We start from the raw sequence: 72089 nt of genomic DNA, 5'->3' as shown, positions 1-72089 counted from the left end.
ATAAATTTAAAGCATTATAATTTGTATTCGGCATATATCAGCATGATTTGGTGTATAGAGTTATCTAAGTCCAATCTTACGTACAATAGCTTACCATTTGTTTTTGCTGGCTACCACAAATTTTAACTTAAAAATCCATCGTGTACGTACACGCAATATATGCGTACGTAGATAGCTCTATTAGGGAAAACTGTTGAAATTTGAGTTTACCGATCTGCAAAATGCCCAGGCCCAGCGCTTTAAACAATATTGAGATATCTAGGTTTATTTATGATAGAAAAAAAATCAAACCAAATTATTTTTCATCAAACGCTGCCATGCGGGGCAAATCAGAACAAATGAAATGAATTGTAACGAAATAACGAATGTTTTTAATAACTGTGGTTAAAACAGGAATAGAACAAAACAATTTCACAGAACACCGATTTTTAAATTTATTGCCCCAAAATCTACTTACCTATTCAGACTGTATTCCTGTTTTTTGCTAGGGGAACAGCATCTAATTCCAGCGTGCCTCTAATGTTGGCAGGTAAGAACTTTGACATTCAATTAGAGCTAATTAAAAGCGTTTTCAACTGAAATCGAGTGATATATAGCTCAATATGAAGTGAGCAAGCAAGTTTATATCAAAAGTGTTGCAAATTTAGTTGTTTAAATAGTGAAAATCAGCAAATTGGATGGAATTAGGTGCGAGTGATTAACCTGCCAAAGATACGAGAATTTCCCCTAGTTGGCGTTAGTAACTTAAATATAATTTGTTAAATATGTTTTTTGCAAAAGTTTTTTCTGAAAGTTGAAAAAGTTTTTTTTTTCAATTTTAACGGTGAATTTATTTAACACATGGATGTTTCCAAAAAATCCATTCAAAAGGCGTTTATTTTAATTCAAAACCTATCAAAACTTATCTAAAATTTAACATTGACTGGTGTCGTTTTATTTGTTATCGTCTCTTGTTTTTTAAAGACATTTTCAAATAAATTTTTCAAGCTTTTCTGATCATGTCATATAAAATAAAAAATATATTTATAAAGTTTATTTAACTTGAATCACTTTGTAGTTCATTTCAAATCCAAATCACAACAAATAACAAGAAAAACTTATTTTAATTCCCTTTAAGCAATTTAAAACTTGTCGTCTTTGTTTAGATTGAAGAGTGGATTATCACCAATTTATATGATTGAGCTAATTCTATGATTTTACGCTTGAAAAACATAACCAATATAATAAAAACATAAATTTTATGACTGTTTTATAAATTTCCCGGGATCCCGGGAATTCCCGGGATTCCATAAATATTTTTCCCGTTTCCCGGGAAATTCCAAACCCGGGAAATTTGGACGCCCTACCTGTCATTCTTGAACGACGAAATAGCCTATTATTCTGTACCAAAAATAACAGAATCGAATAGGGTAATTCTCCGCCAACTCACACAGCAGTTGCCCCTACCCCTCTTCGATTTGCGTGAAACTTTGTCTTAAGGGGTAACTTTTGTCCCTGATCACGAATCCGAGGTCCGTTTTTTGATATCTCGTGACGGAGGGGCGGTACGACCCCTTCCATTTTTGAACATGTGAAAAAGGGTGTTTTCAATAATTTGCAGCCTGAAACGGTGATGAGATAGAAATTTGGTGTCAAAGGGACTTTTGTGTAAAATTAGACGCCCGATTTGATGGCGTACTCAGAATTCCGAAAACGTATTTTCATCGAAAAACACTAAAAAGTTTTAAAATTCTCCCATTTTCCGTTACTTGGCTGTAAAAATTTTGGAACATGTCATTTTATGGGAAATTTAATGTACTTTTCGAATCTACATTGTCCCAGAAGGGTCATTTTTCATTTAGAACAAAATTTTCATTTTAAAATTCGTGTTTTTCTAACATTGCAGGGTTATTTTATAGAGTGTAGTAATGTTCTACAAAGTTGTAAAGCAGACAATTACAAAAATTTTGATATATAGACATAAGGGGTTTGCTTATAAACATCACGAGTTATCGCGATTTTACGAAAAAAAGATTTGAAAAAATTGGTCGTCATCGATCATGGCCGTTCATGGTCACCCGCGACAGACACGGACGACGAAACAAAGAGAAACCCAAAAGTAACTTTTTCAAAACTTTTTTTCGTAAAATCGCGATAACTCGTGATGTTTATAAGCAAACCCCTTATGTCTATATATTAAAATTTTTGTAATTGTCTGCTCTACAACTTTGTAGAACATTGTTACACTCTAAAAAATAACCCTGCAAAGTTAGAAAAAACACGAAATTGTAAAATGAAAAATTTTGTTCTAAATGAAAAAATGACCCTTCTGGGACAATGTAGATTCGAAAAGTACATTAAATTTCCCAAAAAATGACATGTTCCAAAATTTTTTACAGCCAAGTAACGGAAAATGGGAGAATTTTTAAAACTTTTTTAGTGTTTTTTTCGATGAAAAATACGTTTATTCGGAATTCTGAGTACGCCATCAAATCGGGCGTCTAATTTTACATAAAAGTCCCTTTGGCACCAAACTTCTATCTCATCACCGTTTTAGGCTGCAAATTATTGAAAAACACCTCTTTTTTCGCATGTTCAAAAATGGAAGGGGTCGTACCGCCCCTCCGTCACGAGATATCAAAAAACGGACCTCGGTTTCGTGATCAGGGACAAAAGTTACCCCTTAGGACAAAGTTTCACGCAAATCGAAGAGGGGTCGGGGCAACTTTTCCCGATTTCGTGTGAGTTGGTAGAGAATTACCCAATAGCAACACTTTTCAAAATAAATGCTGAAAAGTTCTACTTTTCAGCACTCAAATGGGTGCTGAAAAGTTGAACTTTTCAGCTCTTGGTTCGAAAAGTAACTCTTTTGAACATTTTTTTGATTTAAAAGATTTATTGACAAAAAAACATGAAAATTTGACATAAAATTTCACTCAGTGTGTGTTTTTAGGAATTGCAAAAAATGTTGTAAGGAACTCGTTGCAAAACTTGATTTTTTCAGCACTCTTCGTATTTATCCAACTCGGTGAACCTCGTTGGATAAATGTACGACTCGTGCTGAAAAAATCCTGTTTTTGCAACTTGTTGCATAAACTACTATTTTTGCTACATGCACTCAAACCCCCATGGTTTGACACCAACTGTTGTCAAGCGAACGGGTTCACTTTTTAGTTTGACACCCCTTTTACACGGAGTTCACATATACTTCCAAACGTTTGTTTTGATAGTGTGCGTGAGCGCCGTGTAAAAAGTGACAGTTCGTGACTTTTGAGTTTGACTTTGACCAACCAACGGGGTACAAACTAAAAAAAGTGTCAAACGAAAAAGTGACCAACCACCGGGGGTTAAGTGTATTGCATAAACTACTGTGTAATGTTGTAAAACAGTACATTTCTTATTGAGGCTACCGAGAATATATATATTTTTTAAAATTATAAACTTTATCTGAGTTAAATGCCTCCTCAATCTTTCACAAAAAGTTTAAAAAAAAATCAACATTTCTGACTAAGCCAAATTTCGGTAAAGCTAATGATATCATTAATAGGTTAAGCATTCCGATTTTTTTTTATAATTAAAACGGTACATTTTATAACCATAACACACAAAAATCATATTGAATCTGTTGAAATCCGAAATTAATAAAAGTGACTTACAGTTGAGCATAAACCCACACAATTACACTTTTCTGTAGTGATTTGTATACTCAATGAGCCCAGAAACAACTCTCAAAACAGAATTCATCAAAATAATGATCTGAATATCAAAAACATTGCGGGTTTTGGGGAGAGGGTGTGTAATTTTATCAGAAAATCTTCCAAATTTCTAATAAAAGCTTCATAACTTTTTTCCCTTATTTTCAATCACTTTGCGTGCCCCAGAAAAAATGTTCCCTGCATCATTTCCCATAAGAAATGATATGATCTAAACCATATATCATGTCCATGTGGACTTATTACAACAAACAAAAAATGAAATTTCGTTCCATACGAAAAAAGTTAAAAAGCTTCAAACGATGATAACTTTGGTTTTTCCCGACCGAAGATTTTCGTTCACCCCGAAAATTAACGGGGATGTTCTACACTTTCATATGTAGGTATATGATAGTTTTCTTGCTATTTCTAAAAAAATACTACCTCCCCAAAAAAGACCCTTATTTAGATAAAATTAAATAAAAACATCCTCATGCCTCTATGATTTGCCTACGCTAATAGCACCACATCTCGCTTGGAAAAGTTTGTTTTTTTTCTTGCCTAACAAAAGTTATTTTAAATTTTCGATGTTTTAAACAATAAATTTCATGACTTCAGATTGAAATTTCATAAAAGCACTTGAGTTCAATGAGAGCAGTGAATTGAATCCAATTAATTAAAATTGAATTTGACCATTTTTTAAAAAAAATCAAAACATTTTCAAAAGACTGGTACCAAAAAGCAAAAAAAGGACTCCAGGAGAAAGCTCAAACCGTCCTCCCTCCTGAAAGGCCAAAGTGCGGCGGCCGGTTGCCAAAAGCGCCGACCATCAATTCAGTCGTCAATAAAATTAACTAAGTTGTTGGACATGGGTCCGGATAGCTTAAAATATGTATATTTGCATGTACGGCAAAGCGCGTTCCTTTTAGCGATTTTAAATATCCAGTCCCAATAAAACCCTCTCTTGCGGCATTAAAAGAGGGTGGTGGCATCACTCGCGGATTTCGAAAATTAAGCAAAAAGATGGAATATTTGCGCCGGGACGAAGAGACTTGTGCAATTGTTGGCAGGCTGACTGCAAGAAACTGCAGTCGTTTACGATCGCAAAGTGCCAATTAGTTGCGTTAAACTGCACTGTTTTAAAATGCAGAGTTTTACTACCGCGATCCCATTACACAGTTTGGCGGCGGTGGCATTGGCCATATGGCGGGGCACATGTCCACCAGATAACGGCCCCAAAGTCCATTTAAGTCTGTGTCGCCTTAACGTCGTCGGTCGTCTTCTTCGGCGCGTCTGAGCTGTCAGGCCAAAGTGGAATTTCGGGTATGTCGATCTTCCGCTCACCGAGGAAAGGATACGCTAGGGTGGCATGGATGAAGGAGACCATCGTTACGGTGCTATCCCATGACTTGTCAGTTTTGAAATTGATTATGGAGAAAGTAGTTTGAACACGCAATACTCAATTTTGATTTTTTTTTTCGTATCACCCTAATGAACTTTGAAGAGTCAAGCCTCAACTTCAGGAAGGATGAACGCTCGGGTAGATTAAGCATGAGATTCAATCATAAAGTGTAATTTAATTTATTGTTATGGTGAACACTTCATTTACACGTGAATTGTTCCGCCGCCGCAAAAAAGGTGCGGATTTGTTGGAGCATTTTGGAGCGGCAAGTTGTGTGTGTGTTTTTCGGCTGGAAGTCCAGGATGGTCCAGCAGTAGTGACATGTGGGCGATTAAGCGCCAAAAGAGATAATTTTGATTGGATTTCAGATACCGTCTGGAGATTGGCAAGTTAATGAGCAGCGTTTCGATAATTGCTGGACTGCCTGTGCCTTATCTAAAATACTTTTAATAATTTGCAAACCTTATGGTTGGTTAATGAATGGAATGTTATTTAGATAGATTGCACGATAAGGTGCTGCAAAAGTGTTGAGCTAAAAATAGTTGCACTAATCACTTATGTAGGGGAAATTCTCGTATGTTTGGCAGGTTAAGCCCTCGCTCCTAACTTCATCCAATTTGCTGATTTTCACTATTTAAACAACTAATTTTGCAAAAAAAAATTATAGAAACTTGCTTGCTCACTTCTTATTGAGCTATTTATCACTCGAGGAAGAACGAGAAGAAGGGCTCTTGGAGGGTGAGTCCCAGGATGACGCGGAATCCGTTTCGTCGTCGATCCTAAATGAAGGGAACGCGGAAGAGGATGGCGACAAAGGAGCTGACGATGATGGGGACGTTGACGGTGGAGACGATGACGGTGGGGACGATGACGGTGGGGACGATGACGGTGGTGACGACGGTATTAACGTTACCATCCGGAATGTATTTCCGCCAAAGCTTGAAACCCCGGCTCCGGGAACACCGGAAAATGTCCGTCCACTAAACTGGGAGGAGTTAAGTGGATCACAAAAGCGCAAGTTCTCAAAGCTTCGAAAAAGTGGAATGCCAAGAGACCAAGCGTTCCTTTCGGTCCAACAGTCAACGTCCACTCCCAAGAGAACCAGGAATCTAAACAAAACCAACGAAAGTGAAGACAACCCAATCCAAAAGCGGAAGAAAGAGGCTGACACAAGCGTTAACAGTCGCCTGGAAAATGTTCGCCACGGAAAACCGGCGAGTTCACAGCAACAACAACAACATCAACAATATCTACTACAGCAGCAGCAGAAACAACAACAACAACAGCAGCAACAACAGCAGCAGCAGCAGAAACAACAACAACAACAACAGCAGCAACAGCAGCAGAAACAACAACAGCAGCAACAGCAGCAGAAACAACAACAGCATCTGCAACCATCGTACAGGGATGTTGCAGGCTTCGTCCGTGTCGGGATTCTTCCTGCCAAATACCCACAATGCCAGTTTACAGAACGACAGATGCAGATCGTGCAGGATGCTATTCTGTACAATGTTACTCTGCAACGGAATGAGCAGTTCAAGCCCAAATTTACCAACTGCTGGCAACGTTACGGATGTCTTGTGATCAACTGTCAGGACATCCAAACTGCTCAATGGTTGGATCATTTGGTGCCGACGCTGTCGCCGTGGGAAGGTGCCGACCTCGTTGCAATCGAGGCCAGCAACATCCCAAGGTTGGAGGTCCTGATCGGATTCTTTCCACAAAGCGTGGCCGATGACGACCAGGCAATCAAGGTTTTCATCGAAAGCCAAAATGACGGACTGTCTACGGAGAATTGGAGGGTCCAGGACAGGAAGGTTGTTTTTGAAAAGCATGTTGAGTGGCTTTTCACGGTCGACGAGGCCTCGATGACCCACTTCAAGGATCACAACTTTCAAATTAACTATAAATTTGGTCAAACACACATTAGGAAAAAGCAAGGTAAGACAGATAAACAAGATAACGATGAAAACATGGGCAACATGAGTGACAATCCAACTGGCCTGAATCAAGACAACTGCCTTGAACCTGGGAACTCAAAGCTCTCCAAAAACCAAGGAGAGCAAAATGTCCCGGGTCATAGCAGGAACAAAGATTCAAAGTCAGGAGGAGAGTCCTCAGAAAATGCTCAGCTAAATAACAACCATTCTGGGACCCATGTGGACCAGAAAACAAAAACCTTCTCAAAACAAAACACTCGTGCAGGCAACCCGAAGGACAAACCTGTTTCGGGGACCTCCAAGAACTCCAAAAATTCCGGGACATCAGACCGGGAACACTCCGGTGAGCACAAGGATAAACGTCCGTATGCTCCGATGGACTGGAAGGACAATGGGGGGTCAAGGTCCCGAAACCGGTTCTTCAGGGGTACATCGCCGGGTTATTCAACAGCTTCCGGAACCAAAACGGACCGGTCATCCTCACTACCATCCAAGTACAACAGATCTTCTGGTCATTCCAATGATCAGAACAGAAGACAACACTATCCCTAAGGGTAAGACAAACAAAATCAAATGCAAAATTCTCTCTTTTTTCATCAGATAAATGAGCAAAACAATCAAATTTTTACAGATAAATCTCCACCATGCTAAAGGCGCATCAGGAGTCCTCTGTCAAACATTTACAAAAGAAAATGTTGGTGTCGCTCTAATCCAAGAACCATGGGCCCATAAGGGACAGGTTCTGGGATTAGACACTAAAAAAGGCAAAATTATTTACAATGATATGTACGAAAACCCAAGAACAGCGATTTTAATAAACCGAGATTTAAAATTTGTACCTGTAACAGAATTTATACTCAAAGATATAGTTGCGATAAAACTACAAATTCCCACGGCACGAGGTGAAACGGAAGCCTACATAGCTTCGGCGTATTTTCCCGGAGATGTGAGTGAAGTTCCTCCACCTGAAGTTGCCTCTTTCATAAAATTTTGCAAACAAAACAACAAACAGTTTATAATTGGGTGCGACGCCAATTCACACCATACTATTTGGGGTAGCACCGACATCAATAACAGGGTGAAGACCTTTACGAATACATATCTACGAATAACATCGATTTATGTAACAAAGGAGATCACCCTACATTTATTACAAAAACGAGACAAGAAGTGCTTGATCTAACAATGAGTAGCCCTTTCATAACAATACACATCAAAAAATGGCATGTTTCTGATGAGGAGTCTCTCTCAGATCACAGACATATAGAGTTTGAATATGATCCCGGAGAATTAATGACACTATCATACAGAATACCTAGGAAAACAAACTGGGAAAAGTACAAAAGGAATCTACTATTTAACAACCTAACATTATCACAGAACATTGAAACAAAAAACCAATTGGACAAAGCAGCACAGAACGTTACTGAGGCCATCATGGTAGCGTTCAATGCAAGCTGTCCAATCAAAAAAGGAAAATCGAATCGAGATGTTCCGTGGTGGAACGAAACGCTTAGGAATCTTAGGAAAAATACAAGAAGGCTATTTAAACAAGCAAAAAAATCAAAACAGTGGGATCAGTATAGAAGTGCCCTAACAACTTACAACAAAGAACTGAGAAAATCGCAAAGGAAATCTTGGCAATATAACTGTGAAAAAATTGAAAAAACTCCAGACGTAGCAAAGCTACAAAAAGTTCTTTCAAAGGAACATTCTAATGGTCTGGGAAGCCTAAAGAAAGCAGACGGAACATTTACCGAAAATAATACGGAAGTATTGAAAGTTATGATGGAAACTCACTTTCCAGGCTCTAAATTAGTATCCAGTAATGTTGGTGGTGGTGAATATGAGGATGACCGTGGACCAACAAGGACTACGTTTACAAACTCTAATTTACCAAACAGCATATTTACTCGATCTAAAGTAGCGTGGGCAGTGCATTCTTTCGAACCTTTCAAATCTCCCGGATTAGACGGTATTTTTCCAGCTCTTATACAACATGGGGGGAAAAAACTTATTGAACACCTTTCAAATATTTTCAAAGCAAGTCTCACTTTGGGACACATTCCACAAATATGGAGTAAAACTAGAGTAGTTTTCATTCCTAAAGCTGGAAAAAAAGATAAAACGATCCCAAAATCATTCAGACCAATAAGTCTCACATCTACAATGCTTAAAATTATGGAAAAAATCGTTGATGAATATATAAAATCAAAATTCTTAAAAAACGTCCTCTTAGCAGGTTTCAGTTTGCTTATCAATCAAACAAATCAACAATCACAGCCTTACATGAGCTGGTAACACGAATAGGAAAATCACTGGAGATTAAAGAAATAGCTCTTGCAGCATTTCTGGATATCGAAGGTGCTTTTGATAACACGTCATTCAATTCTATAAAAAAACTGTATGATTAAAAGAGGTTTTGATTCCTGCATCGTGCAGTGGATTATGACAATGTTAGATAACCGAATTGTCTCTGCAGAATTGGGAATATCAACTTTAACTGTTAAAACCACTAGGGGATGCCCACAGGGGAGGTGTATTATCTCCTCTGTTGTGGTCACTGGTTGTAGATGATCTTCTCAATAAACTGACAGATGATGGATTTGAAGTTATCGGTTTCGCAGATGATTTGGTTATACTAGTACGTGGAAAGTTTGATCTCACTATCTCCGAACGTATGCAGCATGCTTTTAATCTCACTTCCCAATGGTGCAGAAATGAAAAACTTAATGTTAACGCCGCAAAAACAGTACTGGTTCCGTTCACGCGCAGAAGGAAACTGACTCTTAAAACCTTAAAAATTAACGGCTTAGATTTACAATACTCAAAACACGTAAAATTCTTGGGCGTGTTGTTGGACGACAAACTAAATTGGAACATTCATTTAGAGCAGGTGGTTAACAAAGCCACAAATGCTTTATGGATCAGCAGAAAAACGTTTGGGAAACATTGGGGTTTAAAACCAAAAATGATACAATGGATTTACACAGCTATTATAAAACCTAGAATAACATATGCCGCTCTCGTATGGTGGCCAAAAACAAAACAAACAACAACTCAAAAAAAATTAGAAAAACTACAACGCTTAGTTTGTCTCTCTATAACCGGGGCAATGCGAAGTACACCAACCAAAGCCTTAAACGCATCTCTTCACATTCCTCCCTTGTACCAGTTTGTGCAAATGGAGGCTGCAAAGAGTGCGCTGAGGTTAAAAAAAATACAAAGCAAAGTGGAAAGCTCTAGCATTGAGCATCTAAAGATAATATCTTTTATAAAAATTAACCAAAATGTATTTATGACTAGTGACTGGATGGAGAGCACGTTGAACTTAGACGAACCATTCAAGGTGATTGAAACAAATCGCAATGAGTGGGAGTCAGGAGGGCCTCGCGTTTTACCAGGATCTGTCATATTTTACACAGATGGTTCAAAAATGGGAAATAAGACAGGTGCAGGGATTACGGGTCCAGGAGTTAGTGTATCGATTCCAATGGGTCAGTGGACAACAGTATTTTTGGCAGAAATTTATGCTATCTTAGAATGTGCATCCATTTGTCTTAGAAGGAATTACAGACTTGCAAAAATTTGTATTTTCTCAGACAGTCAAGCTGCGTTAAATGCTCTAAAATCACCAACATGCCAGTCTAAGCTAGTATGGGAATGCAGGAAACTTTTAAAACAATTAGCATCTAAAAATCAAGTACATCTGTACTGGGTTCCGGGCCACCGGGGTATAGATGGAAACGAAAAAGCCGACTTTCTTGCTAGAAAAGGGTCAGAAGGGCACTTCATTGGCCCAGAACCCTTCTGCGGGGTCTCAAAAAGCGTATTAAAAATGGAGTTTGTAAAATATGAGGAAAAGACGATTCAGTTGAACTGGACGAAAACACAATTACTGAGACAATCTAGGAGTTCATCACTCCTCTACTCAAAAATCAAAAAAAATACTCAATCTGAACAAGAAATATCTAAATATCTATATCGGGCTTATAACAGGACACTGTCCGTCTAGATATCATTTGAAAAAGCTAGGTCTTAGTCAAATAGATATCTGTCGGTTCTGTGACTGTGAAACCGAAACATCAAAACATCTAATATGCGACTGCAGCGCACTATCTGCAAGGCGAAGGCAGATTCTTAACAGGCCTATTTTAAGCCCTAAAGAGATCTGGCAAGAAAACCCCAGTAAGGTAGTTGATTTCATTTTAGAAATTATACCTGAATGGGGCATACCGCAACGTCAGCCAATGACCGCTACCCTAAATGGTAACGTGTCATCCTGAAGTCTGCGATAATAAAATGGGTATACCGCAATAGATCAAAGTCATGGTCGCAGTGGTCTCAACCCAACAAAAAAAAAAAAAAAAAAAAAAAATCACTCGAGTTCAGTTGAAAACTCTTTTAAGTAGCTTTAATTGAATGTCAATGTTCTGACCTGCCAACATTAGAGGCACGCTGGAATTAAATGCTGTTTCCCTATACATTGGAATGACAAACTGCATGCTCCATTTGTGAGTTTTTTTAAGAGGATGGCGTAATATCTCAGATCTCAAATCAGATCCCAATTACATACTTGCTCGAACAAAAATGGCTTTTCGTTTTCCAATATAATAACTCTATTTTGTAGTAAACTGTTGTTACGAAATATCAAAACAATTGTAAGCTTAGCATATCGATTTTAAATATAGTAATTTAAAAAAAATTAAATTTATTTTGAAGGATTGAAAAAAGCTAATGAAAAACTCCAAATTGCTTAAAGTCACAAAAACTCCCAGATAAAGCCAACAATCTCAGGCCAATTAGCGGTCACCGCTCCATAAAAAGTCCAGATTGGACATAACAATTGACACCTCCTGCCAAACGTGTCGTCTGCCCGAAGCCAATGATCCACATATAGATATATCAACAGCTGTCTTCCCCCCTGCAGCGCGCTAAAACACCATAGTTGTCAGCTTTTATTATCACTTTCGCAGCATCTCGCGTTGCAAACGGATGCTCCCCCCCGAAGGAATCATATTTTTCTCACACCACGTTATCTGTAAAGGTGGAAAAGCTCAGTGACCAGCAATGTCGACCGCGCGAGACACAACCGGCCGGATAATTTATAGCTTCTATCTGAATTTCTAAGATGCGTCCATCCTCTCGCTGACCACAAGGTATTTCTAGATCATAGATAAAGGGATTTGTCAGTTTTACATAGCATGACATGTTTATACCATTAACTATTTTGATCTAAAAAGCCATTCAAAACGTGTTTTCAATATTTCACATGAAAATGAAGTAAAAATAAATTGTTCATGAATTGATTTATGAAATTGATCTATCTAAAATTAAGCAAAACCTCTGCTTGTCTATGCTAGTAGCCCTACTAAGCGTTACGTTCGCACTCGACTTGCGCTAGCCCCAGAACGATAAATATGACATAAGATGGCCAATTTGGACGAGGATGCGGGTTCCGTCCGTCCGTCCGAGATTTTTCACCGTCGATAGCCGAGTTCAGGAGCTGGTGATGGTGATGGAACGAGTTTATCCCTTCTTTTGCTGAATCTAAAGTGCGATGTTCGTCGAATTGAATACGCGATATTTCACACCATTTAGAGATATGAGCGAGCTGCCGTTGGAATCGAATACATTTTCAATTAAGCGCTCGGATTGGCAGAAGAGACACATTGCTTTCAACGCTTTTATCCATCATCGGTGAGCATTATTTAGCAATTCTAGGTTCTTAAGTCGTTTGTGAGTTGTATTTTTGAATTTTTGTATTTTTGTATTTTTGTATTTTTGTATTTTTGTATTTTTGTATTTTTGTATTTTTGTATTTTTGTATTTTTGTATTTTTGTATTTTTGTATTTTTGTATTTTTGTATTTTTGTATTTTTGTATTTTTGTATTTTTGTATTTTTGTATTTTGTATTTTGTATTTTTGTATTTTGTATTTTTGTATTTTTGTATTTTGTATTTTTGTATTTTTGTATTTTTGTATTTTGTATTTTTGTATTTTTGTATTTTTGTATTTTTGTATTTTTGTATTTTTGTATTTTGTTTTGTATTTTTGTATTTTGTATTTTTGTATTTTTGTATTTTGTATTTTGTATTTTGTATTTTTGTATTTTGTATTTTTGTATTTTTGTATTTTTGTATTTTTGTATTTTTGTATTTTTGTATTTTTGTATTTTTGTATTTTGTATTTTGTATTTTGTATTTTTGTATTTTGTATTTTTGTATTTTTGTATTTTTGTATTTTTGTATTTTTGTATTTTTGTATTTTTGTATTTTTGTATTTTTGTATTTTTGTATTTTTGTATTTTTGTATTTTGTATTTTGTATTTTGTATTTTTGTATTTTTGTATTTTTGTATTTTTGTATTTTTGTATTTTGTATTTTTGTATTTTTGTATTTTTGTATTTTTGTATTTTTGTATTTTGTATTTTTGTATTTTTGTATTTTGTATTTTTGTATTTTTGTATTTTTGTATTTTTGTATTTTTGTATTTTTGTATTTTGTATTTTTGTATTTTTGTATTTTGAATTTTGTATTTTTGTTTGTTAATCTCAGCTAAGAATTTTAATATTTAAAATGATTTAAAATTAGAACATCGATGAATTCAATAATCTTCCTTATTCTATCCAATCTCCACCAGATGGCGTAGTTCCAAAAATCCAAGACACTTACCATGCTGTGCAAATCTCACAGCACAACAAACCCATCCTTCCAATATCGTCTCACATCCCCCAACATTCCTAATCAGCTGTTTGGTTGTTTTGGCGTCTCTGCCAGCACCGGTATGCTGTCAGTCACACGTTTGTTTACACCGGCAAGTTCGTGTCGCTACACGAGCAGCACGCGGTCGCTCCTCGGCTGTGTACGTGTCATCGCACACCATGATTGTGTGCGTGCTGCTTGCGCAAAGTGTCAAACTTTTGACAGACTTTGTTGTCAGAGAGCGGACGAATTTTTCTTTTGTCGTCATCAGTGAGATTTTCTTTGGGGCTTTTCATTGTTCGCAATCCTCGGAGGCTGCTGAATTGTCGTGAAAATAGGTGTAAAACTGTGCTTTCAAACAGTGATAAACGGTGATTGATAATAGAAACCATGACGGGCTCTTGTAGATAAGATAAAGCATGTTGTGATACTTTTGAGTTCGACCAAAGAAAATCTGGAAAAGTGCAGTCAATTTCCATCGTTCTTATCGACATAAGGCATACTTAATGGGGCGGAAGTCTCCGTGGTGTCTGCAGATTCATCGATTTTTCGCATCCTTTATCGCGGCTCGGGTGCCGTTGACCAGCCGTGTTTCCGGAAGTAGCTCAAATTAGTAAGCAAGACCAGAGTTAAGGCGACTCGTGAAATGTCGTGACTTTAATGAGTGCAGACAAACTGTCGCCAGTGCTGCTAGGTCGAAAGTAGAGTAACACGACGACATGGCAGAACAGAAAATCGAAACCACGACGACGGCGGTGGCTGTGGTTCTGGCAGAAATGATGAACGATTGTAGCTAGAAAAGTGTGTTTTTTTTGGAATAGCAACGGGGTTTAATTCATAATGAGCTCATGTGATGAAACGGAGGCATCTCCCGCTTTATTGAGTGTGGAAAGGTAATTCAGGAATGCGTTGAAACGAATCAGATTGATGAAAACAAATCGAATTTTTTTTTTAGCTTTGCCTCCGTACCTCCCGAATCCTACGATGATCTGGAGGGAGCTGTCGGGACTTCCGAGGAGTGCGTTCTTGAAGTGGCTAGTGGTGGGGAGAACCTCAAACAGACCGACGATGACGAGGAGGAAGAGGAACCGCCTGAGTTGAAAAACCAAGACGATTTCCCACCCACACCGTACGAAGAGTGTCTCGATCTAAATGCGTTCGAAGTGCTCGCCAAACAGGAACAGCAGGAATCTCAGGCCAGATTAAAGCAGCAGCAGCAGGATTCCACTAGTCTTAACTATATTGGTATTTTTAGTAATAGATTTACTGGTTAAAAAGTTTGATTTAATAATCCTAAATTCCAGATGGCGTTCCATCCCCAGCACGTGACCATTGCGCCACTAGTAAAATTTCACCAACTTGTTGTTCAGCTACTTCTCCGACATCTAACAATGGCCACCACGGAGACTCGTGCGGATCGTCCAATTCATCGGCACCCTGCTCGGGCGTTCGTCGGAAAGCCAAGGTCAAACCAACTTCCCAGGAAGAGCCAGTATCGAACGGTACAAAGAAGAAGGTCCGTCCCAATGGATCCGTAAAGTCGTCACCCTCGCAGGATTACCTCCATATATGGGCCGCTGCAACCGCTACGGCTGAAGAACCAGACAGCCCAACCATTCAAATTCATCGACCGCTGGAGCGATCTTGGCCACCGAAGCAATCTCGCAAACAGCAGGTCGGTTCGCAATCGCAAGGTGCGGAGGAATTTTCGTTCGATATCATCGATACGGATGAACAAAGCTATGGGAATGAGCAGGAGTCGGTGGGTGCCGCTGCGGTAGAATTTTCTCCCGGTGAGTTCTTCGAGCAGAATCCCAAGCAGGTGCGCCACGAGAAGGTGGTTCGAGTGATCAAGCAACCTTTAGAAGGGATTATTGAGAGCGCTCCGCTGGCCACGCCCGAGACGGACGGGAGCTTGTCAGAGCACACTCCACTTCGACTGGGAAGGTTGGATCGGAACGCCAATCCCGACATTGAGACTGTCAGCGAAGACGCTGAGCCAAGTGCCAGTAATGTTGCGAAGCCTCCGCTGAGGAAAACTGTTGTTTGCCCAGAGTATAGCTTTCCGGAGCAGCAGGAACAACAGCCTGGATGCTCCGGCGAGACTGTTCCAATTAGAATTAGTAGTAGTGTTAAACCGCATAGGCCATTGACGCGGGCATTATCCAACGGGAAGACCAAGCAGACAATGAATGGTCCGATCATCTCCGGAGACTTTTTGATGGCTGAACCGATCAAAGCTACACACATAATATTTCCAATTCAAAACTTGTCACCACACGCGAGGAGTCCGCCTTCTGGATCATCTACCCGATCTGGATCACCGCTGGAACACTCCCCGGATCGATCATCTCCGGTCATAATGCATCCAAAACCAATACGGCCACAGCCTCGCCCCCTAACAAGAGTCGGCTGTGGTCGTAGTGATCCAATCTGCCCTCCAACGCCGACGCACCATGCCAGAAGGTTACGCGTTCTTGCCGACAACTTTGGTCCTCCGGATTTGCGACACAATACGGTTGCCGAACAGCCCCTGTCTCCGGAAACTCGATACAACGAACTCGTGGCCATAACTGGAAGTCGCGTCGATCAGTTGCGGGTCGCGGAAGGTCGAGAAGATGAAGCGGAAACGGATTCGCCGATGAGACATCTGACCAGTACAAGACTTCCGTCGATACCGGAACGAGCTCGTGGGATTTTGGCGGAACCGGAAGAGCCGCTTCCCCTGCATGGGAAGCTCGGATGGACAGCCACGGACGGATCTTTTACATTGATCATGCTTCGAGAACCACTTCGTGGCAGCGTCCAGGAGCGCATTCTGGGCTGTCTGGCCCGGATCAGCATCGTCAACAGCTTGATCGTCGTTACCAGTCCATAAGGAGAACGATCTACGACCGACGGGATGCTGGAAATCGAAGTCCTCCACGGTTCGGATTCGAGAACATCAACCCACGGCAGGGTGCATCAGCGATCGCCGTAGCAGTCAACGCCGCTCAAATCGAAAATCTCCAGCTTGATCGTGCTGCCCATCCAGCACTGCTGATGATCTGTCGGCCCGACTTCTACTCCATGCTACACACCAACACGGACGCCATTCAGATCTACAATCGCAACTCGGCGCTCAAGCACATGGTATCGCGTGTCCGACGGGATCCGACCTGCTTCGGACGGTACCAGCACAATCGGGATCTTGTTGCGCTGGTTAACTGTTTTGCTGCACCCGATAAGGACATTCCTTCCGGGTGGGAAACCAAAATGGATCAGAGTGGCAAGCAGTTCTTCATCGATCACGTTAATCGTCGGACGTCGTTTATGGATCCTCGGATGCCTACGGACTGTCCGCGAGCTCGGCACCGCCCGGAACAGCTGATTGCGACTACCGTAGCTCCCATTGACGTAGCGCCGGCTCCACCACCCAGGCCACCCGCCTTGCCTCGGCTGAGCATCGGATCGCCGGAGATTCCGGTAGCATACAATGACAAGGTAACACTCCGATTTGTCACCGTAACCTACATTACCTAACATTCTTCACTCATTTCGATTTCACAGGTCGTCGCCTTCCTGCGCCAACCCAACATCCTGGAGATTCTCCGCGAGCGGCACGGAGCGGCCGCCTGCTCGCGGAATCTTCGCGAAAAAATCAACTCCATTCGGGTGGAGGGAACGGCGGCGCTGGACCGGCTCAGTCATGACCTTCAGCTGACGATCCTGCTGAGGTGAGTGTTTTTGCTAATTTTTTTTAGAAAGGAATCAAGGAAGTTCTGCGCAGCAGGTGGATCGGCGCTAGAACGTCGGCCGGCAGAGCCTTACGCGTGGATTCGGTTGGGTGAATTCGGACGGCGTTGACCGACTGACGGTCAGCTTGGTGTTGGAGAACGTTTATGGGGCTTATGAATGATGGTAATAACTTTGGCGCAGGGTTGTGGCTTGTTTGTAATTCAGTGGGTTGTTGGTCGTGGGCTCTGCAAAATTGCACGCAACGTTTGGCAGCCGGCGATGCGTTGTGTCCTTGAAAGCGGTGGCCGAATTTGCAATTTGGCCAATCAAGAAACCAAAACAAACCAAGTGAAGGGCAATCGAGGAATGTTTTTTTTTTTGAAAAAAATGGATGCAGAATATTTTAAAATATTCAACACTTTCAAAAATTAGGATGGAAAACATCGAAAGGTTGGATGTTTAACCTCTCATTGAATGCCTGGCATAAATAACTTTTCGTTAGACGACGACAAGACGACTAAATAGAGCTTTATGACGTTTCTCGTACGCACACTAGCGCACCATTTGATTTTGCTGGCCGGACAAAATTTAACCTCAATCTTTTTCGTATACGTACACGCAATACATGCGCACGTAGATAACTCTATTAGACGATGAGAAAACAAGACGATGAAACAAAGAATATATAAAGAAAATCAATATAATAGAATAGAGAAAATTTGACAGTTCCTGAAACTGCTAAATCAATCTAAAAATAAGTTGGTATTACCAATTTTCCAGGTGGAACTATGCTGTCAGTTCTAAAAGCTACAGTACTCGTTCGGTAAATGGGCGTTGTATAATTGGGCTGTTTTTTTCTTGGGTGTTCGATAGCTAGTAGAGGTGGGCAAAACCGCTCTTTTTTAGGACCCGCTCATTTTCTTTCGCTTATTAAAAAGAGCCGCTCTTTTGAACGGCTCTTTTGTTCTTTTTCCAAATTTGGATGAAAAGGTTTTTTTTTAAGAATCGTGTGGTTTCATAAGTTATTTCACATTAGACTTTTACAAATTATTTGATAAAAAAATAAAACTGAAAACGAGAAGATGCCCTTAAAAACCATAGGTTTTGGTGGTCTCTATGTAAAGATTTCTACTCGGACCTAAACATTCGAGTAATTGAATGGCATCCAAACTTAAATCTAGGATGTTGGAAAAATTGCAAAAAAATGAAAATTGTGTTTATTTCTGCAAGAATTGAACTAATGCTGATATTTTATTTAAAGAAAACATTCTGTGAACTCTTTTCTACATTCTGATTTAATCGATGAAGACTATAAACGCTAAAGTTTAATCGGACAAAAGGATTTATTTTTTTCCTAAATCTCTAAACTATTCAGTAGATTTTTGGTAACATTTTACAAATTATGCAATTTGAAATGCTCAAATTTGTATTCCAGTAATACTGTAATGTACAATCAGTTGTAAAGTGAATTGCATTTTTTTCATGTTGTTTAAAAATCATTTATTTTTGGGATTAATTTTGTAAGCATTGACATATTTAAAATTGAATTTTCAATTCTCAAAACAAATTTAATACATTTTTTTTTTGGAAATTCAATAAATAAAAAAAATCATCAATCTTAAGCCGGTTCTTTCAAAAGACCGAAGTTTAAAAAAGAACCGCGGTTCTTTTTTTGTGAGCCACGGTTCTTTAGCTCTTTTTAGTGAACCGGCTCGTTAAGCGGCTCGCTCTTTTTTGCCCACCTCTAATAACTAGACTGGGCCACTTGAAAAGCATACAAACGTAGCTGGTATTCTAGCTGAATTATCAACAAAAACCGTAGAATAGCAATTAATATTTTAACAGTAAGCTTGTTAATCTTTAAATAACTAAAAACCGTTGACTCCTTTTACTCAACTCAACTCAAATTTTCTTAAGAACATAAGATGACAACAAATCAAAACTGGGTGCAATCGGATCAAAAAATTTGACATTGTTGATTTTTTAAACATTGATGGAAAACAGACAGGAGACCTTTAAAAACTTTTTAAATGAAGTTAACGTTTCTTGAATGTTTTAAGCTTTTCAAATGACGTAACATTTTTTTTTTGTAAATATAGACGTTCTTTTGCCTTCCTCACTGAGGTAAGGCTATAATCCTGCTCTAAAAATGAACTTCGTATAAAAACGTCGTAGACCCACCTTCATGTATACATATCGACTCAGAATCGAAAACTGAACAAATGTCTGTGTGTATGTGTGTGTGTATGTGTGTGTGTATGTGTGTGTGTATGTGTGTGTGTATGTATGTATGTGACCAACAAACTAGCTCATGTTTCTCGGCACTGGCTGAACCGATTTGACCCGAACTTGTTGCATTCGACTTGGTTTAGGGTCCCATAGATCAAGTTTTATACAGATTGAAGTTTCGATAAGTAGTTCAAAAGTTATGTATAAAAATGTGTTTTTACATATATTTGGATCTCACTTAACTGTATGTAAACTATGTCCGGGTCCATCATCCGACCCATCGTTAGTTAGGTTATCAAAAGACCTTTCCAACGAGTGCAAAACATTGAAGATCTGGCAACCCTGTCTCGAGATATGGCCACTTAAGTGATATTGATGTACTTTTTTGAAGCCGGATCTCACTTAAATGTATGTAAACTATGTCCGGATCCACTATACGCCTATTGTTGGTTAGGTTATCAAAAGACCTTTCCAACGAGTGCAAAACATTGAAGATCTGACAACCCTGTCTCGAGATATGGCCCCTTAAGTGATATTGATGTACTTTTTTGAAGCCGGATCTCACTTAAATGTATGTAAACTATGTCCAGCTCCAATATCCGACCCGACGTTGGTTAGGTTATCAAAAGACCTTTCCAACGAGTGCAAAACATTGAAGATCTGGCAACCCTGTCTCGAGATATGGCCTCTTAAGTGATATTGATGTACTTTTTTGAAGCCGGATCTCACTTAAATGTATGTAAACTATGCCCGGATCCACCATCCGACCCATTGTTGGTTAGGTTATCAAAATACCTTTCCAACGAGTGTAAAACATTGAAGATCTGGCAACTCTGTCTCGAGATATGGCCACTTAAGTGATATCGATGTACTTTTTGGAAGCCGGATCGAAAAAATAGATGAAACTTGTGTACAGCGATTGTTGTGAGGAAGGCTCCAACCACATAGGTGGATTAAGTTAGTTTTTTGCTTGATGATGCTTGAGATTGTTGATTTGTTAGTCCTGCTCCAAACTTAATAAGAATTTTCTTGATGGTAATAGTGTCGAAAAATAAACTGCAACCGATCTGTTTTTTTTGGACAAACACACACACACACACACACACACACACACACACACACACACACACACACACACACACACACACACACACACACACACACGTGAACCGTGGGGACAGGTGAGGGTCCCTGCGGAGCTTAGCTGCCAGCTACCGGGCGGGTTGCAGTTGGCGGATAGCTGTCGGCGATTGCATACATTCATTGCATCGCCCCCGGACCAGCAGCGGGAGGATGTCTAGGACGTGGCGGAATTGAACAAGGGCTCTGTTTAATTTCTTCGAAAAAACCACATGGGTCCGTAAACACCTCTGTCAAGCGATCGAACGCCGCTATAAGTGTTTTAGCCCAAAACCTCACCAAACCCCGAATCCAAGATGTGACGCGACCCGTGTCGAGGGATGCATGGCTGGGGGGGTTCAACAAATTCCCAGTCGATAACGGAGCCTGTGGGGCACAGGGGCGCACCCCACACGTAATTTGCCCTTACTGCGGCACGGCAGGGCACTGGCGCAGCGGACCGTATTTCCCTAGCGACTCGTGGGATTCAAAATGAAGACAAGTGAAACAAACCAACAAAAGGGTCCCGATGCGCCCCAAGCATCGGAAAACACGGAGGTAGAAGAGGACGCAAACGTCGAAATGGCAGGAGGCGAGTCAAACGGCGGCGACACAGCAGGCGGAGTGGCGAGCGCGTTCCGTGGAAGCGGGAAGGTGTTGAGATCCCCAGTGTTGAACCAGGCGGCTGCTTCGAGTCAGCAGATAGGAGTAATTGGAGAGGAGACTCCCAAGTCATCCTTGTTGAACTTCGCCGGCAGTACCCCTCAGGACGGAGTCCTGCTCGGAAGGACCGCGTTGCAGGAGGTCAGAAGGAGGGTCAACGAACTCTTTGATTTCATCAAGGACAAAAACAACGTCCACACCAGAATCAAGCAGATGGTGAATGGAGTCAAGGCAGCCATGAATGCCGCAGAGCGCGAAAACAACTCGCTGGTGGTGACGCGGAATTCACTGAAGCTCAGAGCTGAAAGAGCCGAAGAAACGCTGAACGCAAAACTGGAGGAGGAAGCGCTACGGGAGAAAGCACCTAAAACGCCGCCCGGCCCAAGCACAAAAAGGGACAGGGAAACGCCTGGAGAGGAGGAGGATGCAAAGAAGCAGAAGCAGGGGAATGGAGACAGTCCGGACCCAGCGAAGGAGCCAGAACCAGACCCAGGGAAGGAGGAGGAATGGGAGAAGGTCAAGAAAAAGAAGCGGAAGAAAAAGGAAGCAGAACGAGGACACCCAAAACCCAAGTTTCGCAGGAGCGTAACAAAGGCGAGGCTTTGGTGGTCGAGGTGAAGGAAGGTGTTTCGTACGCAGACCTCCTCCGGAAAGTACGAACCGATCCGGAACTCAAGGAGCTTGGCGAGAACGTGGTTAAAACCAGGCGCACCCAAACCGGAGCGATGCTTTTTGAGCTGAAGAAGGATCCCGCGGTCAAGAGCTCAGCTTTTAAGTCCCTCGTCGAGAAAGCCGTAGGCTACGAGTCGAAGGTGAGAGCGCTATCACCGGAGACAACGATCGAGTGCAGGAACCTGGACGAGATCACGACGGAGGAAGAGCTAGAAGATGCGCTGATCGTTCTTCTGGATGACCGTACGACACCGATGGCAATCCGGTTGAGGAAAGCCTACGGCGGCACGCAAATTGCGTCGATCCGACTATCGACGCCTTCGGCGTCTAAGCTGCTGGAAACCGGCAAGGTCAAAGTAGGGTGGTCGGTGTGCCCACTGAGGCCTGTTCCTCGAGTGACCCAGCAGATGACGAGGTGTTTCCGCTGTATGGGTTTCGGCCACCAGGCGAGAAATTGCGACGGTCCCGATCGAACCAACAGTTGCAGAAGGTGTGGTAGAGAAGGCCACATGGCAAGAGACTGCAAAAATCAGCCGAAGTGCGTGCTCTGTAAAGAAGGCGACGGCAATAGCCATGCGACGGGTGGCTTTAATTGCCCGGTGTACAAGAAGCTGGCCTCGGGCAAAAGTAATGGAGGTGTCCCAGGTGAACCTCAATCACTGCGACACTGCACAGCAACTGCTGTGGCAGTCGACCGCGGAGACGGGGTGTGACGTGGCAATTATTGCAGAACCGTACCGAGTTCCACACGACAACGGAAACTGGGCCGCGGATACAGCAAGAATGGCGGCGATACACGTGATGGGGCGGTACCCCATACAGGAAGTGGTCTCGAGGGCGTTTGAAGGATTCGTGATCGCCAAAATAAACGGAACCTTCTTCTGTAGCTGCTATGCTCCCCCAAGATGGACCTTGGAGCAGTTTCAGCAGATGCTGGATAGTCTGACCGATGAACTGATCGGACGAAGCCCGATCGTTATCGGAGGTGACTTCAACGCGTGGGCGGTCGAGTGGGGTAGCAGATGCACCAATGCTAGGGGCATAGCCTAATGGAAGCTCTGGCAAAGCTAGACGTTAGGCTGGCGAATCGCGGAACCAGCAGTACCTTCCGCAAAGACGGTCGTGAGTCCATTATCGACGTTACGTTCTGTAGCCCGCGACTGGCGGCCGACATGAACTGGAGGGTGAGTGAGGACTATACCCATAGCGATCACCAAGCGATCCGGTACAGCATCGGGAGACGAGCCCCTGTACCAGATAGGAGCAGCCGGTCCTACGGAAGGAAATGGAAGCTGCAGTACTTCGACGAGGGTCTCTTCGTGGAAGCGCTCCATTGGTGTGAGGTCCCCAAGACTTGAGTGCCGACGTGCTAACAGCACAACTGGTGACAGCATGCGACACAACCATGCCGCGGAGACTGGAGCCAAGGAACTGTCGTCGTCCAGCCTACTGGTGGAATGAAGAACTCGGTACCCTTCGGGCAAGTTGCCTCAGCGCCAGAAGACGAGTCCAGAGAGCAAGATCCGAAGCAACTAGAGAGGAGTGCAGAGAGGAGTACCGGTCTGCAAAGGCCGCGCTCAAGAAAGCGATCAAATGCAGCAAGACAAACTGCTTCAAGGAGTTATGCCAAGACGCTGATGCAAACCCTTGGGGAGCGCATATCGTGTAGCGATGGCGAAGATCAGAGGCCCATCGATGGTGGCTGAAACGTGTCCCGACAAGCTGAAGGTCATTGTGGAAGGGCTCTTCCCAAGACATGACCCAACGACATGGCCTCCTACACCGTACAACGACGAAGGGGGTAGCAACGCCGAAGGTCATCTGATCACCAACGAGGAACTTGTGGCAGTAGCGAAGAGATTGAAGGTGAAGAAAGCTCCCGGCCCGGATGGAATCCCGAATTTCGCCCTGAAATCGGCGGTTCTAGCATTCCCGGACAGGTTTCGAACAGTCCTGCAGAAATGCCTGGACGAAGGACACTTCCCCGACCCGTGGAAGGTTCAAAAGCTCGTGTTGCTGCCGAAGCCAGGCAAACCACTGGGGGACCCATCATCGTATAGGCCTATATGTTTGCTGGACACCCTCGGAAAGCTTCTGGAACGGATCATCCTTAACCGGCTGACCAAGTACACGGAGAGCGAGCATGGCTTAGCAGCGAGGCAGTTCGGCTTCCGTAAAGGGAGATCCACGGTGGACGCCATCCGGAAAGTGGTCGAGAAAGCCGACGAAGCGCGGAGGAAAAACGCAGGGGGAACCGTTGCTGCGCAATAGTCACGATTGACGTCAAGAACGCGTTCAACAGTGCGAGCTGGGCGGCCATAGCAGCAGCGCTGCACAAAATGAAGGTGCCTGACTATTTGTGCAGGATCTTGAAGAGCTACTTCGAGAACCGCGTGCTGGTCTACGACACTGCCGATGGACAAAAACCGTTGTTGTTACCGCGGGAGTTCCGCAGGGATCCATTCTGGGTTCAGCACTGTGGAACGGAATGTATGACGGAGTGTTGACACTGGGACTACCCAACGGCGTAGAGATTGTTGGCTTTGCAGACGACATAGTGCTGACGGTAACCGGCGAAAATGTCGAGGAGGTCGAAGTGCTGGCTATGGAGGCAATCGCAATGATCGAGAACTGGATGCTCGAGGTGAAGCTGCGGATCGCTCACCACAAGACGGAGATGGTGCTGGTTAGTAACCACAAGAAGGTGCAGCAGGCCCAGATACACGTTGGAGAACACGTCGTGCACTCGAAGAGAGCGCTCAAGTACCTCGGGGTGATGGTGGATGACCGGCTGAACTTCAACAGCCACGTCGATTACGCCTGCGAGAAGGCGGCTAAGGCGATCATGGCACTGTCGAGGATGATGCCGAACAACGCTGGACCCAGGAGCAGTAGGCGCCGCCTCTTGGCAAGTGTCGCGACGTCCATACTTAGGTACGGCGGACCGGTATGGTGGACGGCGCTGGGGACGAAGCGAAATCGAGCGCTGCTCGACAGAACGCAGAGACTGATGGCCATGCGGGTTGCAAGCGCGTACAGGACCATTTCGTCGGAAGCAGTTGGCGTCATAGCCGGAATGATCCCCATCGGCATCACACTGGAGGAGGACACCGTGCGCTACACCCGGAGAGGCACGAGAGGTATCCGGGAAGCTGCGAAAGCCGAATCGCTGGCAAGGTGGCAACGTGAGTGGGACACCACGGAGAAAGGCAGATGGACGCATCGGCTTATCCCGTCCGTATCCACGTGGGTGAGCAGAAGGCATGGAGAGGTCACCTTCCACCTCACACAGTTCCTGTCGGGCCATGGCTGCTTCAGGAAGTACCTGCACAGGTTTGGACATGCAGAGTCTCCTCTCTGTCCGGACTGCGTCGATTGCGAGGAAACACCGGAGCACGTGGTGTTCGCCTGCCCTCGCTTCGAGGCAGCGCGAAGCGAAATGCTGGCCATTATCGGAGCGGATACCAGCCCGGATAATGTGGTGCGAAGAATGTGCAGCGACATCGCCAAGTGGAATGCGGTCGTCGGAGCGGTGACGCAGATCACTTCGGCTCTCCAGCGGAAATGGAGAGACGATCAGAGGAGGAACGACTAGGAGCCTAGTCGAAAACCCACGAGTGTGGCTGTGAAGGAGAGCACGTTATGATGGTCGGCTCTACCAAATCGGTACACGTCTCGATGGTCACAGGAGTCGAGAACCCACGAGTGTGGCTGTGAAGGAGAGCACGTTATGACGGTTGGCTCTACCAAATCGGTACACGTCTCGATGGTCCAAGGAGAGGGCTGCATATGACTAGCCGATCAAAAGCAACGCGATTCTTGGGCGCGGTTAAACCCTCGCATGGACTCATATGTATGTAGGACAGGAAATGGTTCTAGCACCCGGCATGGATCCTGTAAGTAGACTAGTGCAGAAAATGCAACGCCTCCCCCCGAAGTTATACCGAAAGGTGGTCCCGGGGGGACAAGGGCACGGCGTTCAAGGACTGGTTTAGTGGGTCGGGAAAACTCTTTTTGTTTTCCCAACCCCACACTACCTGAGAAATGAATTCTCAGGTGTCTGGTAGCAGATTCCGACCTTGTAAAAAAAAAAAAAAAAAAACACACACACACACACACACACACACACACACACACACACACACACACACACACACACACACACACACACACACACACACTCACTCACACACATACATACATACATACATACACACACACACACACACACATACACACACACACACACACACACACACACACACACACACACACACACACACACACACACACACACACACACACACACACGAATATCGTTTTATTTGCACTCCGACGCACTTGCTGAGACAACGTATACCGTAATCTGGGGTGAATCGGGACTACAGTCTGAATAGGGACAGCAGTTTTTAGAGCACTTAAAGCTTTTAAATTTAGAAATGAATGTACCTTTGATAGGATTTCCATTTGTTTTTAGAATATTTTCCAACAGGTACGGTTTTTCTCAAGATTATTATTTTTAAAACATGTACTGGGGTAGACCACACAAAGTCCATGCACTTTTTCGGAAAAAAAGTTTTTTCAATAATGTTTAGAAAAATAGTTACGTTAAAATTCTTAGTTTTAATTCCGGGGTGACTTTGATAGTCATAGTTTTTCTTGTTAAAATCATATTTAAGATGTTCAAACTTTATTTGTACGCTAAATGTACCATCACTAAGGTAGCTGATATAGTTTTTAAGAAAAAAAATAAATGTTTATATTTAGTTTACTAAGTGTATAAGCTTTTTAGCAAAATACATATAAACTTTAGGTAAAATATTTAAATAGTTGGAATTTTGCCTAAAATTTGTTAAAACTAGTTTTGTTTATAAAATTATCGATTTATATTGCATTTTATAATGAATTCGAAGCACGAATCACAAGTTTTCACATTTTACATGAAATTCTTTCAACTGAAATTGCCTATAAATTTGGAGATTTTTTTTAATTGTGTTTCAAAAACACATATTATTTATTATTTACAAACTTTTTTAACCTTCTCCTAGTGGAAAATTGTTCAAAGAATCCGAAAATGCATTCCGTTTTCCGATTAAAAATCATGTTCATTGAGAAAATCATGACACTTTGAGAAGTTTAAAATAATGACTTTTATCAACATTTTCTTACCTATAGTTAACTAACTTTTTAAACTTGTCAAAATTTTATGAAAAGTTCTTCTTGAGGTACTTTGAACACTTCTCTACCATGGTCAGTATGTTTCTAAGCCATTCCTTGCGTATTTTAATTGTACTCTTCATTTTGCGGAAAAATCGCAAACCTATCAAAGTCACCCCGACTATCAAAGTCACCCCGTTTTACGGTACACATTTTATTGGCCTGAGTCTGTTCTAACCGAAACCATCCAGAAAAATCAAAATATTGTGCTCTAACATGGTTAAAACTGCTGTCCCTATTCGCCCCATGTGTCCCGATTGACCCCAGTTTACGGTACTCTTCGGGAAGGCTCTGATGACCAGCGCATTTCATGCCACCGCGGTCATCTAAAGGTCCAAAGGGGACCATTGAATTATCAATTGCCACCTTGATTGCAGGCCTCCGTAGTCATCGAAACCTCCACGGAAGTAGTTCTGGTTGTGGTTGTGACGCTCGTGATAAAGGCACTCACCCTCGCCTTCCGTTCATCCTAGAACCGATCCCCACATCGCTCGCCTATTTGACCCGTGTTTTTCACACCACGATGCATCAATTTTACAGTTTTCTTTTATTGATATTCATCTAACCTGCGGGAAGATACACAAAGAGAAGAACCATAGTTCGGATATGCCCCTGGTTCTTTGACTCGGTACGCGTCGCTTCCTAGTGACCACATGCGGAGCCGTCAGCTGGTTTGAGGAAATAAAGTGGGATGATTCGGAAGAACTTTCCTCAAGGAATCTCTTCCTGTTGGTGCTTTTAGACGCCATTGCCACCACTCCCAGCTGCGTCGTCTTAAGTCCGCCTTCTTTAAATCGTCATCGATAGCTGGCAGGTGCTCCGGAAAGCATTTATTCCCGGTTACTCAGTAATCTACCACGGTGGAGGAATGGACCTACACCTGGCCTCCCGGTTGACAGTATCGGACACACCGGTCATACATAACCACCATTTTTCCATCGCTGCAAGTGGAAATGCTCGCTCTTCCAGGTTCCAGGAATGGTCGAACTGAAACCGGAATGTTCCGGAACCGTTTTTAAATCTGTGTTCCGATCGCGTACAATCTGTGTTCCGCCTACACTTATTTTTGTCCATTTTTTTTATCCGCCAAAAACAATGTTGTTGTTTACCATCTGTCAACTCAAGGTTGAAAAGTGCACGGTGGGAATGCTCACTCAAATTTTCGTTAAAGTATTGACTAGTATATTGATATCTGCGTCAATATATCGACGAACAGTAAAAACTTTAACTCTGTACACCCCCTAGATAAGAATAATATTTCGGTTTGTTTTAGAGAAAAAAAATAGTAACAGTAACCTTTTTTGTTTTATAAATTTGACTGAAGAAATAAATGTTTTTTTTTTCCAGAATAAGAAATGTTTATTTCTAGAATGCAAATTGGATTTCTTAAAGATGATCCAACCGTCAGATCAATTCGTATCCAAACAGGAAATACTTCCACCAAGATCATCCAGCTAATATCAGCGACGATCCTTGGCGTCTACATTTCCGTAAGTTTGACGCTTAAAAATGCTAAATAATCTCCATTAATTGTGGCTTTCAATTATTTCTCAAGACAAAAATGCAACGTTTTCCCTAGAAACAACGGCCACCCTTTCCACAGTAAATAAAGTATTTTACAGTGGAATCTCTTGCTGTCGAACTTCTCGATATCAATATTGCTCCAGCTGTCAATAAATTTTTCAGTCCCTTTAAATAGATTGCTTTGATTTTTCGTTCTATAATTTGATAACTCCCGTTTTCGACGGTCCCTTCAATATCGACAACGAGAGAGTCCACTGTAATATCGACAGGCAAAGTAGTAGCGTAGTAGGCAGCGAGTGCGTGTCGCAGCCCTATTAATAATTCTGTACCAGCCACGATCGTGCCGGCCGGCCTGCCGGTAGATTTGAAGCCGGTCGATCAGTCGAGAAAAATGATCTCGACCATGCATCCAGCGACGATGGGTCACTACAGTGAAAGCCTGCTGGATTGACTTTGACGTTAGACAAATTGAGTTCACGATCAGTGTACCCGGTTAAAACTAAGAAGTGTCAAAGCAGCGAAACTTGTCTGTATCACTACTGGTCAGTTTCGCCGAATACGCGCTCGATCGCGTGCTGCCGCCACAAACGATCCGATTTAATCGATAAGGAGTCGACCGGCTGCAGTTGCCCGTTTTCACACTCTCTGCGATCTTGCGAGAGTTGAGACGAGATGAGCATCGTTAAATCGCGCGCGCGAGCTGTTGTTTAGTCATTGCTCCGCCACGTTTGGTGTGTGGGTGTTTATTAAGAATAATAGTAAGGTAAATAGAAGACGTTAGACACGCTGCACGCTGGCTAATTAAGAACAGATAAATTAGTACCTTTGGAGGGCGCGTGGTGTTATTTTATCGACAGTTTCATTTGCATTCCGATGTACACAGAAATAGTCATTCTGGAGTCATTCCCGCCTGTAGTTTACTCTAATGACAGTAAATATTACTCCCGTTTGATTGCAGAAACATTTTTTTAGGCGGCGGCTCTCTGATTGATTGCCTGGGAGGTGTGGGTGTGACTGATAGGATAATTGCTACTGGAAGTGTAGCACTGCACTGATATCGTTGAAGGGACTGATTGGAGATGACTCAAGTAGACCTGGCTTAGAATCAATCAACCTGGAGCGATTTTCTAATGAAAAGATATCAGAGTTGTATTGTCAATTTAATTTTGGTTAACCGCGGTGGATTTTCTTGAAATAATTCGAACTGTCAAAAATCCACCAAAGCATCAACCCCATTGATCACACAAAAAACTGTGGCAGAAAAGTATCCACCGGTAGATGCTTTGGTGGATTTTTGACAGTTGGAATTATTTCAAGAAAATCCACCGCGGTTAACCAAAATTAAATTGACAATACAACTCAGAAGTTTAGTACCGTAAACTGGGGTGACTTTGATAGCCCGGGGTGACTTTGATAGGTTTTTCAAATGCCCGTCAAATTAATATCTATACATTTTTGAGAATTTTAAGTATGTAAGCATTAAGGGATAGCTTATTATCGAACATATATGCAAAAATGTGACTGTTACATTGGATGTATCAAAATTAGTGGCCAAATCAAATTTCTATCAATGTCACCCCGGGCTATCAAAGTCACCCCAGTTTACGGTACATATTTGAGTACATAACCTCAAGGCACCGGATCTCAAGATTATCGCTGTATCAACGACTTGAAACGAATCATGAAATTTAATGTTTCAATCTCAACAAAAGAACCATTAGAGAAATGTTTTGCTTTCTCAAATGTCTTCTCCTTCTTATTTCAAAAATAAAAGTTGAATTGATATTATGAAAACATAACAGATTTATTTCACAATAATTTAATAATAATCATTTGTTTAGGTACCATAACTTGAAAAACACATAATTCAGCCTTCTGTGATCAAAATTTGATTTTACGTAACTTTTCCCATATAATCTGCAGAATTCCCGGAATCGGTTCCAGAGTGGCCAAAGTTGTAACTTTTTGGCGTAAGAACCTTTCTTGGACTTATACGAACCCAACACAACAAAGAGCTCCTCGATCCGATTCTCCATATTGAACTGATTCGCGTTCGAACAAAACCGTCGAAATTTGTTATATATATAGATGATGCAGGGAACATTTTTCCTCAAGCACACAAAGTGATTGGAAATAAGGGAAAAAAGTTATGCAGGTTTCATTTGAAATTTTAGAGATTTTCTGATAAAATTGCACTCCCTCTTTCCTAAAAACTGCAATATTATGAATATTATGATATATGAATATCAAATTCAGATCATTATTTTTATGAAATCTTTTTTTGAGAAATGTTTCTGGGCCCATTGAGTATATAAATTACTACAGGAAAGAAATTTTCTTAGTTTTAGTAGGCTTATTGAAACTCACAGGAGATCTCATACTTATTTTGAGGTCAGGTGATAATATTGTAGTTAAAAAGATTAATTATGCGTGGATTTGTTAAGCAAAACAATTTATTCATTGTATTTTTCATTGTTTCAAATTTGTATGCCAGACTTGTTTAACATGTTAAGCTCAATTATTTGAGATTTAATTAATAGTTTGTTCGTGCAAGACGGTATTTGTGTCCGTCCCCTGTGTACTTTATAATCTGGCCTAGTATAAAAAATTGTCGCAATTCAATGATTCTTGATAAAGCAATGGATAAAAGGATCTCCAAAACACAACACTAGTTGTTCAGTTGAACTAAATGTAATTTGCAAAGTACATCAAATTAACACAAATTTATGTAGAAAATCGAATTCAAAGTTGCTGAGGTATCGCATTTAAAATTTAAGCGCTTTTTGGGGGATTACTAAAAAAACCCATTTATGTTTCTTTAATTTTGGCAGTATTTCAGCAACTCAGGGTCCAATCCAATTCTCCTACTACTTAATGTAGGAGTTTTATGAGAAGCGGAACGAAATAAAGAACACGTCCATGGCCGGAGAGAACTTCTTTTCGAATGAATTTATTGTGTTATATACATTTGTATGTGGGTGTAAATAAATTCTGCACTGATAAGAATCATCTTACGGACACTGATAAGAATCGTCTTACGGACGATTGTGTCAACACTTAAAACCTCGGGAAATTGCATTTTTTTCGGAAGAATCAAACTTTAGGTGGGTTTATCTCGAAAACGGTGCATTTCATCAAAATATGTGAAAAGTACTTTAAGGTAATAAATCCGAAGATCTCTGAGTGCATAATTGACAAAGGGAGCGCGTGGTCGTAAAAAATATTCGGAGTGAAAAGTGATTTTTTTTTTGTGTGTGCCTTTTGTTTCGCATTTTTGTCGTGAATTGTGTGCTGCGAGGAGAAGATTGCCCTCTGAAAATGCAGTGTCATCAGTGCATAATTGGCAAAGGGAGCGCGTGGTCGTAAAAACATTCGGAGTGAAAAGTGATTTCTTTTGTGATTTTCAAAGCCCATTCGCTTTGTGATTTTCAAAGCCCTTTCTATATCATCGTTGATCGGAAGGCACGGCGTCGGGTGGATTGTGTTTAAATTTTTCGAATAAAGTTTTATATTTTTGCGGTGAAAAAGCCGTTTCTATATAATGAACGAAAGACGCACTGACAATTTGGATCGTTGAGTTAATAGTGGAGCAAAATAACTGTATGTGAGTGAGTTTGTGTGTTAACCAGAAAGACCTTCCCATAGCATCGTTGCTCGGAAGGCTCGCCGACGGGTCTGTTATGAAAGTCCTCCCCATAGCTTCGTAGCTCGGGAGGCATCGAAAAGCCAATACCTTATCCTACTAACCCAAAAAAAATAATCACGTGATGCTTGAAGGAGATGCTGTGGATTCAACGGTCTCAAGCGGTATCAACAAGTATATAGCGAAAAACTATGTGCTTGATGAGTCTGCAACTTCAACTATCGGACTAACATTCCTCCCTTTCGTTGAACTGCAGGCTTCTTGGGAGGGCGCCGGTATTGACTAATAAAGTAGAAATCTTCAGAGGTTAAACAGTGAACGGATGGTTGGCTCCCACTGATCATTTTTGATTCATTGTTTAACTTCAGCTGATCTGTCAATAACGGAGTAGCAGCTCATTGGCAGTCAACCATGCTCATGCTCATGCTCATGCTCATAAATCCGATTTAAGATCTCAACGATTTCCAAATATAAAGATTTTTCTATTTTCTTTCAATTTTGACCCTAGAAATCATTTAAAAAAATAAAATCTTCTGTAATCATGCTTTTGGGCTCTAGGTAATTTTGAAGACCCCTACCAGTGCATACAAAATATCGACTTTGTTTGTGATAGGTGACAGAACACTGCAATCGTCTTCACCACGACAACCTGATTCTGACGTTCTACTTTCGTTCGTTTCACATACAAACGAATAAGTGCTACGCAAAATCACTCACACAGTCATTAAATTCACTCTAGGAAAAACATTCACTCAGGGAACGGTCGTTTGACATTCTACCGAAATTCCGATTATCCCATGATCGATTATCCAATGATCGCATTCAAATGACTTCTCTCTTCCCGCAGCAAACACAAGAAAGAGAGAAAGAGAGAGATAAAGAGAGAGAGAGAGAGAGAGAGAGAGAGAGAGAGAGAGAGAAAGAACAACAAGAGAAAGAGCACGTTGTCTTGTTCGGGCGGCTGCTTGAGTGGTGCTCATTTTTCGTTCGTTTCGTCTTTGTGTTTACGTTCACCAACCGTCGCCAAGCAATGACGATAGACGGTGTGTGTCAGCGATTAAATTTCGTTTTCGGAAATGATCGCTGACAGAAAGTTCTATCGAATATTTCAAATCAATTATTCAGTGATAGATCGCTTTTCAAGGCTGATTTCTGGTAGAGTTGCTCTTATTGAAAATAACACATCTTATAAACGCAGCAGGATTGTTTTGAAAAAGCTCATACAAATTCTTGGAAGTTGATAGATCACCCAGGGAATCACAAAATGGGCCAGAAATACTCCATCAGATATGCAAAAAAGCATTTCCTTAGAAATTAGCAATCTCAAAGAGTGTCTAGTTATTTACATTATCGTTGCTTTTCATAAGAAGCAATGCATTGCAATACCTGACCTTCCTCAATATAGCTACATCCTAGCGCAGTTTATGGACAATTTTATTGTGTCATACTCTGTTTTCTCAGTTTTTGCTCAACAACATACACTCAAACCCCGATGGTTTGACACCAACTGTTGTCAAACGAACGGGGTCACGTTTAAGTTTGACACCCCTTTTACACGGAGTTCACACACACTACCAAACGTTTGTTTTGATAGTGTGCGTGAGCGCCGTGTAAAAAGTGGCAGTTCGTCACTCTCTAGTTTGACTTTGACCAACGAACGGGGTACAAACTAAAACTAACCTAATCCACCTATGTGGTTGATGCCTTCCTCACTTTATACCAACAATGGGTAATATTGGTTTGGACACATATTTCAGCTATGTTTTTAGGTCCAGAAAAATAAGTACACAGATATAACTTAAGTTGTCATCGAGACAGGGTTGCCAGATTTTCAATTATGTGGACTCGTTGGAAAGGTCTCTTGATTACCTAACCAACAATGGGTCTGATGATGGTTCCGGACATCGTTTACATACATTTAAGTGAAATCCGGCTTCAAAAAAGTACATAAATATCACTTAAGTGGTCATAACTCGAGACAGGGTTGCCAGATCTTCGATGTTGTGGACTCGTTGGAAAGGTATCTTGATTACCTAACCAACAATGGGTCGGATGATGGATCCGGACATCGTTTACATGCATTTAAGTGAGATCCGGCTTCAAAAAAGTACATAAATATCACTTAAGTGGTCATAACTCGAGACAGGGTTGCCAGATCTTCGATGTTGTGGACTCGTTGGAAAGGTATCTTGATTACCTAACCAACGATGGGTCGGATGATGGATCCGGACATCGTTTACATGCATTTAAGTGAGATCCGGCTTCAAAAAAGTACATATATATCACTTAAGTGGTCATAACTCGAGACAGGGTTGCCAGATCTTCGATGTTGTGGACTCGTTGGAAAGGTCTCTCGATTACCTAACCAACGATGGGTCGGATGATGGTTCCGGACATCGTTTACATACATTTAAGTGAGATCCGGCTTCAAAAAAGTACATAAATATCACTTAAGTGGTCATAACTCGAGACAGGGTTGCCAGATCTTCGATGTTGTGGACTCGTTGGAAAGGTATCTTGATTACCTAACCAACAATGGGTCGGATGATGGATCCGGACATCGTTTACATGCATTTAAGTGAGATCCAGCTTCAAAAAAGTACATAAATATCACTTAAGTGGTCATAACTCGAGACAGGGTTGCCAGATCTTCGATGTTGTGGACTTGTTGGAAAGGTATCTTGATTACCTAACCAACGATGGGTCGGATGATGGATCCGGACATCGTTTACATGCATATAATTGAGATCCGGATATATGTGAAAACACATTTTTATACATAACTTTTGAACTACTTATCGAAACTTCAAACAATTTAATAGCGATGTATGGGACCCTAAACCAAGTCGAATGCAACTGGTTCGATCAAAATCGGTTCAGCCAGTGCTGAGAAAACTTGGCAAGATTTTTGAACACATACATACATACACACACACACACATACACACACACACACACATACACACACACACACACAGACATTTGTTCAGTTTTCGATTCTGAGTCGATATGTATATATGAAGGTGGGTCTTCGAGCTTTAACAAAAAGTTCATTTTTAGAGCAGGATTATAGCCTTACCTCAGTGAGGAAGGCAAAAAAGTGTTAAACGAAATAATGACCAACCACCGGGGGTTGAGTGTATTCAATTAACCGTGAAAAGCTTAGGACTTTCACTGGCACAGTGTCGTGTTTGAGTTAGTGCTTAAGGATACTTAAAAACCTGTTGAAAATTTTAAATTTGTCCACCAAAATCGAAGCTTGAACGAACACGCTGGCAAACACAGTTGAGTTGCAAATCAGGTGCATCCAGCTGTGAAGTCGTTGGTATTTTATTTTGTTTGCTGCTCGACACCCGCGACGCTCGATTGGGTCGAGAGTTTATTTTTGCAACCATCCAAAAAAAAAAAATGCATCTCTTCTTTAATAACAAGTCGCTGTGTGGCACAAGTGCAGATGATATTAATAACTATCGACTTTCAAGTGCGGTACGAAGCTTGTGTCGAGGACTTGACACGAGATCAAAAAAGTTGTGTTTTCAAAAGCAAACGCAAACAGGAAGTTGGTAATGATTTCAAATTTAATGCCGCCATTAATGGCTGCGGTTTGCATTAGTTTTGAAAGGAAACTAACTATTCGACACAGATTTGTAAACCGGCGAACAGTGCGATATTCATGAATTAATAAAAATTGGCAAAGCGATAGACAAGCAGGGTTTTTTTGCAAAGAATGTGTTGTTTGGAGTTTGTTATATGTTTTGATTTTATTCGAGGATATAAACAAACCATGACTTTCAAAAGAAATATCTTGCAAATAATTCTGAATAATATTTTTTTTAAATTTAAGTCAATCAAAATTGGACAGATTTAGTAGCAGCTTAAGTTTACCGTTTAGCCCAAATAATCATTCTGCTTTTTGACAGTCACCACACCACGGAGCACAGATTGTCAGCTGTTTCGGAATTCATACTCTTCAATCGCTGTGCAAATCTACTAAGACATGACAACCTTCATGTTGTGTTTCGCCTTTGCAATTGGAAACCCCTCGCCGAGTTGTTTGCATCGCACCCACATATGACACTCGTGCGAACATAAGTCACAGTCGGTCTTTGTTGAAAAATAAAGCTAAGTTTAGTTGCTAGAAGTGTTGTGCTACTTGCCGTTTCAAGCAGAAACATCAGTACACCATCAACATGGGAGATAAGTGTCGGATCCCTCGCAGCTTCCTTCCGTTCTCGTTTCTACAGCATACAGATTAACCTCGTTTATTTGACACAAATTTGATCACACGAATCGTAGTTAGTTTGACACAACCCCTTATCAAACAATCGGGGTTTTACTGTATTCTGCTTCCGAACTCTGCTCTGGAGATGTGCATCAACCCCACGGTTGTGATTCCAAACAAACATAAACTTTAAAATAACTTTAAAACTTTAAATTTATCAATAAAAATTTTGAATTGATTCAATACATCAGTATTGGAATAATCGGATTTTTTCCAAAATTTCAAAATATCAAATTTTTCAGTGCAAAAACAAGCCATCCAATACCTTCATATCTTTTCCGTCACCAGTCTCCGGTATGTCACGCCCCGCAGCTCTAAAATTCATTCTTGGCGGAGCGCAAGAGTGAAAAATTGCAAATTAACATTTTAATTGTTTTTATTGGAGCCGGCTGTTATTGTTTGGCTAAGCTGCTGCTGCTGTCGCCTCAAACTTGGCTGACATAATCCAGCTTCGTGTGACACTAAGTAGGTCTGGGATCGTTCAGGATTTTTCTCGGGAAATTGCACAGAGCGGAGAAGGACGGTTGAAGAATCTGCAAGAGCTGATAACGACCATGATGGTGGAGGCCGAGATTAAGAGCACATCTCATTTCGATGAAGATGGCGTTTAAAGAAAATTTAAGAGCGATAGCATTGATGTGAACTACTTTACGACGAACCGTAAAACGGTGAAAACCAATAATGGTTATAAATTGTATTTGATTTCTTCGCTGAGATTATGATCATAAAAATAGCTCCCAATTTATTGAATTTACATTTTTGGTCCAATTTTATTACTTGGTTCTTTACCTTTTGAAAAAGGAAAAAAAAGGACGAAACAAGCTTAAAATTTCGTTTCAGATAATATTTATTTTTGTCATCTCATTGCTTAATTGTATGATACATTCATCAATTAAATTTATATCCAAGTGATCGCCCAAGACTGAATCACGATATGACGTTATCCGTTATGCAGTGAGATCAGTTAAACTTGAGTGGCGTCATCGTTGCTTGCTCATCGTCAGTAAATTAATGTTTTGACACACAAATTATACCTTTCACGATAGTCCGTTACTGTTGTTAAGATAGATTTCCTAAACTGCTGCATAAAGTAGGAAGCTATTTATTTGGAATAAAATTAAAGAGTTAATGAAATATTTTGTATTACTTTTTAAGTATTCCTCTCAACTACAATAAAATAAAATAAAATAGTTTTAACTTTGTTGGCATTGTATAATGCAACATAGAAACCAACGACACTTTCTCGAAAAGCAATAAAACCTTTCCAGTGATCAAATTCACGAAACAACATACTCCACAACCATAACAGATCGAATTATTCATCCCCAAGAAGCGGGTCTGTTTACCAACAAACGACTCTTCAGACATCGTGTCTGGAGAGAAGTCGAGATTTTCAGAGAACAAACGACAGCAGCACCAGCAGCAAAACAAAAGTCAAGTCTCTTCTCCATGATCAGTGATGCTATTTTAAGTGCTGACTCGTCGACGCTAACGTGTTAACGCGCGTTCCGCAAATTCATGTGCGGAGTCATAAATCGCTCTCATTGACCCCCAGCCTGGCCGCCGATCAGCGTTCCGACTGCTAAATGTGTGACTTCTAATTAAATCCAACTTAATTACGACTTCGTGGCGCACATGACTTTTTCCTTTTTCCAGAAGAATCCACATGAATGGAATCCTTTTACCCAATCATAACAGAGTCCACTTTGCTCTGGTTTTGCGGAAATCTCGAAGAAAGGAATCGCAGCAAGCTGGAAAGCGAAGAAGGGCACAATAAAATTGGAGATTTACGAGTTTTTGTGCGGCGACGAAGCCAACTTCGATGGACGATACCTACTTGAGTTTTTATGCGTCCAGGCTAAGGCTACTGAGGAGCAATAAGAAAAACAGTCACAAAAAAACAAGCATGCAACATAAACAAACAATTGAACGCTTGTTTGTTGTGAATGTCTGCGGAGAGAGTTATTGTTTTGCGTCGATTATAGTTTACTGCAGCTTCCGGAACGAGAGTTGTGTGTTCGATGAATGATTTTCTTTCATGAAATTCTGACAAACACAATTTTTAAAACTTGTTTAAGCTCAGAATTTATTTTTTTGTGGAACATCTTTAGGCTTCTCTTTTTTTTTTTGAAAATATTGAATTTAAAGAAAAATCTTCTTAAAAACCACAAAAACTTAAAACTAACAAAAATTACAAAAATTACAAAAATTACAAAAATTACAAAAATTACAAAAATTACAAAAATTACAAAATTACAAAATTACAAAATTACAAAATTACAAAAATTACAAAATTACAAAATTACAAAATTACAAAAATTACAAAAATTACAAAATTACAAAATTACAAAAATTACAAAAATTACAAAATTACAAAAACAAAATTACAAAAATTACAAAATTACAAAATTACAAAATTACAAAAATTACAAAAATTACAAAATTACAAAATTACAAAAATTACAAAAATTACAAAATTACAAAAATTACAAAATTACAAAATTACAAAAATTACAAAAATTACAAAATTACAAAAATTACAAAATTACAAAAATTACAAAATTACAAAAATTACAAAATTACAAAAATTACAAAAATTACAAAATTACAAAAATTACAAAATTACAAAAATTACAAAATTACAAAATTACAAAATTACAAAATTACAAAATTACAAAAATTTTAAAATTACAAAATTACAAAAATTACAAAAATTACAAAATTACAAAAATTACAAAAATTACAAAATTACAAAATTTTAAAATTACAAAATTACAAAAATTACAAAAATTACAAAAATTACAAAATTACAAAAATTACAAAAATTACAAAATTACAAAAATTACAAAATTACAAAATTACAAAATTACAAATTACAAAATTACAAAAATTACAAAAATTACAAAATTACAAAATTACAAAATTACAAAATTACAAAATTATAAAATTACAAAATTACAAAATTACAAAATTACAAAATTACAAAGATTACAAAATTTACAAAGAATTACAAAAATTACAAAATAGTTACAAAATTACAAAAATTACAAAAATTACAAAAAATTACAAAATTACAAAAATTACAAAATTACAAAATTACAAAATTACAAAATTACAAAATTACAAAATTACAAAATTACAAAATTACAAAATTACAAAAATTACAAAATTACAAAATTACAAAAATTACAAAATTACAAAAATACAAAATTACAAAATTACAAAATTACAAAAATTACAAAATTACAAAAATACAAAAATTACAAAATTACAAAAATACAAAAAATTACAAAAATTACAAAAATTACAAAAATACAAAAATTACAAAAATTACAAAAATACAAATTACAAAATTACAAAAATTACAAAATTACAAAAATTACAAAAATTACAAAAATTACAAAAATTACAAAAATTACAAAAATTACAAAAATTACAAAAATTACAAAAATTACAAAAATTACAAAAAATACAAAAATTACAAAAATTACAAAAATTACAAAAGTTACAAAAGTTACAAAAGTTACAAAAATTACGAAAAATACAAAAATTACAAAAATTAACATTTAACATATTTCTTAACAAAAAATAATAACTTACTATTTAATTTGCTGAACTAGAGCTCTTTTAATTATTGACCTGGACAACTACGTCACTCTTCAGCTATGTATTAATGGACAGGAAAGCCGTGCCCTTTCACCAATCAAATTCTGACGCTGTACCCCATTACCATATGTTGGGCCGCAGTGTACGGAAACTCCCAGGCCAATGGTGTAGGAAGTATGCATCATTGCAGCTGCAACACACCGTCGTCGCGTCTTTTTCTGTATTGTCTATGATGATGATATCATATATAAATATCGCGTGCAGACCGAATTATCGTGTACTTGCGTGTGTGTTAGCGAAGAAGTGACGGCATCGCGTGCTGTGTGTGATGTGTAAGTGTTCAAGTGCACTAAATGCTCATTGTTTACAACAATTCTCAGCTCTCTCTCACACACAGTCGTGCTCTGAGTAGGCGGTGGAGGCGCCACCTTACCGTTGTTGTAGCGTCGATGCACTAGACGCACTTTTTTATTATTATATTTTTGAAATAAGTACAGGGTAATAAGTAAAAGGGTTTAAAATATGTATATAACAACATTTTCAAATATAGAATTTCAATTTAAACAGACACTATGCTCAACAGCTGTGCATCACTCTCGCTCTCAATTCGATCATCGCGCGTGTTAAACTCACTCTCTCAACATCAACTTCAATTCTCTCTCGCAACTTGCAGCATAACAAACTGGCAGCACTCGGCTTGTTTACGCTGTATGATTTCAGGGTGTTGATGCTTCTGCGCCAACTATGACGGTTAATTGAAATATATTTCAGCTTACCCGGCGTGGCGATCGAAGTAGCTCATTGCGCCGTTCCTGCTCTCGCTCTCACGCAGCCTGCTACATTGACAGCTGGTACTGCTGTTACTGAAACAGTGAGTCAGTAAGCGTCGTGCGCGCCCGCTCGCCCACACTGGAAGTCAGTGAAAATGTGATCCTCGACCGACGAGGATCGCAAAAACATGCACGCGGAGTTGGGTTGGGAGTCGAACCAGAAACCGTCGCGTTGCTTCCGGGATATGGGTTCGCAGTGATGCCGCCGGTAGGGGACAGTTCCGGGATTCTACCGGCCTGGGGCAAAGAAGTGCTGGACAGTCTTTGCGAAACATAAATTTAAAAAAAAGTTCAAAGAATTGTTTCAAAAAGAAACGGAAGAACTCAAAGCGGAAATTGATAAAAGAAGTGTGTTTGTGTGGAACCTTAACAAGAATTTTGTTGAGTGAGTCGTTGGATTTGGGATAGTTTAGTTCGGTTCTTATCGACAAGTTGCTGGTGTATGTAGAGTCCAGATTTGGGCGCTCTTTGTTTGTGAAATAGTTCAAACTTTAAAAGAGCAAGCAACTGTGCGGGTGGCAGAGAGAAGACTTGCACATGTTAATGACTGGGAAGGCAGAGTGATGTTGTGAACCAAGTTAGACGTCAGTTAACACAAAGAAAGTGGATGTTGAGCTGGAGTTGGTGGCGACCAGGTGTTTTAGAGCAGTGTTAAAACAATGTATTAACACTTTAAATAAAAAAGTATACAAATAATGTGTTTCGTTCAAGAACTTGACAAAACCTTTTCAGGCCAGATTGACAACAAAATCTGTTCTAGCGGTTTTGGGCACAATACAAACATCGTTGACCGTTTTGCATGCAACAATATTCTCCAGAAATTCTATGGACAATATTTAGCATCTGTGCGTATTTTGAGCCAAATCGGTCTAGAGAGATTCTTGTAAGAAGAATTTAAATGTTCCAAAATTTCAAGATTCTAAAATTCCAAAATGAATGAAGGATGATGCAAATATTTTTTGGAGTTTATGCCACTCGACTCGCAAAAAAATATAAAAATTGAAGTTAAATACCATGGTTTCAACATTTTAATGAAAACAGTGTTTTTAAATGCACTTTACTGCCCATGTTCGCATAAATGTCCCATATGTAAAAACAGCAAGCTGAGAAAAACGCATTTGAAGTTTGTCCCCCACATAAGGCTACGTGTTAAGTTTTCGCGAAAAAACTAGATTTCCTCCTGATTTCTAGAACAAAATACTGGATGTTATAGGCTCTTTTAAAAGAGCCCACGATTTTGAACCAAACTGCATCAAAAACTCGAAATCGATGAAAATGCATATGGGACATTTAAGCGATCGGCGAGTTTATTTTTCTTCGAAATTTTTATGGTTTTGGCTATAAATGATTATCAACGCGTTTTAAAATGATTTCAGTTTGATTGATAATCTTTTTCCATTGAAATATTGAAGTTTTTTATTTTTCTATTTATTTGCGCTGCGTTTTTTACCGGACTTGGGCATAAATTTTGTAAAATATCCAAAGGTTCCACGATTACAAAACTACTATTTCAGGACTCTAAAATTCCAAACGGCAAAATTCAAATGTTCTGAAACACCAAAATTCCAGAACTCTCATAGTTATCAAATTCCACGAGTCCTAAAAATAAAATTCCTAAACTCCAAATTTATTTTCAAAAATCTGAGCTCCTAACTACAGGACTTTGAAATCCAAAACCTATCCATTAAATGATTCTATCATACAAAAATTCCAACATTCCATAGCTCTTAAATTAAAAAAATCCTGAGAATCTAAAATTCTAAGATTTCAAGGTCCAAAACTAAGTTTCCAAACTTTAAAATTCTATATCCAAACACAAAAATTAAAAAAAGCTTTATGAACATAAAATTTAAAAATCGTTTGGTACGGTATGTCCACGCATCCTTCCTCCCCTGTAGATTCTGTGGAATGTGATCCGTTCACAGAATCCTCTCTGCGGTAAACACAACGCAGTAGGGCTGGCCGCTTTAATTTTTGTATTACATTTTCGGGTGATCTCGGATGTAATGCAATTATTAATATAGACAAGAAAAGTGCTTGGGGCGTAATCTAATCACAAGACTTTCCAGCATGCTTTCATTGGACTGGCTGCGATTGTGTTAGATTAGATTAGATTAGATAAAATTTAAAAATTTTATAAGTCGACAAATTTTCGATTCAAAATTCTTCAATTATTCGAAAATAAAGTTGATATAAATTAATTCAATTCAATTCAATTCGGTTTTATTGGTGAATAATCAAGATACAATGAGTTATTTTGAAGTGCATAACAGAGTTTTGGAGTTCCTTACAGCTGTGTGTTGCATCATAATCCATTTAGGAACAATTATTTCTTTAACTAAGGCACTAGCAAGAGTAAGAAAAAACTATAAAAAAAAACTTACAGAAATTGCAAAGGAAGGGGATAGAGAAAGAGAAAGCTTATATCTAGATCACAGGTCATTTATCCTTTGTAGATATGTTTGATCATCAGTTCCCCAAGGGCCAGGAATTGTTCTGCCTTGTTGCGGCAGCTCCGAAACCGCGTCATCATCTCCCCGCGAGAGCAAAGAACTCCGGCAGGGTGAAGAGATCTTCCCGGTGACTTCTTGCTGGGCCGTACTGCCGCTACCGGCAGCGACCACGCTGGCGAACGAACGCCCCCAACCAGGAGGGAACGCTGAGTTTTCCGCAGGAACCGTACGCTGTCCAGCTGCAGGAACGGCTGCGTTCGTACTTCGCTGAGGAGGGTGGGACGCTTTCTTCTTCCTCTTTTCCTGCTCCTCGAGGTAGGCCTTGCGTGCGACGCATCCACGGTAATTGCCGGTATGGTTGCCGTCACAGTTCGCGCACTTCACGCGCGGCTTGGTTTGTTCTGCCTTGTCCCCCAAGTCCGCCTTTCGTGGCAGTGCGCACGCCTCCGAGAGGTGTGACTCACCGCACTTCACGCAGCGGGGCCGGAGGTTGCAGTTCCGCGAGCCGTGGCCGAATTTCTGGCAACGGTGGCATTGCGCTACGTCCGTCGGGTTCTTGGTGTAAAACCGCCAGTTTACCCAAAACCGTCCAACGTTTTAGTCCGCCGCAGGTCTTGGATCTTGACGGTGCCGCGGTCGAAGTACAACAGGTACAGTGTGTGTGTACCTGTCACCGTTGTCTTGCGCGAGAGCACTTTAATCTCCCGCGGTTTTATTCCGGCGTCCGAAGGTGACCCTTCAGGTCGGAGATCGGACGGTCTTGATAACCCTGCAAGACGACCTTAACAGGGGGCTTCTCGGGGTTGAATGTGTAGAAGTTGAAGTTGCTACGCTTCAATTCTTCAAACACCAGGTCGAAATTCTTTTTGGTCAGTGTGATCACTTGCACTGCCGACTTACCGATTTTCAGACAATATCCGAGGCCTTCCAGCAACTCGTCAACATCGTCCGCTAACGTGTCCAAAACAAAATTGGAGGTGGTCTACGTTCCGTTGGAGAATTGTTCTTTTTTGACGTCGGCACTTTTTTCCGTGCACGACCATCATCGTCGTCGTCGTCGTCGGTAGTGCTGCTACCGTCAGAGTTGTTATTTTCTTCGTCGTCGCTCAGCATCAGGTACTCGTTCCTGATGGGGATGTTGGCGGATGTTGATGTGCCACTGGTCGTGGCACCGGAAGTACCGGAACGGGTTCGCACTGGTGATCTCGGAACGTATCCGGGATGTAGTAACTTTTGTCGATGCCTTCAGCGCTGACGCTCCCTGCGCGATGGCGGCCGACACGGCGTTGGTTTGTTTACCTTTTTGCACACGGCCGGTAGACGAACTTCGCGGGTTTTCGAGGCCGCACTCGAACTGCCACGGCCACGGCCGGCCTTTGGCATGCTGGAGAAGCAAACTCGCGGGTAACCACAATCAATTACGGCGAAAAAACTCGAAAAAACGATGGAGCACTGAGCACTAGCTGCATGCTCTCGTGCGTACACGGAGGGAGCTGGATATAAATTAAAAAATTCTAAAATTACAAATTTCAAAATTCTACAACTAACAAAGTCCAAATTCAATAACTCCCAAGCTTCAACATTTCAAAATTTTGAGTATCGAATTTTCAAGAATCCAAAATTCTTGAACTCCATGGTTTGAGAAATTGAGGAAATTTAAATGATAATATTTTAAAATCCTAAAACTAACTAAGCTCTTAAATTCTATGATTTCACACTAAAAAAATTCAAACATTCTTAAGTTCTACTATCTTACTCCAAGATTTCAAATTAAAAATTCAGAACTAAAAAAATTTCAAATTTTCTGGCACCAAAACTACAATACTACAAAATTTAATGTTTATAGGTTCCCAGTTCCAAAACCATCAAATTTCCATAGTTGGAAAATTTCAAAACATCCAAATGCCTAAATTGTTTTCGATTTTGTGAACAGTGTTTTTACCCGAGTAGTTTTAACAAAACTTGACAAAATACCGTTAAAAACGAACGTTAGAAAAGCTAAAGTGATAAAACTAAAACAAAAGTAATACAATTTTCTTCTGAGTTAATTGGTTTCTTCACTCTTTAATAATTTACTTCAAAATAAATAGAATTTTAAGTCATTTGAATTAGTCTGGTTCAAATTTGACAATTCGTGTTACTGAGCCTAACCCTCAAATATAGGCTCGATCGGCCGAAAGCTCTAGCAGCCCAAGCCATTTTCACTTTTCACACGTTTTTTTTCGTAAACCTACCACATTTATCGTAAGAAGGTGGCCTAAACGCTTATGATGTTGCTCAAAAATGGTAATAACTGCATAATGTAAAATAAGAGCTAAGCCCATATTTCGGATTGAAGCTCAGTACACCCATAAAATTTATCCCTGCTAAGGAAGGCATAGAGCCAAAATCGTTAAAACGGTATTTCTTGAGAAATTATATGTTTAGTTGCTTCAGTTGTAAAAAATTTCTGTGGGGTTCAACTTTTACCTTAACTTAACTAACCTCTACACCATTTTAATGAAAAAAAAATGCACCTTTTTTATTGCCCTGGACTTCATTATAGCGGAACTTTTAATAGAAAAACGTGTTAAAAACGAGTTAAAAATGATCAAAAATATATTAATCTTCGCATTGAAAAGTGCCGGCGACAAAATTGGGCGAAAAGTTCACCGCCTGGAGATCGCGAGTTGGCGCGAGCGAATGAACACCGCGAAAAAAGATTCGGGGTGCATTGGGGTTAAATGATCATTTTGTCATTCGGTTTAATTAAAAAATAATTATGTTTTCGTAAATATCGCTACTTTGATGCGATGTAATTCATTTTTACAGTAAATTAGGCATTGTTACATCAAATTTGACCTTTCAAATGCACTAGAATGGCCAAATTTTAAAACATCAATGTTTGCCAATTTGACCGTTTTACCCCCAATTCCCTTGTAGAACAAAAGAAAAGTTCATCCGCGGTCTGTCAGCAGCGCGCTGTTTTGTTTGCTGGATCAACATTTGGAAATGTCGAACGTTGAAGGAAATCGCTCAAAAAATGGAAATTAACCGATTTCAAATGTTATGGCCGCAAATGAAAGGTAAGGGTGGCTAATTTTTGATTCCGATCTGTAAAACTAGTTCTGGTGAGGGTTCTGGGCACTGCGGCAATCGATTTTACCGGTGGGTTGCTTCCGGTTGCATTTGATTTGAGGAGAAGGTTTTCAATCCACCAGGAGCTTATTCGGGGCAACAGTTTCGGTAATCCGGAACTTCCGGTAAGTTTCATATTTGCAGTGTTTAGCATGAAAAACAAACTTAGACCAATCTTTCAAGTGTGCGCTCTTTTTGAGGAGGGTGCGCAAACCGAAGAAGAGCGCAACTCGGGGGAGCGTTATTTCGGGGTTTGTGCGCAAATCGAAGGAGCGTTATTGCAGGGGTTTGGCGTAAAATAGGATTTTGTTATTTAATTTTATTTTGCAATTAAACGAAACATTTTTATAAGGGGTCATCCACAAAACACTGATAATGGGCCATCCTCAAATCTGGGTATCCAAGAACTCCCGGATGTCATGGCCTAGATAGCTACTTGATCAACGGAGGTCTCGACGGAGGTCTATGTGGGTGAATTAACCATCGGTATAGCTTCAGATAGCTTTAGTGAACCACGATGGATACCCTTCGCCATGTTGGATTATTATGGGTCCTCCAGGAACTCCCGGGAGTTATGACCTGATGATTTACCTGACTTCCGAGAGTTCCTGGGAAACCCATAAAAATCCAGCATGGTGCAAAGTGTCCATCATGGTCCACTGAAGCTTCTAAGCGATACCGATGGTTGATATACCCATATAGTTTCGCGTTGATCAGGTAGATCATCAGGTCATCACTTCCTGGAATTCTTGGATGATCGATAACAACGTACTAACGTATCCATCGTTGTTCACTGAAGCTACCTGAAGCCACACCGATGATCAATTCACCCATATAGACAATAGGGTCCTAAAGCCCTGAGTCAATTGTTATGTTAAACGGTAAAAAACAGATTAAAACCCATTTTTGATCATTTTTTTTTTCATTTAAATGCAAAAAATAGGACAGGACAATATTTTTTTGATGAATCAACTAAGTTCCGCTTAGAACGAGCTGTGATTTTTTTTTTAAATTGATTTAAAATCGATTTTAAATCCTTCTCGGTCGTACAAAGTGTCATTGTACTCAGAAAAATAAGCTTTATCGTTGTGAACAATAAGATCACAAATGTAAGCTTCATCTTTGGCCCAATTGAAACATCACTAGCGTGCACAGGGTGGGACAACATGGGGAAACTGCCCCACCATCCTCAGAAATTTGTTCTAAATTTGGTCAGGGGGTGTCCACAAATGACGTATTTTTCAAAACGTCCATATTATTGCCCCACCTTCCTCAAAGAGCTGGGAACGCTAGTGTGAAACATATCAAACGAAATATTTGAAACCAAACCTGTACAACAACAAACAAACAGAAAAATGAGACGTTAATTTGGATTCAACAAAGTATTTAATTCCTTTCGTTATTGCAAATCGACTTTTGATTGCATTTTCAGATTTGTATGAAACCTTGTCCATTGATGTTTTTTATGGCCAAAATAGTTATTGTGCACTATTGCCTCATATTCTTCATACAAAATGGTGTCTGTCTATACACAAGTGCTGTGAATGTTTTCACAAATCTGTATCTTGAGATAAGATTTTCTGAATACCAACCATTGGCAAAGTTTTAAGTTATGACCAGGTTTGAATTAAAAACTTTTTTTAGTCTAATAAAGATTATAGTTACAATGGTTAATACACCCATATAGACCCCGTTGATTAGGTAGATCATCAGCATGGCTTTCTACCTAAGGTACTCGAAGTGTGCAGTAGTGCGGTTGTCAAAATCGTTATCTCTGACTCTCTCACTCCACTGCCACTGACATTGTTTATGTTTTGCTTTTCCTGGCACGGTCCATTGTTCGTTTGTTATTGTTTTAGTTTTAGTGGCACGGAGTCATGCACTCACACTAATGCAAAGCAAGATCGTGAGTACTTATGATATACAGCCTTGGATCATCAGTTCCTGGAGGACCCATAATAATCCATCGTGGTTCACTGAAGCAACCTGAAGCTATACCGATGGTTAATTCACCCATATAGACCTCCGTTGATCTGGTTGATATCCAGATCATAACTTCAAGGAGTTCTTAGAAGACTTATAACAATCCAACGTACCCCAGTGTATCCATCGTTGTTCACTGAAGCTACACTAAAACCCCGATGGTTTGACACCAGACGAACGGGGTCGCTTTTTAGTTTGACACCCCTTTTACACGGAGTTCACGCACACTACCAAACGTGTGTTTTGATAGTGTGCGTGAGCGCCGTGTAAAAAGTGCCAGTTCGTCACTTTTTAGTTTGACTTTGACCAACCAACGGGGTACAACCTAAAAAAGTGTCAAACGAAAAAGTGACCAACCATCGGGGGTTGAGTGTATACCGATGGTTAATTCACCCATATAGACCTCCGTCGAGACCTCCGTTGATCAGGTAGCTATCTAGGCCATGACATCCAGGAGTTCTTGGATACCCAGATTTGAGGATGGCTCATTATCAGTGTTTTGTGGATGACCCCTTATTTAAATATTTCGTTTAATTGCAAAATAAAATTAAATAACAAAATCCTATTTTACGCCAAACCCCTGCAATAACGCTCCTTCGATTTGCGCACAAACCCCGAAATAACGCTCCCCCGAGTTGCGCTCTTCTTCGGTTTGCGCACCCTCCTCAAAAAGAGCGCACACTTGAAAGATTGGTCTAAGTTTGTTTTTCATGCTAAACACTGCAAATATGAAACTTACCGGAAGTTCCGGATTACCGAAACTGTTGCCCCCGAATAAGCTCCTGGTGGATTGAAAAACCTTCTCTTCAAATCAAATGCAACCGGAAGCAACCCGCCGGTAAAATCGATTGCCGCAGTGCCCAGAACCTCACCAGAGCTAGTTTTACAGATCGGAATCAAAAAATAGCCACCCTTACCTTTCATTTGCGGCCATAACATTTGAAATCGGTTAATTTCCATTTTTTGAGCGATTTCCTTCAACGTTCGACATTTCCAAATGTTGATCCAGCAAACAAAACAGCGCGCTGCTGACAGACCGCGGATGAACTTTTCTTTTGTTCTACAAGGGGAATTGGGGGTAAAACGGTCAAATTGGCAAACATTGATGTTTTAACATTTGGCCATTCTAGTGCATTTGAAAGGTCAAATTTGATGTAACAATGCCTAATTTACTGTAAAAATGAATTACATCGCATCAAAGTAGCGATATTTACGAAAACATAATTATTTTTTAATTAAACCGAATGACAAAATGATCATTTAACCCCAATGCACCCCCGAATCTTTTTTCGCGGTGTTCATTCGCTCGCGCCAACTCGCGATCTCCGGGCGGTGAACTTTTCGCCCAATTTTGTCGCCGGCACTTTTCAATGAGAAGATTAATATTTCGTTAAACTATACTTTCATGCCACAATAACCCACAAAACACTCAAAAACTGCCTCGCAATTCAATAATAACTCATAAAGTACGCTCACTCCTTATCGAGTTCCTACTTTGACGCTCGTTCCCGATAGAGGCATAAACGGCTTCCGACTTGGGCTCCCGTATAGACACGACATCGTTAAAATTACAGGACCACTTCCACGCACCCAGGTTCCCATTTCCTCCCGCGCATTAAGCTTGCACCTTTCCGTCCAAGGGGAACTTGGAACTGGACTACATTTTATACTCATGTTTTAACCGTTTCCCTCTTTCTAACCAGTGCGATAGCGAGAAATGGCATAAAATAAATTGCGTTTAATTAAAAACTAACTTTGTCCGTTAGTTCGTGTTTTGTTCTTCTTCTGTTTGCCATAAGTACCACAATTCAAACGATTTAATGGGTTTCCTCTTGAGAACCCACGTGGGTTCTGTTTGAAACACCTTAAACTGCAGTTTTCCCTGGCTGTGGAATCTGCTCGCGTAATTTTTCATTTTAATTTCTTTATCAACGCGTTCAATACAGTGAAACCGCTATGGTTTAACAAAGGCAAACTAAAACATTTCTAGCTGTCACTTTTAAGACCACTACCCAATCGTTTCAAACTAGTGTGGTGGCACTGTAAGCAAAAAAGGCATGTACTCGTGCGCTAATAGTGGCATAAGCAGTTCAGCATTGCACGCAATAAACTCGATGCAAACTTAAACTTGTATAATAACTGGTCGTCGTTGATCGTTCGAATGGGGGTTAACAGAGACACACCTGCTGTAACCGAGGAAAAAATAAGGTAACGCGATGCATCGTTCCGGTTGATTGTGATTGTTGCTTACGCTTATATTTTGATAGGCAGATGAGCTGTCACGGATTTTTTAATTTAGGGGATCTTTGCCTTATTTGCCATGTGGGAAAACATGCGGGGAAAACTGCGCTGCTTGAAGTTTAACAATTGCTCTTTATTTGCTGCGAACAGAGAATAAATTTCCAGTAATTTACGTGGATGGATTTATTAAAATCACATTTCTGTTTATTTTTGTTTCATTTGAAACACTTGATAAAGTCGATGAAATATCTATATTTGTATTCAATATAAGCATAATTTACGGAAGTACCTCATACCCATCTACTAACCCCATCAAAACTCATATGATACTTTGTCGGAGATGCAGTCGATTGGGCGGCCCCTATCACTCAAGTATCTACCACTGGTCGTGGCAGGCGCCGGTATTAATCAGTATCATAGGGTCCTTTGAGAAGTTGGATTGGATTCCGATATTCGTCATTTAAAAATTACAGGCGAATTTGTGAGGTTGTATCGCAGATACAAACTGAAGGAAATTTTCTCAGCTTTAAAAAAAAAGGATTTTTTTATGTGCTTTTGTTTTAAGAATGATGCATAAAAAATTGTGTAAATTTGGAAGTTGTTATTTTTGTGGTTGAATATTTCCAATTTAGACTGAACAGGCGACATTACAACATAAAAGTGATAAAATTACAAATTTTCAGAGGTAAAATTACACATTTTTTTACATAAATGATGTACCCCTTCCCAGATGTAATATTAACATCTTTTTTCTGTGAATGCTTTTCCAAATCAAAATATGAAAATTTAAAAATTGCGAAAAAATGTGTAACATCGTAGAAAGCTATTATATCGTCGCCATCGTGCTAACTTGTCGTACGTGCATTTTGGGCCAAATTGAGTTAAGAACGCCATTTTGTGCAGCTCACAATGCCTCACCTTTTGACCTTCACAGATCCCCAAAATTCGATTTCAATCCTGAGATATTCAACAAAACCCGAAAAAACTCCGTGCATTTTTGTCACTTTACATATGAAAGTGGTTTCAATCTTGTCGTGTTATCTTGTCACTCCATGAAAATTGATGTAAGTGCGACAAAAGGCCAAAGGAATTACAGGACAGGAAAGTCAGGATGCGTTTGTCGCACGTACAAGCTAGACTACCGTAAACATTTGTAATTATAACTCGGGACTCCAGCAACCAACTTCAACCAAACTTTGGGACAATGCACAGAATGGTCAGCCAAACAAAACGTGTTTGTTATTGTTTACATTGCGTGCTCTCGTTTTTGAATATTCAAGGTCAAACATTAAAACGCGTTTTTCTCGGAACGTTAAAATGGCGGGTGCAACAAGATAGCACGACGACGTCGATATTCAGATTACATTCTAAACAAATCCACTGAAAAATAAACAACAACACTGTTCATCCACCAAATAGACTACTATGATCCATGTTCTAAATTTCTGGCATTGACAGCTTAAAGCTACAAATGATCACCAATTTTTTCTATAGTTTTGCGAACCATTTTGCAAAACCGACCACAATGTCACATGACGAATTTCGTCACGAACGAATTTCGTACTGTGTGAAAATAGCTCCAAATGAGTAAAACATGTGTGCGAAATGTAGAGTTATGGCATTTTCGGTTTACGCAGCCGAAAGGAATTTGCTTGATTTCTCATCACTGTTGAACCAAATTTGTAGCCAATTGTGCTGAAATAGAGTTCTAGGAACAAATGAATCTTCTTTCACTTGAATTCATTCAAATAGCAAATTAAATCTTTTTTTACAAGTATGTTGCTAGATAATATTATAATTAAATTTAAACTGGACCATGCTTGCTGACTTTTTGGAATATTAAATTGCCTAATTCAATTAAAAAGTATACGTTTGTTCATCCTTTGTTCTAATTAATACCTTAATCTAACAAAGTGAAAAAGTTCACATATTTTTCATCACCCAATTGGCATTCCAATGATCACCTTTTATCAAAAGTGACTTTAATAGACTTCCATTTTCTCGCACGTCCACTCACTCTCTCTTCATCAAACCCCAAATATCTACCGAAGTCTTGGCCTTTTTACAATCTCACACGCCGATATCTAGCCATTTAGACACTCTTGGGCATCATCACGATAAGTGGAAAAGAATAGAACCAAACTCAGAACCTAGAACGTTGCACAGACAGTCCTCCAGTGATGTGATGGCATTTAATGCAGTAAGAGGAGAGGTGGAGGAACATTTTTGACCCAGTTTCCATGCATCGCTAAATTGCCACTGCCGACGACGCCGGCTCGAGTTCGTCTCTTCTCGGCTCTGCACATGAGTCAAAAAAGGGCCAAACACAGGGGGGCAGCGTATGCATGTGTGCAGTGTCACTCCCCCTCTGGAGGTGGTTCCTTCCAAATTTGGGAAAAGGGCCTCTTCTCTTCCCCTTCCCCCACACCCTTGCATTATTATTATGTTTTGTTGCAACGACTCCATATGACACATTTATTAGCTTGTGTACCATTCGATGGGCGACTAACGCACGAACCGTGTACTTTATGGCATTGTCTGGACGCTGCCACGTGGTTCGATATATGGTGCTGCCGGAAATGTACCTTAAAATGCATGCTGAGTTAATCTTTCATTTTACACTATTGGCATTGAATGATGATGAACTTGAACCTTAACTTTCAGATGCTTGGTAAAACCACGAAAAATATCAATTCAACGTTCAACGAAAAATATCAATTCAACGTTTTAATCAAAAGAAAATCATTCTTTTAAAACCAAATAAGTACTATTATAAAAACATTTGAATTGCAGAGGTTTTAAACGGCACTTTTTGCAATTCCGTCGTGAAACGACTTACTTTTTCTGTCTTTCTCGAATGACGAAACAGCCTTTTCTCTACCAAATATAACTGAATCGAATAGTAACCCCTTTCCAAACGAATACTGAAAAGTTCTACTTTTCAGCAATGAAATAAATGCTGAAAAGTAGAACTTTTCTGCACTTGTTAGAAAAAGTTGTTCTTTTCAACATTTTTTGATTCAAATGATTTATTGACTCAATGCATGGATATTTGTCCTATAATTCTGTTCAAATGGTGTTTTTTGGAATTGCAAAAAATGTTGTATGGATCTCGTTGCAAAACTTGATTTTTTCATTACTCGTCGTATTTATCCAACTCGGTGAACCTCGTTGGGTAAATGAACGACTCGTGCTGAAAAAATCTTCTTTTTGCAACTTGTTGCATAAACTACTATTTTTAAATTCAATGACAACACCTTTTGTGAGAATTTTGTTGCTTTTTAGTGTTCAATGAAATTTATTTGAAATGTTTCGAACTCTTCGAAATTTTTTTTTCAAAGGTGGTCAAGCTTGAACATGACGTCTACAGTTAAAAAAGTAATTTGAGTAATTCTCTACCAAAACCGAAGGAGGTTACAAGGCTCCATACAATTTTGGCAGCTGTCTTCATAAAATTCATGGCTTCGGCTGCCGATCCCTAAGATGCTATGGGGCGCGGGTTCGATTCCCGCCCTTCTATCGGATAAGAAAGTAAAACGTCGGTCCATTTGCGTAAAAGAGGTTTTGGGTGACTCACTACACATAACCTTCGGATGCCTGGAAATGAGCAGAAACTTGCAACAGAGCCCACAAAAGACCCGGAGATCGTTAAAGTGGATTGCTTTGCTTTTCTTTTGGTGGAATTTTCTGATCCGTTTTTGTCTTGAGCAAAGTTGTATCGATGAGGAATAATCAGGAAAAATACTCATTTTTTTAGTTTTTATGCTTTTTATATGTTGTAAGGGGCTAAAAAACAAAACTTTTGAGCTGAGAAAAAGCATGTCAAATTTGTCACGCCCATAAGGCTACGTGTTAGAATTTCACGAAAAAGTGGATTTTCTACGGTTTTCTAGAACAAAGTACTAAATTTTATTGGTTTTACTGATAGTTTACATGATTTCTAACCAAACTGTATCATTGCCTCAAAATTGATGAAATTACTTATGGGACAGACTAGCTTCGAGCACATGTAAAACTATAAACTAGAGCGTTTGGTACGGATTCTGTGAAATGAGATCCGATCTCAGAATCTTCTCTGCGGTAAACTCATTCTTAGATTTTCCATCCTGCTTTCATCGAACTGGCTGCGTTTGTTTATGCTTAGATTAGATTAGATTAGATTAGATTAGATTAGATTAGATTAGATTAGATTAGATTAGATTAGATTAGATTAGATTAGATTAGATTAGATTAGATTAGATTAGATTAGATTAGATTAGATTAGATTAGATTAGATTAGATTAGATTAGATTAGATTAGATTAGATTAGATTAGATTAGATTAGATTAGATTAGATTAGATTAGATTAGATTAGATTAGATTAGATTAGATTAGATTAGATTAGATTAGATAAGATTAGATTAGATTAGATTAGATTAGATTAGATTAGATTAGATTAGATTAGATTAGATTAGATTAGATTAGATTAGAATAAAATTACATGTCCCGATTTGTTTTAAGGTCGAGCATCGAAACATGGCAGAATTTTGATCTCTTAATTTTTTTATATTTTTTTTCAACTGGAATTAATTACAAAAGGTGAAATATTTTTTTTGGAATGTTATAATATTACAAATCGGTAGAAAAGCTTCCCCATCTATCGTCGTCTCAGTTGGAGGTACTCATTGTTGTTAAGGAAACGCGTTCAATTTCTTTGATTAAAATATCATTTTCGAATCATCATTTCAATCCATTAAATACAAATTATCAATTGCGGATTTATTTCCGGATTTACCAAACATGAAGTCAGTCACGTAGATTTGTGAAGCCAAACACAAATTCCAAAGCTCGAGTCTAAAGCCTAGTGGAATCGCCCAATCGCTGTGTAACCGATAGCGTTATCAGTCATTCAGTTGGGGGTGCAAGTTGTCAGGGCGTTCGGTACCAAGGTTAAAGCCATATGAATTTGCGACTTGAGCTGACCAAACCTACCAACCGAAACTGTATGCTGGTGTGTTCGTCCACGTGTCTCAATACCGCGGCAACCTTGCTAGCTGTTCCGAAACAGTTTTTTCAAAATTGAACTATGTGGCTCGTTTCGCACTAATGAACTTTGGCTCATTTCGAGATGAGTATTTCCTTTGAGCGTATTAACAACATTTAGATAAAGTACATTCTTATTATAATTGGGACTTGGAAAGCACATCAACAATGTTAAGTTATTTTTCTGGACCTTACAAAATGTTAATCTACATTGTCTCGTTCGAGCACCTAGGACAAACCAAATTTAGCACATTTCGCGCAAAACGGGCTAGCATCCCAGCCCAGGCGCTGAAAGTCGTAAATTTTTGACAAACATCATTATCATAAACACCGCATAAATACCCCACCTCAACCCCTCAACACCACCTTCCGGGAAAAATTTGCCAAAAAGTGCCAGTAGCTGTGTTTGTACACTAAATACCTACAACAAACCACTCCTGGGTCGTAATCATCTCTTGCCACCACACCGTAAGCTCTCTGCCCCCGCAGCCGTTCACGAGTGCAAATTTGTGTGCCGAAAATTAGCATAAATTATTTTACCACAGCAGCAGCAGGGTTATAATAGTGGGTATTAGCTGAGCAGAGCTAAATTGCTGATACCAAGTGACCAAGAAGAAGGGGGTGACTAAAGCTACTGAAGCTGAAAATAGAAACAGTTCTAAACTCCTGGAAAGGGGTTGCTGCTGATGCTGCTGGGCAGGAGAACAAAAACGAAATAGGTTTTGATCCTGCAGCTGGGAGACAGATAATAATGAACGAAACACAATCACTTTGGTGGAATCTAGTGAAAGTAACGAAATGGGCGTTATTACCAAGACGATATCGATTGTGTTCTCCATGTAAGTAAATGAAACGAAAAGCATTTTCTTTGACAGTTATGCAACAAATACTATGTGCAAAAGTGTTATCTAATCCATTGGAATCATTTTTTTTTAAATTGAAACAAATACCAACATCTTTAGGCAGTTTCTCAGATTTCCAGAATATATTTGGAATGGTTTGCCTCCAAGAAGTAATAAGGTCTTAATATCTGACTATAAAAATGCCTATCGTGTGGCAATATCAGATTCTTCAAGTTAATTATTACCCTTCATTTAGGGCGAATCGGGACATACGGGGCGAATCGGAACAACTGTTTTGATTTTGATATTTTTGATCGATTCCGACTAGAACAGATTCAGATAAACTAAATTACTACATCGATTTGTTTTGAAATTGTTATCCCTATTCAGACTGTATTTCCGATTTAGCTAGTATTTTTGCAAAATTACTTATAAATTGACGGGCTAGGATGTAGTTTTCATTAAAATCACGCTTCTTACTTTTTTATCTAAGATATTTCGAAAATCGATATTTTGGTCATTTTCTGTCAACTCAAACGATATAAAGAATGTTGGAGCTTTGAAAAAGCTTCTTTTACGTTTGTTAAAAAACTTAAAAGTCAATCCAAAAATATTACAAAGGAAATGCAGCTGGCTTGATGGCTTGATTGAAAAAGTTGATTTTCAAGACTTTAACAAAATTAACCTAGGTTTTACATCCACGTTCCGAGAAAAAAGCGTTTTAATGTTTGACTTTGAATAAACAAAAACGAGCACGCGATGTAAACAATGACAATCACGTTTTGTTGGTTGAACATTCTGTGTTTGGTTGTGTTTGGTTGCCGAGATCCCGAGTTACAATTGAAAATGTTTAAGGTAGTCGCAGTTAAAATAAGATAGCAGAAAAATCTTAGTCACAAATGCTGAAAAATGCTTCTTGATTATATCGAGAAGATTAACAGCCGGAGAGTCGACTGAATTAGCAAAACATTAATTTCAATTCACTGACTACTTGGATCAAGGATGCCATAATTCTTTAAAATATTTGCCAAATTTAATTTAGAATGTCTGAAAAATTCTTAAAATTCATATGAACTGCTTAGACAGACTTAGGCTTGCCATAAATACAGATTTTTTGTAGCACAGACAATCGAGTATAACTTTGAAGAAAAACATTTTTACCAAAAACTAAACAAGCCAAAATATGCTACAGTCGACTCTCTGGTTGTCAATATCCAGAAACCGTCGAGGAAGAGAATCATCAGTTTACAGAACGATGCAAAATGAAGACTCGATTGAAAATATTTTTTTCTGGATACCCAGCTATGGAAGAGAATCATGGCAACGTCCATCAAACAAAAACAAACTAATGTCAAACACCCTTCAAAACTTCGTTTCACCAAGAAAAATGTCTATGCAAGCCATGAGAAAGTGAAATTATTGACAACCGGAAGAGATTTTTAAAGCAAACAGAATCCAAGGGACCGTCGAGGAAGAGATCCTTCAAGCAAGGGAAAATATCGAGGAATGAAGATAATTGAAGCATGTAGATTGAAGGGACTGAAGAATTTATAGATAGATGGAGAATTATTTTAATCGAGAAGATCGACAGCCAGAGTTCACATTTTTGGTCAATTATGCTCAAGCTGCTTAAATTTATTGTAAATGTAAAAAATAACCGGTTTGTGTTTTGGGCCTGTGCTTGAAAATCTGTATTTGTAGCAAGCCTGCTGACCACTGATGAGCGGAGGGTGACAATTTTCTCGCAAATCTCTACCAAAGTCAAAAACATATGACTTTCACAATGTCTCCAAAAAATCTGCAATAGAAAATTATCCGTAATTAATTTTAAATATCTGCAAATTTACAGATAAAAATCTGTAGATTTAGCACCCCTGATTCGTATAAAAATATATATACACTAAGCAGCAGTTCCATTTGAAAAGAGCCTAAACCGAAAAAAGTTCTCCGATCGGGCTCAAAATTTTTCTGGGGGATCCTTGGCCAAATTAATTGGGGTGACCTACATCGTGCAATTTTCGTCATTTTTCGCAAAAACCACATTTTTCAAAAAATAATATCTCCGCGACATTTCATCCGATTTTAGCTGTCTTAGACGCAAAAGAAAGGTGGTTAGTTTGGATATTTGAGAAAAATAGTAAGAAGTTTCAAAAATCTAGCTTAACATTTGAAAAAGTTGTTTGAAATTTTAAAATGGTGTTTTGACCGTGTCTGGACCAAAGAGCCTATGTCTGAAAATATTTTTATCGAATTCCTCAGAAAATTTCACATATCACATCAAAATTGACGCTGTCGAACCGTACGCTTACGAGACATGATTTATTGAAAATAAAAACTGAGTTTTTTGACGCGCCACGCGCAAAAACAGGAAAATGACAAAATTGGTAAACAATCAACTTTTTTCACTAATCTGCGATAACTTAAAAATTTCAGCGATGACCTATACATGTTAGGGTACCAAAAGTTGCGTATTTTAATAAAGATTTCGGTATTTTCCTGTTTTTCGAACCACCTTAGCATCGTATAAACAGCATAATTCGAAAAAAAAGTTCTCCGATCCAGCTCAATTTTTTTCTGGGGGATCCTTGGCCGAAATAATTAGACCCGTATTTTTTTGTTTGGCCATTAGGGTGACCTACGCCGTGTTAGGGTGGTTCGAAAAATGGCAATTTTCGTCAATTTTCGCAAAAAACACATTTTTCAAAAAATCCTATCTCCGCGCCATTTCATCCGATTTTAGCTGTCCTAGACGCAAAAGAAAGGTGATTAGTTTGGATATTTGGGAAAAATAGTAAGAAGTTTCGAAAATCTAGCTTAACATTTGAAAAGGTCGTATGAAAACATAAAATGCTGTTTTGAAGATCTCGGACCAAAGAGCTTATGTCTGAAAATATTTTTATCGGATTCGTCGGAAAATTTCACATAACATATCAAAAAATGGTGAAGTCATATTTTTGATACTCTGAGATACGATTTTTTAAAAATAAAAACTGGATTTTTCGACGCGCCACGCGCAAAAATGGGAAAATGACAAAAACGGGAAAAAATCGACTTTTTTCACTGAAACTGCGATAAATTTAGAATTTCAGCGATGACCTTTACATGTTAGGGTACCAAAATTTTCGTAATAAAAAGACGCAACTTTTGGTACCATAACATGTAAAGGTCATCGCTGAAATTTTAAAGTTATCGCAGTTTCAGTGAAAAAAGTCGTTTTTTTCCCGTTTTCGTCATTTTCCCATTGTTGCGCATGGCGCGTCGAAAATCGGTTTATTTTCAAATCGTATGCGCAAAAATGACTGATATGTTATGTGAAATTGAAATCCGATAAAGTATTTTCAGACATAAACTGTCGAATCAAAACAGCATTTATGTTTTCATACGACCTAAATGTTGCTTATTTTCCCAATATACTAATCATTTGCGTCAGGCAAACAAATTTTAATGGGTCTGAAATTGACGAAATGCCATTTCGAACCGCAATCTGTCAAAAATACGGTCGGCAAATCCCAAAAAATTGACTCGATCGGAGAACTTTTTTTTCGAATCATGCTGTTTTCGTGGGGAATTGCTGTATAAAGCTTGTAATGATGTGAATGAAAAATATTAGAACTTTAGAAACTGCGGTACTGAACGATTGGAAAAAAATGCTGATAAAATTTTAAAATAATTCAGAAAAAAAATCAAGATCAAATAATTTTAGACAATTTAAATTATTCTGATCATGATTTAAAAGAACGCTATGATACCGAACAACGTTCCAGAGAGAACAAACAATGTTCAAAGCTGAACAAATGTCGTTGCTAGCGTGTCAAATCAAACCTTATACACTCATCCCTCATATTCGGAACAGTTTACAGATCGGCCAATGTTCAATAAATCATATAAAATCGATAATTGAACATAATGATTTGCTTTTACCTTCATGTGAAAGCTTTTCTTGCGAACTTTCGATTGATGTATAGACCGGCTGTACATTTTTACGATTTATATCAAGTTTTTGAAGAAAAACATTGACCATTAAATCCAAATTCGGAACACTTTTTCTTACGATGTAAACAAACTTTTTTCTCTCCAGGTGTACATATTTTTTGCAAAATAATGACTTTGCACTCTGAAACCAATAGAACTCATGGTTAGTGATGTTTTATGAATGGTCTGATAACTTTTTTTGTAAAAATATTAGTTAAATTCAGGTGTTCTACAATTGTGGGAGGCACAATAACATCCCACCAGTGTTGCAAATGAGTGATAAAAAAGCTATCAATAGATTATCTCTGCACCAAAAATATCCGAGAGTATAGTGGCCGTCACTATAGCTTGTGAGATCTCTTCTTGTGTCTCGTGATTCCCAGCGATGTCATTCTCTCTCTATCACTCTTCCCTTTACCCCGACTATGCGCTCACCGCTGAGTCTCTCAATCTCAAAACTGCAATGAGAGGCGAGATGGCGATTAGGATCCGACCACGCATGACGTCCCGTCAAACTGCGTTTGCGAAATTGGTTTTGTGGCGGTTTTTGTGGTTAAACGCTGTTGCGGTAGCATGATCGTGGAAGCGGGAATGAGAGAAAGGAAAATGTCAATCGCGAGTGGGCAAGCACGAAAACGTGTTCGGCTATGTTCGGCGCTGAGAATTTCAATGAAGAGAGAAGAGCAGTTGTATTTGAGGCATGAATATTCAGGCGGGATAATTGTAGTTGCTGAGAGCTGATATTTTGATATTTTAACAACCCTGCATCCCACAATCATGGAACGGGTGTTCCGAATATGTGGGATGACTGTACTGCAGCTAAAGAATAAATCAAAACTTAAACTGCAATTACTCCAAATTGGTCTCTAAAGTGTCACATTTCAGCCAAAAAAAAATGCTTTCCCCATTTTGAGCCGCAACAATAAACTCATTATCACACAACGCGTCAGGTCGTAAAGCAAATTTGGGGCTGGCCAGAATTTGCAACGCGTGCCCCAGTAGGGTGTAATATCAAAATCGATTTTCCAGCACAGCAATTTTTCAGTTCGTTTTGGGGTCCTAAACAACTCCCCAAGGTTTGGGAACGATTGGTTTAGTCCTCACTTTGCGCAAAGTAATTCAATTCTCCATATAAATTTGTATGGGAAAAACCATTTTTTTGGATTTTTATATTTATAAAATCCACGTTTCACGCTGTGCTAAAACCGGATTCATATTCGGATGCTCTGGAAAGTGCTCTACAACTTTCCCGAAGAGAGTATGGTGCTAGCTTGTCCCTGAAAAAAGATACAGCGTCCTCAAAACTCGTCTAAAACGGGATTTTCGAGCAAAAAACACGTTTTAGACGAGTTTTGTTATGCTGTATCTTTTAAGGCAAGTGCACCATACTCTTCCGGAAAAGTTGTGAAGCACTAAGCATCGAATCGATTGTAGCGTGAACGTGGTTTCGAAATCAAAATGATTTTTCTCAACAAATTTATATGGAAAAATAATCGCTTGCGCAAAGTGTAAATATCGTTCTAAACTTGGGAGTTGTTTAGCCAAATTTGCTGTGCTCGCTTAATTTGGACAACTTTATTTTTTTCCATACAACCATATTACACCCTAGTGCCCCAGGCCTCTAAAATTTAGCCTGTTTGTCTGTCGATAACGCGCGCTCGCCTGTGATAAGCACCTCCACTTTAACCAGAGTACTGCCGGGCTAGTCAGTTTGATATTTTTTTTGCAGACAGATAAATGAGCAACAGCCGGACTTGCGTGATCGTTGTCGCAGTTTGTATTTGAAAGAATGCAGATTTACATGCTGATCAGTGATCGCAGATTGATCCGATGCCAAATTTGGAATGCCTATTGAACATTTTCAAAATACGTGAGAGGATGCAAATGCTCTGAGGAAACATGATGGAATAATTAAAATTGATAGGATGGAATTAGGTTGAGATGATTGAGTTGTTGAAACGTTCTAGAATAATTAAAACGGGTTGCTCAATAGCATCTTCGCTCGGAAGGTACAGCGACAGTAAATCAATTCTTTATTTCACCGGCTCTCCCAATTTTGGAGAGAAAAATAATCAAATTACAGACACAAAACACCCGTTCGTCAAATCACACTTGATATCACATTCAAACCCCCAGCAAATAATTCAAATCTCACGCCTGAGCAGCAACAGAAACGTCGGCAATCTAATTATGCTAAACAAACACCAAACGCAAAGTGCTACTACTGCCACCTCTCAGATGTTTCCAGCATTCAGGCCGCCGCTGCTTGAGAGGAAAATATGTGCTAAATTCTCGACGCGTGTCTCGTCGAGGAAATCCAATTGCATCCCCCATCTCCTCACCCACTCAGTTGCCACTCCTCTGCTCTTGAAAATGTTCTCAAGTGGGTGGCGAAAAGCTGAGCTGACTTGCTACCGTGTAAATACACACTGCTCGATGTTGGTAGAAGCATTTTGAATAAAATAGTCGGAAAAGTCAGCGAGCTTAAGAAGCAATTTTCTCGTAGCGTGAAAATGCATTAATTTTGATTTAATTCAATCATGCTCGCACAGGGCAGAGATTTGCACCATTTGCGAGGTGATGTTTGTTTATGTTAGTTATGTTGGAAGGAGTGAAAGTACAATTGCAATCGTTTTTTAATATTAGTTCAAGATTCAAGATGGTTTTCTTTTAAAACCATGATTTTTTGTTACTGATATTGGGAGGAGTACAAGTACAATTGCAGTCGCTTGTTAATACTAGTTCAAGAATCTTTCTTTTAAATTTGTGTTGTTTTTTGCGATAACAACATTTCAATATTCATAAATATGTGATTCAAGGTCAAAAATTTTAAGAAAAAAAACACAAAAAGGGAATAAAATCAAAGGTTAGCAAGTGTCATCGAATCCTTTTATAGAAGATTACGTGAAAATTTTAAAATAATTGATTCTGCTAAATTGTTTGAGTCAAACACATTGAAATTGTTTCAAAAATAAAAAAAAAAAATAATTGAAAATTTGGGTATAAATGCTTTGGACCTATGTAAGACAACCATGCGCACCCCCTTATTTTTGCTACCACCATGGATTAACGTGGATGAACAAGGTTGCTTAACATGATTCCTTAGCATTTATACCCGAAATTTACAATTTTATTTGTTGGCAGGGAATCCACTAAATTTTAATTCTGTCGATTGGAGCATGTTCAGCGAGCCCAAATCTATCATACCTTTTAGAATCTGAAGCGTTTACTGACATTAACTTCAAAAATGTCGAGTTGTGTTATTTATTTGAAAAAAAAAGTTCAACTTTTACAAGTACAGTAGTGGAAGAATGACCTCAAGAAGTATCTAAAAATAAGGTCAAAGATTTTTTTTGCAGACTATTGACAAACTGCCACATACGTAATCCAATTGAATATGAATATTAAGAGCGAGTTTTTCACCAATGTGTAACAGGTCGTATCGAGGTGCTCCGATTTGGATGAAACTTTCAGCGTTTGTTTGTTTACATGAGATGAACTCATGCCAAATATGAGCCCTCTACGACAAAGGGAAGTGGGGTAAACGGGCTTTGACGTTTGAGGTCGAAAAAACATAACAAATCTTAAAATTGCTCGCATTTCCGTAAAACATCATCAATTCTTACTCTCTTAGATGCATTCGAAAGGTCTTTTAAAGCACTTCAAAATGTGCCGTAGACATCCACACTTTTTCTCTTAGCTTTTGCAAATTACTGTCAAAAATTGATTTTTTTAAAACCTTAATATCTTTTTGCAACAGCCTCCAACACCCATACTCCCATAGGTCAAAAGATAGGTAATTTCATGCACTATAAGCCTACGGTATTAACTTTTTGACCAATCGCAGTTTTTCTCATAGTTTTCAATTTTTTTAGATCAAGCATTTTACAACGTTAGTTTTTGCCCTGCATGCCCTGAAGACGGCACTTTTTGGTCTCAATTTTGTCATTCGGAATCCTCGGACAATTTCACGTATTGATGAAGTTTTACGGAAATGCGAGCAATTTTAAGATTTTTTTTATGTTTTTTCGACCTCAAACTTCAAAGCCCGTTTTACCACACTTCCCTTTGTCGTAGAGGGCTCATATTTGGCATGAGTTCATCTCATGCATAGACAAACAAACGCTGAAAGTTTCATCCAAATCGGAGCAACTCGATACGACCTCTAGAACAAACCGAGCAATATTTACAAATACTGCCTCTTAAGTGAACTGTTTATTTGAAGTGTTTATTAGTTTTCATAACGCGAGTACAACTATAAAAAACGTTACTTAATCCACCTTTAGGTGGTTGGTGCCTTCCTCACATTCATAAAGTCAATACATTCAGCAAAAATAGCAACATTCTCCCTTAACATGTTTAACAAATCAACTTTATTACTAATTTCTTTTGATAGGTTTCGAAGACCTTCAATATTTCTAGCTCATCGGCAAGGTCTGATAAAAAACCTATCCAACGATAGTTCACATGGAAGATTCAGACAATATTTCTATCACAATATCTGAAATCCGGACTCCAAAAAGTGTATAAATAACACTTAAGTGCTGATAACTTTTGATAGGGTTGTCAGATCTTCAATGTTTTGAGCTCATTGGAAAGGTATTTTTAATACCTTTCTTAAAATGTATCACATGGTAGGTTTTCTTGCAAAAACCACCCTTTTTACAATCCTCCGGACATACGCCAAAATCTTTTTTTAGCATAACTTTTGAAGTATTTAACTAAACTTGCTGATTTTAAATAGAAACCTATGGGACCCCAAGACGGATCGAATGAGACTAATACGGTCGAAATCCGTTCATCCAGTCCAGAGATAATCGAGTGATATTTTTTTTTGTCCACCCACCTACACACATCCACACAGGCATTTGTTCAGAACATGATTCTGAGTCGATATGTATACGTGAAGGTGGGTCTGCGAGGTCAAATTAATAAGTTCATTTTTTGAGTGATTTTATAGCCTTTCCTCAGTAAGGTGAAGAAGGCAAAAACTGATCTGTTTTGCTTACATTGTTCACTAAAAAATATCAATTATTTTTTTACCAAATTTTGACGTTCCATTTTTAAATTGCTCAAATCAATTCCGTCTGATTTATTACTGTGAGTAACTTCCAATCACAGTGTAGATACTCTGACACCTTCGATAAAATTATTGTAATTCTAATCTAACCTAAAGCTACGATATCGCGATAAACACCCAACCCCCAGGAGGAATTCTGCGTGGATGGGGGGCATGTAATTGCAACCTGGGGAAGGGGGAGGACCAGGAACGTTTTGTTTGTTGTACTGAACACAGAAGTTCCCAGGCTGCCCGCGTTGGGCCAAACAACCGCCAAGGTTCAAGCTTCGGTTCAGTTAATCGATAAACTCGCACCCACAAGCACCGGCTATCGAAGTTTCGTTGCGTGTCGTGGATTTATTGTTTTGACAGGGTGCTAATTTTCAAATTAAATTCCACTCCCGCGGGGAAAAAGGGCTGCAAGTGAATTCGAAGCGTCAGCCACCGATGCAGATGGAAACTGGGACTTAAACGTGTGAACAGTGCTGAAAGTGTGTGTTTTGTGATTTTCTGATGGACCGAAACGTGGACGACGGGTTGTTATTATCGTGCATAGTAAATTGTTATATGCAAAACGGGCAAACATGGATGACGATTCAATGTATGAGATTATTAAAAGGTAATCAACTATCCAATTGAATGTGTCAGGTTTAAGGTTATTTTATTCTACAATAGCAATCAATCAGTAGTGAACGTGGCTATAATGTTAGGATTATACAAATTTGTTATTTTCTTTATTTAGAGTTGGATAAACGCTCCCTTTAGCTTTGTCTAGAAGTAGCATCAAAATATATGTTAAAAATAACGTTAAAAATAGTTCATCAGCCACTGAATTTGTAATTTTTGTTTTGAAGTTTTTTTGAGAACATAATAAATAATCCAGTTTTGACATGGTTACAAACTGAATGTTTACAGCTAGGCATTAAAATTGCACCAAATTTGATTCACTCAGAGACTAGTAATAAATAACAATCTCGATGTTTAAGGTAAGAAAGATTGACGTTGATTTTAGCTTGATTTTGATTTCAACCTTGAGGTAGCTTATTTTGTATATTTTGAATTTTTCGGCGCAATAAGTTTCTGTTCGTATGTTTCCGTTCGGGTGTAAATGAACAAAAAAAATGATTTAAAATAAACTCCAAGTATATTTCAAACAAATTTTTAGAAACTTCATTATTAACTGTTGATTAAAGATTTAAATATTTTTACATAAATATTTTTCAAGTGAGCAACTCTCTACGAAATCGGCCGATTTCGACTATTTTTATTTTTTGTATTTTTGGATTTGACTCAAACTTTGTGGGGGCCTTCCCTATGACCAAATAAGCTATTTTGCGTCATTGGTTCACCCATACAAGTCTCCATACAATTTAGGCAGCTGTCCATACAAAAATGGTATGTAAATATTCAAACAGCTGTAACTTTTGAGTGAATTTTCTGATCAATTTGGTGTCTTCGGCAAAGTTGTAGGTATTGTTGAGGACATTTGAGAAAAAAAAGGTACACTGAAAAAAAAATGCAGATTTTTTATCAACATTTTTTTACTAAAACTCAATTTCCCAAAATACGTATTTTTTTGATTTTCGAGATTTTTTGATATGTTTTAGGGGACACAAATCTGCAACTTTTGAGCCATAGAGAAACATGGTCAAAAAATCTGCCGCCGAGTTATGAATTTTTGAAAAAAACAGTGATTTTTGGAAAAAATCGAAGTTTCATGCAAAAACAAGTTTGACATTAATTTTTAATGCAAAATTTAATTTGCAATCGAAAAGTACTTTACAGATTTTTTGATAAAGGGCTCCGTTTTCAAGATATAGCCACCGAAAGTTTGATTTTAGCGAAATATTTGCAGTTTTTCAATTTTTAAAAATAGTGACCATGAGTGACCATGTCTAAAAATATTTTTTTTTTGAAAAGTTCAGAAAATTTGCTATAAAATTGTCTAAGAGACATCGAAGATTGGACCTTTGGTTGCTGAGATACAGCGGCTTAAAGAAAAAGAAACACGAAAATTGAAGTTTTCTAAGTCTCACCCAAACAGCCCACCCACTCACCCACCATTTTCTAATGACGATATCTCAACAACTAATGGTCCGATTTTCAATGTTAATACATGAAACATTCGTGAAATTTTCCGATCTTTTCGAAAAAAATATTATGAAAATTTTTAAATCAAGACTAGCATTTTAAATGGGCGTAATATTCAATGTTTGGCCCTTTTAAAATGTTAGTCTTGATTTAAAAATTTTCAAAGTATTTTAGAGAATCGAAAAAATTTCACGAATGTATACATTAACATTGAAAATCAGACCATTAATTGCTGAATATCGTCATTAGAAAAATGATGGTATTTGAGTGAGACTTAGAAAACTTTAATTTTCGTGTTTCTTCTTTAAGCCATCAGCAACCAGTCAATCTTCCTGAACAATTTTATAGCAAATTTAAAACACAAAAATATTTAGAAATGGTCACTCATGGTCACTATTTCTAAAATTGAAAACTGCAAATATTCGTAAATCAAACTTTCGACTAACTAAAACGGACCTATCAAAAAATCTATTTCGATGCAAATAACCATTAAAATGTCAAAGCATGGCTCGATTTTTCAAAATCACTATTTCAAAATTCATAACTCGGCGGCAATTTGACCATGTTTCTATGGCTCAAAAGTGCGGATGTCCTAAACCTCAAAATCCTTTGGAAATTGAGTTTTAGTGCTAAAAAGTTGAGAAAAATAAGCAATTTTTTCCGTGTACATATTTTCTCAAATGTCCTCAACAACTGCCAGCTCAGTTGATCAGAAATCCTCAAGACAGCTGTTGAATATTTACATACCATGGGCAGCTGCTAAGCCAATGGTGTATGGAGTGAACCAATGACACAAATAGCTTATTGATCAGAAGACTGGACAGTCAAATAAAAAAATACAAAAAAAAATCCATTTCCGGTTTTGGTTGAGAATTGCTCAAGTTCGGTGAGCAACTTGCTTTAATTGTAATTGTATTGTTAATTGAACATTTATTTTTTGTTTACTTATTCAAAAGAGCATTATATTATGTTTAGATTTAGTATTTAGAGCAAATTTATTTTTTTTATTCTGTTATTTTGCCGAGTTGTTTTTAGAGTGCAACAATGTGTTGTTTTGTAAATTATGATAATTTTGGCTTGTTTTGACCAGTTGATGAACTTGATGGTGTGATTTAGAAAACAAAGTAAATATCGATAGAGCGTGAGAATTTTGTTAAATCCAGAAATAAACTATGGCAGTCGATCGAGTTTAAAATAATACCGTCATCAGGGGTGACATTGGGTCTGGGGGTGAGATTGGGTCATACAAAAATGCTGAAATTTGTATGGCCCAATCTCACCCTCCAGACCAAATGTCATCCCTGATGACGGGAATTCATGGTAACTGGAAGCAAACACCTTAGGGCCTATGCATAAACCATGTGGACACTTTGTTGAAATCGCAATTATTACTTTTTTTTAACAAAAAATTCTGTCTCTTATCCCTCTACACTGAGTCTACAGCCAAACCCCGCCATTAGGCGGGCTTCGATTTGAAAGTTCGCCGAAAATCCATTTTCAGCTATTTTTTATCTTTGAAAAGCATTGGAAAGAAGAACTCTTGAAATTATAGAAAATTTAGGGGCTCATATATAAGTAGTTTGGTAGTGTTCCAGACTATGCCTCTATGCATTTTTTTTAACAATTTTTATGATAATGGTATCATTCGGACAAAATCGGTTCAGCCAATGTCGAGATAATCGAGTGACAATTTTTTGATCAACATCCCACCACACACACAGACATTTGCTCAGAATTTGATTCTGAGTCGATAGGTATACATGAAGGTGGGTCTAGGAGGTCTAATTGAGAAGTTCATTTTTCGAGTGATTTTATAGCCTTTCCTCAGTAAGGTGAGGAAGGCAAAACTCAAAACAATTTTGGTACTGCAATTTCTTAATCTCGGTACCAATGCATAATGACCAAAATAAAGTTCGTTAGCTTCTTCTATTTTTAGCAGTGAGACATGCAATGTTGAGACAGGTCCTCTGTATTTAGCAAGGTACCTAAGTACCATTCACTAATCCATCCGCATTTCGATTCGACCATTGTTATCTATTTCACAAAGTCGATTACCATGTGTGGATTTATACTTAAAAAATAACAACTGTGTCAGTAGGAGGTCGACTTGTTTTCCACCGAAAATAACCTGATTCACGGAATGTAATTGAATTGTGATGAAATTAGATACTTTGTAATTTGTCGAAAGTTGCTGATGAGGTAAAGTAATCAAGTTACGCAGCCAGCCAGAGGAGGTGATAATTGTCAACCCCATCTCACCTACACGGCCTGCCCGTATAATCCAATTTAAACTTTTCTCCAATCGCCTTTCCGGCGCCGGCGGGTTAACCCTATTTCACACCTGCACAAATCCTTGGCAACGTGTCGCCGCACTTTTCCCAGGTCTAGGAGCAAATTTTAATTAAAGTTCTAATTTCTAATATCAATAAGCGTTTCCCCCGATTTTGCCTGCTCCCCCCCCGCTCGTGTGAAACAAATTGTTCGAGAGTTTGAGGGACACCATAAAACAGAGCCCAGCAATAGGGTAGGTCAACGGGAGAAGCAGATATTTGCTTGCGAGCACAAACGAATTAGCGGATAACGAGCAGGGCAAACAGATCGGTCCTTATTCGTTTGCTTCTGCTGGATTGTCTTCGCCTTGTTGCAAGAGGGCGAAACTTCTTCTGGCTATTGATAACTGATGGTTGGGGCGAAGGATCAGAACTGTTCACTGTCATATTAATCTAGGGTAAAAGGCTATATCAAAAGTTATTATAGAACAAGAAAAAAAAATAGTCACGAAAGACCACGAGTTGATCGGAAAGTCAAAAGCAAACCTTAAACACTAAGCAACAGTGAAAATTTCTCATTTTTATGCTTATGTTTGTTAAATTTATTCAACAATTGACAGCTGACCCCTAGCCCTCTTCAGACAGTAGCACCAAGTTCCGCAAACATTAACTTAACGAGGGGGGCGATATCAGCCACAACGACTACTACGATGATGGTGGTGTCGAAGCAGATGTTTGCCATTCCACTGGAATTCTGTATAAGAACAGACAAGAACTTGTTTCTTCTTCTACTTCTTTTTCTTCCCTCTGGACTGATATGAAAGAAAGACCCTCGATGGCCATCATATCCGTGCCAGAGTGGTGGCCGTGGTGCGAAACTATGAAATGTAAATAGAACAGATCGTTATCGGTCAGTAAAACGGCACGTTGCGTCGTTTGTCCCCCTTCCCTAGTAATGTCATATGGTCTGGTCACGGATTCGGACGCTGTTGGAAGTGGAGTTTTGATGAGGGTGGCAGGTGTTTGGGAAAGGGAGAAACATGCGGTCATAATAACGCGTTAACGGTCATGAGGTTGACTGTCTACTTGAAATGGTATTCTTATAAATATTATTTTAAGACAATTTGGAAATTCCAACTTAAGAACAAAGATTCGAGAAATCGATTACGGGCTGGGCTACATTTTTCAAATTCATGTTAACTTATAAAGAATAACCCATTGAAAATAAAAAAAAAATATAAAAAAAATCAACCCTTTCCCTCTTTCCACCTCTCTTTTCCAGCCTGTTCGAGAACGAGATTATGAGCTACATCCCGGTGGAGGCTCGCAGTCCCCAGGGTTCACCCAATCTCAACAACACGTCGCGCGTGCCCCAGCGCGCTCCACCCCCCTTCCGGCGCGACTTTGAGGCCAAGCTGCGCACCTTCTACCGCAAACTGGAGTCCAAGGGCTTTGGCCAGGGACCGCACAAACTGAAGTGAGTATTTTTTGGTGAGACACATTTATCATCAAAACAAGAATTAGAATGATATGCTTTATCAGGTGCTTTGTGATTCCTCATCGCTAATCAAAGCAAGTACAAGGTTTAGTCAAACTGAGTCATAAACTTACAAAAGGAAGGCGTCTCGCCAACCCAACTACTCATATCTAATCGGAGTTCTCTTTGATATTTCTTAAAATAACCGATAAGCTCGAAACAACTCAGCAAGCCACGCGTTTGTCAATCCGGAAAAACTATGGTCACGGTCACCTGCCAGCCAAGTGTAAAAAAGATTGCACCTTTTGGGTCGTGGGACGTCATAAAATCCATAGTAGGCCA

At 39.2% G+C, this 72089-nt stretch overlaps 1 protein-coding gene across 1 annotated transcript; it reads left to right on the top strand.

Annotated features, from left to right (window-relative positions):
• Positions 1 to 13959: 13959 nt before the first annotated feature.
• Positions 13960 to 71751, top strand: LOC6051832. The gene is given in 6 exon segments (XM_038249181.1): positions 13960 to 14611; positions 14674 to 14963; positions 15023 to 16438; positions 16441 to 17201; positions 17268 to 17434; positions 71553 to 71751. Coding segments are annotated over 6 exon segments (2886 nt in total). The 5' UTR covers positions 13960 to 14558.
• The last annotated feature ends 338 nt before the right edge of the window (positions 71752 to 72089 follow it).

Source organism: Culex quinquefasciatus, chromosome 1, assembly GCF_015732765.1.
Source record: "Culex quinquefasciatus strain JHB chromosome 1, VPISU_Cqui_1.0_pri_paternal, whole genome shotgun sequence".
In the NCBI taxonomy this organism is placed as follows: domain Eukaryota; kingdom Metazoa; phylum Arthropoda; class Insecta; order Diptera; family Culicidae; genus Culex; species Culex quinquefasciatus.
The sequence above is the reverse complement of the archived record's forward strand: the minus strand, read 5'-3'. Positions and strand labels throughout refer to the sequence as shown.